General features: G+C 36.7%; 3 protein-coding genes, 1 long non-coding RNA gene and 2 other non-coding genes across 6 annotated transcripts; 5 read left to right on the forward strand and 1 right to left on the reverse strand.

Moving 5' to 3' along the window:
• The first annotated feature begins 1,994 nt into the window (after positions 1 to 1,994).
• LOC141592133 (26S proteasome non-ATPase regulatory subunit 6 homolog) lies at positions 1,995 to 6,677 on the forward strand. The gene is made up of 8 exons (XM_074412714.1): positions 1,995 to 2,296; positions 2,439 to 2,553; positions 4,150 to 4,240; positions 4,350 to 4,495; positions 4,604 to 4,823; positions 4,921 to 5,029; positions 5,860 to 6,028; positions 6,316 to 6,677. The coding sequence occupies exons 1-8, from the start codon at positions 2,161 to 2,163 to the stop codon at positions 6,488 to 6,490; spliced, it is 1,161 nt and encodes a 386-aa protein (XP_074268815.1). The 5' UTR covers positions 1,995 to 2,160; the 3' UTR covers positions 6,491 to 6,677.
• A 13,957-nt stretch (positions 6,678 to 20,634) lies between these two features.
• On the forward strand, positions 20,635 to 23,167 carry LOC141591059 (eukaryotic translation initiation factor 2 subunit beta-like). The gene is made up of 8 exons (XM_074411516.1): positions 20,635 to 20,711; positions 20,879 to 20,946; positions 21,192 to 21,276; positions 21,803 to 21,921; positions 22,051 to 22,178; positions 22,322 to 22,464; positions 22,683 to 22,768; positions 22,893 to 23,167. The coding sequence occupies exons 2-8, from the start codon at positions 20,929 to 20,931 to the stop codon at positions 22,968 to 22,970; spliced, it is 657 nt and encodes a 218-aa protein (XP_074267617.1). The 5' UTR covers positions 20,635 to 20,711; positions 20,879 to 20,928; the 3' UTR covers positions 22,971 to 23,167.
• A 1,748-nt stretch (positions 23,168 to 24,915) lies between these two features.
• LOC141591060 (uncharacterized) lies at positions 24,916 to 51,442 on the reverse strand. The gene is made up of 3 exons (XR_012520620.1): positions 51,180 to 51,442; positions 39,403 to 39,576; positions 24,916 to 25,351 (listed from the first exon to the last, which is right to left on the reverse strand). It is a non-coding gene; the product is annotated as an uncharacterized LOC141591060 (long non-coding RNA).
• A 755-nt stretch (positions 51,443 to 52,197) lies between these two features.
• Positions 52,198 to 54,188, forward strand: LOC141591061 (uncharacterized). The gene is made up of 3 exons (XM_074411517.1): positions 52,198 to 53,184; positions 53,373 to 53,540; positions 53,723 to 54,188. The coding sequence occupies exons 1-3, from the start codon at positions 53,047 to 53,049 to the stop codon at positions 54,041 to 54,043; spliced, it is 627 nt and encodes a 208-aa protein (XP_074267618.1). The 5' UTR covers positions 52,198 to 53,046; the 3' UTR covers positions 54,044 to 54,188.
• A 680-nt stretch (positions 54,189 to 54,868) lies between these two features.
• On the forward strand, positions 54,869 to 54,940 carry TRNAW-CCA (transfer RNA tryptophan (anticodon CCA)). The gene has a single exon. It is a non-coding gene; the product is annotated as a tRNA-Trp (tRNA).
• A 93-nt stretch (positions 54,941 to 55,033) lies between these two features.
• On the forward strand, positions 55,034 to 55,105 carry TRNAD-GUC (transfer RNA aspartic acid (anticodon GUC)). The gene has a single exon. It is a non-coding gene; the product is annotated as a tRNA-Asp (tRNA).
• The last annotated feature ends 6,426 nt before the right edge of the window (positions 55,106 to 61,531 follow it).

Below are 61,531 nucleotides of genomic sequence, written 5' to 3' on the forward strand. Positions count from 1 at the left end.
AAACTGCATCTACCAATATACCCCCACTCTTGTAAATAGGGACCTTCTTAGTAGAGTTTAACGGCAACCTCAAGTGGTCTGATGAAATCCCAAAGAAGCCACAAACATACATAAGGGGATCCGCCAACGTCCCGTCATTACTCTCCACCTTACAACGATTACCATCAACCCGAACACCTAAGATCTGCAAGAACATCGTGAAGGAGTATGGACATCTCCCCAAAAGGCATGTGAAAACTGTTGGTGTCGGGTTGCCATCTCTCAACAAAAGCAGAAATAAGAGGCATGTTATAATTCTCGGCCATGGAATCTAATAAGTGAGAAAGACCCGATCTGAGTCGTAAAATAGTCGAACGGCGGGAGGTAGTTCCCAACAACTCAACAACCTCGTCTTCCCAAACCGGTGGTAACCCGTCAAAACTGGTCGACCGACCTCATTAGGAGTCGGCCACAACGTGTTGGCAATGTGGCCCCCAAAGCTAGGAATCACGTGGGGAAACATCGGACCACCAGGAACACGATGATCGATCAACCAAGAGACATCCTTACCCGACTTCTTCTTCGGAGCCACCACACTACTAGAACTACCATCCGACCTCCGCTGGAAACGCCCCTCCTCATTCCGTCTACGTGGCACCCTACGCACTTGCTCAATACCCGCCTCCTCCTCACCTATCACATCACCAGACCGAACCAGCTCCTCCTCCACCCGCTCATCAGTCCACGAATCGGTACTACCATCTCCAACCTGAGACTCAAACTGGAGCCCCTTTCGAGCTCGAACGTGACGGTCATTTCCTCCACCGGCCATCTATTCAAAAAATAAAACAAAGAATTTATAAATATAAGTTTAAGTAAATTAAAAATTTAAAAAAAAAACAAAAATAACCGGAACGGGTTTATTAATAATAATTAATTAATATTTTACGTAAACAAAACGAGACGCAACAAAAATATATTTACAACAACTTGATTACTTAAATTAATAAAACAAAGAATTTATAAATATAAGTTTATGTAAATTAAAAATTAAATAAAAAAACAAAATATCCCCAAAAGGGGTTTATTAGTAATACAAAAGGGATTTATTAGTAATAATTAATTAATATTTTACGTCGACAAAACGAGACGGAAATAATATATATTTACAACGACTTGACACACGACGAGAATTATTATTAATAATTTATTACTTTATAACGATAACAAAACAAGACGGAAAAAAATTTATTTTCAAAAAAAAAAAAAAGTATCGAGAAATTCTAAAACAAAAAAGAAAAAAAAAACACGTGAAAATGGGCCAGACGAAGGATTTCTTCGTCCAACACCAAGCCCAGACGAAAGAAACCTTCGTCCACAGCCCATATTAGACGAGAGAATCCTTCGTTTGGGCCTGGTCTTGGACGAAGAAGTTCCTCGTCCCGGCCCAGATTTCACGTTTTTCCTTTTTTTTTTTTTTTTTTTTTTATCGATTAATTGATACGATAATTGCGTTTGATTTTCGCTAAACACGACTAAATCCGATTGAAATCATAGCACCTATCCTAATTCCGTCACTAATTTGGCATCTATCCTAATTCCGTCACAAATTTACAACCTTAACAAAATACTACAAAAATTTTTTTAATAGTAATCACATACCTTGTTGAATGTTTGAATTCGTGACGGAAATTATGCGGTCGATACGTTTTTTTGGTTGAAATTTGAGTCGGGTTTTTTTTTTTCAAAATTTCGAATGTGAAAGGTTGTTATTGAATAAAAAGGAAAATATAAGGGGGAGTGTGAGGGAGGGGCAAATTTGGAAGTTCATTAAAATTGTCGACGATATTTAGTAATTTGTCGACGACCTTTAGCAGCCAGACTCCAAATAACTTCAAAACTACCCCCCAAAAATAACCGACCCAAATCATGGAAACTTGAACAACCCAAATTCAAATTGAGTGAACATAAACCCAATCTGATTAACCCATATAGCAGATCTACCCCTCAATAATGAACCAGAAGTCTTTTTATATCGTCTCCTTCAAGCAGATTTGAGCCGAGCTTGACAAGCCTTCAGAGAGAAGAAAATTTTTTATTTTTTACTTTATAATAAAACCATATATACTTGAGAGTTATCGTCTCCTCCAAGCAAACAACACATACTGAAGAAAAGAATCCATGGAAGGTGAACAAGATTCGCAAAATACACACCTCGTACTATCCCACAATCTCTTCCTCCTCACGCATCCCGATGTTCAGGACATCGACAAAGTTCGTCTCACCGACGACGTTATTTCTTCCATTAAATCCGATTGTAAGTTCATTCCTCAAACCCTGATTGCAAACCAAACCCTAATTTTGTTTATTACTTTGTTGTTTTAAGCTTCATTTGTTGAGTAATCCTGATTTTTTTTCCGATTTTGTTCTCGATTTAACAATTGTTGATTTGTTCACAGTTATGGTGACGCTGTATGAATCTCTGGCTGCTAAGGGCGTTATTGAGTTGGATCAATTGGTACTCGATTCGATGCGGCAGAGCATCGATGATGAGCTTAAGAAGCTGGATGAGAAGTAAGTGATTTGTTCTCAAAGGTTGTTGAATTTTGGACTGTTTATTGTGTGAATGTATCGCATTCCTTTATGATTGAGGTTCTTGTAGACGGAATATTTATTGTTCGGCTGCAGTAGAGTTACTACATGAGGAAACCTAGATTATTTAGATAATGTGTATATCAATGATTATTTGTTTTGGATTCAAAGAGTGGAAATCAATGTCGAAATCAGTTCTGGAATGGAATAAATATTTTGGGGATTTATGTGTACAATTTGTTTTCGGGCTTCCTAAGAGCATGTGCGATAGGTGTGTTAGGACTATAGAAACTCTCCGAGGTGCGTTTCAAGCGTTCTTTACAGTTGTCTCCGTTGCCGGAGAACAAATGTTGATGTTATTGAATCTGCGCTTTAGTCTGTAGGGTGAAGAAGAGAAAGAAACTCTTCATCTTTTCTCCCTTGAAAGGCGTAGAGCAAGCTCTCCATTAAACGCGGGTCACAAGTGGAAAAATTGAAAGTGTTTTGTTTTTATGTTTTTTGTCAACTATGAATTACGAAAAGAGGTGCGTCCAAAAATGAGAGTTTTGCTATTGCGTAGAGTAGATGAGTTTTTGCTCTATAGAGAAAGTGAGTGTAAGTGGAACAAAACAAATGTTTTTCATTTATACTATTGTAGATTCTTTGGATTTGCCCAATTTTCAAAATTTGTGAAGCGGTTTTGAACAAATGGGGCAACTCCTAAGAACATGTACAATAAGAAAAAATGAACAGCGCCTATTTTGCTCTCCATTTACATTCTCTCTCTATGGGGAGCAAAAATCAATTCTATCTTCAATAATAGTAAAGTTCCTTTTTTTTTTCACGGAGAACACATGAAAATCACTTGGAGAGCTCCTGTTGTAGGAGAAAAACACAGGTCTTGTGCCGAAGAGCATTTGAAGAGCCCTATTGTACATGCTCTAAGAATCGTAGGAAGTAACTCTGTTGCATTTTGCCTAATTTTTAATTTTGAGAGAGCAAACTGTGCTAGCTATTCTGAGCTCTATATGAGCAATGCCCATCTTTGTTTAGTGGAACTATGCAAGTTTTTTTCGAGCTTGTAGAATCGACAGAGATGTTCATCTAAGCTACTGAATGTGCTTACAATTATGCGTTGGCGCGCTGTTATGTAAATTGTTCTTTTATCTAAGTAAAAACCTGGCAATTTCTCAAATCTAGCAAAATTGTATCATCTCTTTCGGTAGTCATCATACTCGCCAGTGATATCTGTTACATTTATTAGTTGGGAGTATTCTTATGTAAACTTTCACAATCCTTGTAAGTTAAGTAGTTGAAGGCTTCTTAGTAACTTTGCTCTTAGTGAGGAAGAGAGATTTGTGTTTTTTTTTGTGTGATTAAACCATGGCATTAAGACACGGACCCATGGATAAAATTGTCCATTATATGTTATTGTGATTGAATTTCTATTGTCCGTTTTGTTGAAGTGGAAAGGTTTGGTTGGACCAGTACTCCAGTAGCTACAATTTGAGACCTTTTAGATATCTTACTTCATAGTAAGTGTTGGAAGGAGTATCTACTGGTGGTGCTATCTTAATCACTGCTGCTGTGTTTGCTCAGGATTGCTGATGCTGAAGAAAACCTGGGCGAAAGTGAAGTCCGGGAAGCTCATTTAGCTAAATCATTGTTCTACATTAGAATTGGTGATAAAGTGAGAATCCTATCATTGAATCATTCATATGGGACTCCTCCATCTTTTTATGTGTCGCAAACTCGGAATTTAATCGTTAGTAATTCTTTTTCTCCACTTCTGATTGCAGGAAAAGGCATTGGAGCAGCTCAAGCTAACAGAAACCAAAACTGTCGCTGTTGGACAAAAAATGGATTTGGTTTTCTACACACTTCAACTAGGATTGTTTGACATGGACTTTGATCTCATTTCGAAAAGCATCGATAGAGCAAAAGAGTGAGTAATGGCTTGGAAAGATGGCTTAATCAGCATTAATGAATTTTGTGTTAACTCTGGATTAGTGTTTTGCTGACGCTGTTGGTTTTCCTCATTTTTTCTGACCAGCTTGTTTGAGGAAGGTGGTGACTGGGAAAGGAAGAACCGCTTGAAGGTGTATGAAGGCTTGTACTGCATGTCTACCCGAGACTTCAAGAAAGCAGCTAGCTTATTCTTGGACTCAATCTCAACTTTCACAACATACGAGCTCTTTCCTTATGACACCTTTATTTTCTACACAGTTCTTACAAGTATTATATCTCTTGATAGAGTGTCATTGAAACAAAAGGTAATTGGGTACTGGTTTTTGCTGTAGCTTTGTGCTTTCTTAATTGCTTATTTATCAATAGAAACTTAAGGCATTGTTGCTCATAAATATGTGGCAGGTAGTTGATGCTCCTGAAATCTTGACTGTGATTGGAAAAATTCCAAACCTGTCTGAGTTCATGAACTCTCTTTATGATTGTCAGTACAAGTCGTTCTTCTCAGCATTTGGTGAGTTATTCTTCTTAACTTAACTTTTTTTCCTTACCTATGTCATGCGGTATCTGTTTTGCCATATGGGTCCTCAGATCTTGTTAATGACATTATCTCTTTGTGAATCCATTTGTCCATTCGAGACTGTTGTAAAGGTTAATGTTAACCAACCTCAACAGGTTCACCATTTGTGCATCTTTTTAGTAGTGTCCTTCTATCTTCCCGTAGGGCCGTAGTCATCAGTTGACCTGTTTTTGCTTATCTTGTCTTTGTTCCGATTCATCATTATTTCCCCTGGTTTTCAACTAACACGCTCACTGAAATCTAAAGCCGTTTATTTGTTTGTTAGTATCCGGCTTAGAACTCTGTCTTACTGTGTGACTATGCTTGTCTTTCGTGGCATATACTTACTCGCTCACGTCTAGGTTATGCAAATTTTATTAATACCCAATTAACCATTGTTCCGTTAAGCTGATATATGGACATTTATATAATTTTTTTTTTATTGGTGCTTCCAAATGGGAGGAAGAATCGTTCTTGGAATACTCATTAAGTTGTACTTGTACTCCGTACAAATGTGTCACAGTATTGTTGAGATGCATCTCACTGCTGAACTGAGTATATTTTTCTCTGCCTTCAGTGGTCTAGTATTTTCATTTTGCTAAGTTTATAGAAGTGTGTGAGCTTTCTTTGTTTGTGCCTGATAAGGGAACCTGCATAAGTTGTTAGAAAGCTGTGCCTGATAAGGGAACTAGCATCTAACATCTTCATCCTGTGAATTACTTTTGGGTTCATATGCTGCGTGTTAATCTATGACATTGTTTATAATTCTCTTGTACATTTTTCAGCTGGCCTAGCAGAACAGATAAAGTTTGACCGCTATTTACATAGACACTTCCGGTATTACATGAGGGAGGTCAGGACTGTAGTTTATTCTCAATTCCTTGAATCGTACAAGAGTGTCACTGTCGAGGCAATGGCAAAGGCATTTGGTGTTACTGTTGAGTTCATAGACCTGTGAGTACCAACTGTTCTTATACCGAGTCTTTATTTTGAAAGATGAATCCCATATCCCATCTTTAGGCTGCATGTTGTAAACTCGTTAATTTTTGTTCCATTCTTGGAGTTTCCCTCTAGTTTTAATCTCAAAAATGCTCCTAAAAGATTATTACTACCGTTCAATGACTACAAATATTTCAAAAGATTTTGAAAACATATTATTCTTTTCTAGGACCAAGCCTTGTGAAGTGTGATTGATACCTTTCGTTTGATATAAACTAATTTTTTCATCCCGTCTTTGCTAGGGAGTTATCCCGCTTTATTGCAGCCGGGAAGCTGCACTGCAAAATCGACAAGGTTGCCGGGGTTTTGGAAACAAACCGTCCAGATGCGAAGAACGCACTGTACCAAGCTACAATCAAGCAGGGGGACTTCTTACTGAACAGGATTCAGAAGCTGTCCCGTGTAATAGATTTGTAGACTTCTTACTGTTGCTTTGAGTTTTGAGTTAATGGACTTTGGACACAACTTACTTGGTAAATCAGTTCTAAGTTGTACTCTTAAGTCGTATGAAACAAATTTCCATTATGATTATTAGAACTGCACCAAGAAAGATACTGGAAACCGCTTTTCCAGGATTAAGAGAAGCGTCTATTAGCCTTCCAAATAGTCCCTGTTGTGAGCCCAAATCATTTTTTTCTTTTTATCAGCAAGGTTATTTGATTCTAAGTGCATTACTGCATTTTATTGCTTCAAAATTGGGATGTCCTAGCTTCCTCAACCACATCATAAGAATTGTACCGCACTCGGCACTTGTGATGGGATGGTCTATTGATACTAATTGGGATTCTCTCCAGTTACTAGATGTTCGAGTATCCAAAAGACCGGAGAAAAGGGTATATTGATAACTTTAGCACCCATTTGTCCGTCTTTCTCTGTAGTTTTGGGTCTTGGATCCTCTTATTTCTCCAGAAACTCGAGTGGATCCTAGCCTTATTGAAACTAAGCCATTTAACCCAAGAAAAAAAAAAGTAAGGGGCTTATTAAATTTTATTTAGGTTTGACTCGTTAACCTGTCTCACATTTGCGGCTTCTTCATGGCCCACAAATTTTCATGTTTTTTGACCCTATAGCCAATTCACTATTATGAAAAACCACATTACGTAATTTAAAAAGTTATTAAAACACTTATATTGTCAACAACAAATCTATTTTAGCTCAATTAGATTACTTCAATTTTTTTTAATAATATTTGAATTTAATAACCTAGTACGGAGTACTTTATATTGTTAACTTGCATATTTAAATTTCTAGATATTCGTTATAAAGCATCAGGTGAGAATCTATAAAATATTATTAAAAGGCTAGCCTAAAAATGCCACGTAGACAATGCCACATGGGATGAAAAAAAGTCACGTACACAATAACAATTTGACTTGGCAAACTAATATAACATGAATTACTAATTTATTATTATATTGCATTAATTTAATTCACTTATTTCCTTTAAAAATCCATCCATATTCTATTAACTTTAAACTTAATTAACTAAAAAAAACTACAATAAAAAATACGGATTAACTATAAGTTAATAATTTCAAGATATTTCATATGGAGTAACATTATATGTATTCGAAATAAAAAAATTGAATACATAAGAAATTAAGAACGAAGAAGAATAAATGAAGCTAAAAACAAAAAAAAATTGTATTGTCACTAATTCACTACTTTTTTTTAAAGGCACTGAGCTCTTGTTGCTACTATAAAAAAAAATATATTATAACTTTGTTGTATATAGAAGATGTTTTAAAAAAAAAACTAATTAATCGACAAATGAGTATTAAAGATCATATAAAATATTTTCTTAGGAAAATATAAAATATATGGAAAAGAAAATATTTATTTAATTTAAGTATTTACAAACAAATTATGTAAATACTTAAATGAAATTAAAAAAAATAATAGAATTTTAAAAGGGTAGTAATATCATGTATTTAGTTCATGAAATTATTTCACGTAAAGGATAAGTTTTTGTAAAAAAAAATCAAAAAAAATTATTGTTTAGCAATGTATTAAGTAAGTAAAACTAGGTTTGTGACCCGTGAAATTCACGGGTTTATCTGTTTTAATTTTGTTATTTTTATCTTTTTATTTATACTTTTCTGCGCAATTAGTTGATCCATTTAAAAAATAGTCTTGGAATACATAAAAGCTAGTCGGTTAGTATCTTATTTCTTTCACAACTTTGGTTTATTTTCAAAACTATATATTATACTTTAGTTGTTTATTTTGATTAATATACTAATAATATGTGGTTTTAAAAAAAAATTATCTTTAATAAATCCAGTAATTCATGATAAATGCTTAAGATTACCTTTTAATTAGATTGTATAGATTATGTACTAAATTTTTTATGCGAAAGCTTGAATGTCCCTTGGTCATTTAGGCCAATAAAGTTAGTACGTGAAAAGGAAAGAGTAAATTAATCCATAATATTAAATTATTGATCCTTTTTTTCTTCTTTTTTTTGAGAATAATAAATTTCGAAATGTAAGGAGTTAAGAAGCTATAGAATTATAGGACTTTTTATCTTCTCAATCTTTTAATTCTCATAAATCATATTTTCTAATAGTAACATAATTATGAAGTTTAATAAATGATAATCTTAATATATCGTTTATATCAATTTATCAAAAATCGTAAATTTTAAAATTTTGCATAAAAGATAAAATGAGTTAAATGGTAGCCTACTACAAATCTCATTGCAATCTCATTTGTGTTATAAGACATACACACAAGATAATATGACATGTACGCATAAGTATTAGACTATAATTTACATTTAGCTATTATCAATACCAAAAGAGATTTTTTTGTCCAACTTGCTAATAAGATTGAGATCCTTGCAACTCCAATTTCATTCTATGAGAGCTATTTTTCAAAGAAAAAATGATGGATAAAAAAATAACACAAACCCAAATAAAACATATAGTTTGAAGTTTCTGAAATAATAAAAAAAAAATTATGAACCTAAAAACAATTACTCATTCACATTCATGTTGTCAATCTTGTAGTTAGTTTATAACATAGTATTGAGTGTAATGGGGGGAGTATTTGTTTAAGCAATTATAGTATTTCTCTTCTTCATATAGTCTTCTTTCTCCAATTAACTATCCATACAAAAAAAAATCCACTGAGTGATTAATAACAAATAAAATGGTGGAATTTGATTTACGTAATATTAACCTTATCGTTATTAATTTAAGTTTTCTCTTAAATAAGGTAAGAAATAGGCAATGAATTATAAAGATATAAGTATATTTACCTTTGAATAGTTCAACTCCACAAATCTTGATAATCTCTAAATGAAAACAAAATTACATATATATTAGGGTTAAAAATGTGAAGATTATTTCAAATCAATTGAACTTAAAAATAAATAAATAAATTATTAATTTAAAAACCTTAATACACATACCTTGATGTTGATACAATGATAAGAAAGATTATTGACACATACATACAATTTTTTTGGCAATAGGGGTAAAAAGAATTTTGGCTTGAATTTTGGCTCACAAATATTGTCTTCCATAAAACATTTATATAGCCAAATGAGGATGCATTTTATGACTTTTAGACTTTTTTTTATTATTATTATCAAAGTTAATATATGGCTCCGTTTGGCAAGGTATTTCAGGTACCTGATTTGGTCAAAATAGCTTATTTGACCAAAATTTCAGGTACCTTATTTTTTTGTAAGCGTTTGACAAGTAGCTTATTTAACCAAATAAGCTACCTGAAATGAAATGCTACCTAGAGTAGCATTTGAGATTTCAGGTACCTGATTTGGTTTGATTTTCGCTTTTACCCTTTAAATCTATACTATTAAATAATTATCATATCCTTTTACGTCATTTCATCAAAATCAGTTACCTTTTCAGTTAGTTTGCCAAACATTTTTTTATATAATCAGCTACCTTATTAGTTCCTAATTTTCAGCTACCTTAACAGTTACCTTTTCAGATTTCAGTTAGCTTTTGGCTCTGTTTGACACGACACTTCAGGTAGCTTATTTGACCAAAATTTCAGCTACCTGATTTTTTTGCAAGTGTTTGGCGAGTAGCTTATTTGGTGAAATAAGGTACCTGAAATGAAATACTACCTCAGGTAGCATTTGAGAAATCAGGTACCTGAAATAACTTATTTTCCATTTTTTACCCCTTTATTCTATAATATTAAATAATTTTCATATCCTTTTACGTCATTTTACCAAAATCAGCTACCGTTTCAGCTAGTTTGCCAAACACATTTTTATATAATCGTTACCTTATCACTCATAATTTTCGACTACCTTATCGTTACCTTTTTTGGTTTCGATTAGCTTTTTCGATTTTAAATACCTTTTCAGGTTGTTTTGCCAAACAGAGCCTTTCAGTTTTCAGCTACCTTTTCAGTTTTCAGCTACCTTTTCAGTTAGTTTTACCAAACAGAGCCATAGTTATGTAGAAAGGTTTCATGACTTTTGAGTATTCGTTTTCATTATTAGCATATTTATTCTAGACATAAATATAGAGTAAATAGAAAGAAATGTAAAAGGTTTTTTTTTTCTTTTTTTTTTTTTACAAAATTCACATTACATGAGTATTGTTTAGAGAGTTATCTTACGAAATTAAAAGAGGTGGATATTTTGCCTTGCCTTTTATTTATAAATTATATTTATAGATTTCTTTATTTATCAAATTTAACAAAATTGAGCAAGTTTATTTCAATAAGATTTAAGAGGGAGTTGCACATATAAACAATTTAAAATTAGAGTGATGTAAATTTTTTATTTTTTTTTAACCTATTCTAGTTTTAAAAATTAAAATATTAATGTTTAATGTTATGTATGTTATTATTTGCTCTTAATATTTATAAATTATTTATTATTTTATAAATGGTGTATAATTATGTGATATTTATTTGTTGCTTAAAATATTCTAACAATAAACAAAAAAAATTTAAATATAGTATGAATTTATTTTTAATGGCTGTTTAATTTATCTAAAAATTGAAAAAGCCAAAGTTAATGTTTGTTATGCTATTTACATTTAATGGTTGAATTTTTTTCTTTTTAAATAAGAAATAATGAAGTGCCTTTCTATAATTGGTGACGTGGAATTTTTATTATGCAAGGTGACATTGTCTACGTGGCTTTTAAGGTTTACCCTTTTAATAATATTTATAGATAAAGAAAATATAATATTTGACTCTTAGTTATCAGATAATAATTCTCCTGTCCTAGTTGAGGTTATCTTCTTTAATTCTAATAATTCTATTTAGCTTCAATTAGGTTGAGGTTATCTTCTTTAATTCTAATAATTTTATTTAGAATCAATTAGGTAACTCTTGGCATTTTAGAAAAATTGGACTCTCTATAATCGCTCGAAAAAAGCTTCCTTTAATAATATACTAGATTTAATGCCCGGACGATGCCCAGGCCAACTTGTAATATCTTATGTTTATGATGTAATAATACTCTAACGTCCTACTATTATTTTGCACTTGATTTTGTTGAATTGAACATATAGAAACTCAACTAAATTATAGGAGCTTATTAGCTTTTCTGCACTGAACTTATGAACTTATAAGAGTTGAACTAAACTTATAAGAGCTTAACTTGTAGAAAAATGGGTATTAATTTCCAAGGAACTCAGGTTAGCCTCTTCAAGAACTATCTTGTGGAGTGTTTATGGCCCAAGTCTATGTCTTCTAGTCTTCGAGCCCATAATTCTTGGGCATACCTGTATACGTGGTACATTTAAAGCCAATGTAGAACTGAAACAAAGTCGTTAACAATTGTGAGGTCAATCGATCATCGATGCATTTTATTTAAGCAAAAAAGATTATAGTTTATGTGTATTATATTTTTTGTGATAGTTTCAATCTTTTGACGTCAATATTCAAATTAAAGAGCTATATGTACTGCATTATTTTCTCCCTTCTTAGAATTTCATTCAAAAGTATTTAGCTCTCTATAATTCTATTTATGTAGTGATGTACTCCATATCATATTTTTTTTTTGTGCTAAAACTCCATATCATATATTGATATAGAGAGAAATCAACTATTAGTTCACAAACTACAATGAACATTGTAACAAACGTCAAGCACAAGCCTGTAACCAACATGGTTATTCATATAACAAAAATTAGCATTATTATTAACAGTAAGGCGGCCGTCGGACATGCATTAATTGTTGAACTTTTTTTTAAAAGAACAAAACAACAATAGGTGGCCGTCGGACATGCATTAATTGTTGAATTTTTTTTAAAAGAACAAAACAACGATAAACACATGTACTCCCTCTATCCGGGTCATTTTGTTGTCCTATTTCATTTTTAGGTGTCTTAATTAATTGTTATTCTTTTTATTTTAAGAATAAACTTGATGAATAAATAATTGACTGGGACAGAGGGAGTACTCTGTATGTCTGATCTCTATTTAAAAGCCTTATATTTTATAAACCATGATCAAGCTTAGATGATCATAATCATATGATTGATATGATGATTGTGTTGATAACAGATTTACGGAGAGGAAGAGAGAAAGTAAAGAAAGAAGAAAATTAATTCTGTTATTATTAACCAACTTATGATTCTATTACAAAGATGGTGTATTTATATAGGATGTAGAGATAAGGAGTATTGAGTTAGTTATGGTTAGTTTTTAACCACTTTCCTAACTACTTTCCTAACTAACCTTAATACTCTATATCCCCCCCTCAAGATGGACTATCTTGATATAGCTTAAGTCCTAGTTTAGAAACAAAGAAATGATGCTCCTGTCTACCAAGTGCCTTGGTCATTACATCAGCGAGTTGCAATCCAGTCCTGACATGCTGAGTGTATAAAAAACCTTCCAACTGTTTGTCTCGTACAAAATGACAATCAATATTGAGGTGCTTTGTCCTCTCATGGAAGACAGGGTTTTGGGCTATGTGCTGTGCAGCCTTATTATCACAATATAAGGGAATAGGCAGCTTGACTGAAACTCTGAGATCTTGCAGCAAACCAACTAACCAAACAAGTTCACTGGTTGTGTAAGACATGCTGCGGTATTCTGCCTCAGCAGAGCTCTTACTGACTGTGACTTGCTTCTTGGTCTTCCAAGAGATCAGTGAGTTGCCTAAAAATATGCAGTATCCACTCAATGATCTGCTGCTATAAGCACAAGTGCCCCAATCAGAGTCTGTGTATGCTTGTATATTCAAAGAAGAAGTTGCAGAATAAAACAGGCCTGCATTAACAGTCCCTTTTAAGTACTTGATTAGGTGTTGAGCTGCCTGATAATGAGGCTCCCTTGGAGAGCTTAAGAATTGGCTTAAGTGTTGAACACTGTAAGCAATATCAGGCCTGGTCAAGCTAAGATATAGTAGCCTGCCAATGAGCCTGCGATATACTTCAGGTTCAGAAAATAAGTCCCCTTGATCAATAGACAGTTTCAGGCCCTTTTGCATAGGGAAAGAAACAGACTTGCACCCCTAAAAACCAGCATCCTTGATGATGTCAAGGACATACTTCCTTTGATTTAACAGTATGCCAGTTTCATTCCTTGCAATTTCTAAGCCCAAGAAGTACCTCATTTCACCAAGATCTTTGATTGTGAATTTCTGATGTAACTCCATTTTGAGTTGCTCCAGGGCACTCAAATCATCCCCAGTTAATAATATATCATCCAGATAAACCAAAACAATAGCTATTTTATGAGAATTATTGTTTTGTTTTGTGAATAAGGAATAGTCTTGCTTAGACTGTACATAGCCCAGTTTAACCAAAAATTTTGTCAACTCCAAGTTCCATTGCCTGGAAGCTTGTTTCAATCCATACAAAGATCTGACTAGCTTGCAAACCTGATCCTTATGTGCCTTTGTGTAACCCAAAGGTGGCCTCATATACACCTCTTCTTCAATAAACCCATGCAAAAATGCATTATTGACATCAAGTTGAAATAGGGACCACTTCCTTATAGCAGCAACAGCAATTAAAGTCCTCACAGTTGCAAACTTGGCAACAGGAGAAAACGTGTGCTTGTAGTCCTTATCCTTGACTTGGTTAAAACCTTTGGCTACTAGTCTTGCCTTGAATCTCTCTACTGTGCCATCAGACTTATGCTTTATCTTATACACCCACTTGCTGCCAATTGCTTTCTTTCCAGGGGGCAAAGTGGTTAGCTGCCAAGTATTATTTTTCTCCAAGGCTAATAACTCTTGGTCCATAGCTGCAACCCATCTAGGATCTTTACAAGCCTGGGTGTAATAACTTGGCTCTACCTCAGTAATCACTTTGGTTAAAGAGGTTGTATATTGCTGGTCAAAGTCAGTGAGTTGGCTTATCACATCAGAATGAAAAGCTGAAGCTGTGCAGTGGAAATCAGCAAGCCTGACTGACTGCTGTCTAGTCCTTGTGGACCTCCTGAGGTTGGGAGTAACAGTACTTGGTCTAGTAGGTAGTATGTGATTATTATTCATATTTGTAGTAGCATTAGGTAACTGAGAAGGGACACTACTATGATTAATATCTGAAGTAGTAGGGGTAATTATAGGATTTGTACTATCTGAAACATCAAGATCAGTCGGGAAATCTTGGGAAACTACAATAGTACTGTCAGTTTTATAAGGAAAACAATGCTCATAAAAAACAACATCCCTGTTGACAAAAATATCATGTGAATCAAGGTCATAAAGTTTGTAACCCTTCTGAGTAGGAGGGTAACCAATAAAAATGCACCTCCTTGCCTTGGGTAATAATTTATCCCTGACAGTAGGGGGTCTAGTAGCATAACACAGTGTGCCAAAGACTCTCAGATCATCATAACTAGGCAAGACTTTAAATAATAGCTCATGTGGGGTCTTCCAATTGAGAACAGAAGATGGCATTTTATTAATAAGGAAAGTAGCAGTTAGTAAGCAAGCTCCCCAAAACTTTATAGGTAGATGTGCATGAAATCTTAAAGCCCTAGCTGTTTCCAATAGATGCCTATGCTTTCTTTCAACCCTACCATTTTGTTGAGGCCTACCTACTATACTTCTTTGATGTATAATGCCCTTAGAAGCAAATAATTCATTGCATTGTGATTGGAAAAATTCAGTACCATTGTCAGACCTAATAATCTTAATTTTTGCATCAAACTGGGTCTCAACAAGACTGATAAAATTTTTGACCAAATTTGGCACCTGGGTCTTATGTTGAATTAAAAAAGTCCAGGTTGCCCTTGAGTAATCATCAAGAATAGTCAGAAAAGACTGAGCTCCAGTCATATCAGGGTGTTTGTAAGGACCCCATAGATCCATGTGAATAAGATCAAAACATTTAGCAGCATAAGAGAGACTTTTATAGAAAGGCAAAGAATGATGCTTGGCTAGAACACATGTATCACAAAACAATTTATTAACACCCTTAAGTGCAGTTTTATTTACATGCCTTAGTTTGTCAACAAAAGAATGCCCTAGTCTGGCATGTAACAAAGCAACATTTACAGTTTGAACAGCATTAGCAATACTAGGTTTTATTGTATTTCTAACAAAATTAGATGTCCTAAGTTTATACAAATCTCCAATTCTGATTCCTTTAGCAACAACAGCCTTACTTGAATGGTCCTGAAATAAACATGAATCATTTAAGAAGGTAACAATCAACTGTGAACTGGTTATTAATTTAGCAACAGATAAAAGATTTGACTTGAAATCAGAAATGAGCAACACATTTAATAATGTAATATCTTGTGTTAAGGAGACATTTCCAGTGTAATAAACAGTCTTGATAGAACCATCAGGTAAAGAAACAAATAATGGAGAATGTAATTTCTTAATATCATGCAACAAGGAGACATCTGATGTCATGTGATCAGATGCTCCAGTATCAATGACCCAATCCTTACTGGGAATAAAGCCTGTAGTAAATTGAGTAGAAGACTTACCTGCAAAGTGAGTGTAAGACTGAGATCCTGGATCAGCAGATGCAGTAGAAGACCTGTCAGTCAAAGCTTGTAACACCTTATTCATTACAGAATCTACAATGCCTTGTACAAGATCAGGTGATAACGAGAAGTCAGATTCGATTGAGAGCTACGAGAATAGACCGAGTATTTGGAACATATGGGATCGCAGGATCAGAACTGAGACAGGAGCGGCTGGCTGTGTATATCCAAAGGCAGTGGGGTAAAAAGGATTAATATTAGCACAATGAGCAGTTTGTGGTACAGAAGTATATTCAGCATCCTGGTTACCACACAGCTCTGCATTATTCACTGGTTTCTGAGGTGGCCTAGCAGAATCCCCAGTCTTTGTCTTCCCCTTGGCTTGTTTAGCCTTCCATGCTTTGAAACTGTAGCAATTGTCAACAATATGACCCTTGATCTCGCAAAAAAGACAAGTCTGCAGTTGGAAACAATCTTCGACCTTATGATTAGTCTTACCACACTGCTTACAAGGTGGGTAATTGTTTGTGTTTTCTTTGGGACGTTTACCCTTGGGATTAGCATCAGCTGTATGAGGATTGTTATAGCGTTTCTTAGCAGCATAAGCAACAGAATCAAGAACTGCAGTATTTGTACTATCATTTATAGTTTTCTGCCTCTCAATCTTCTGTAGTACTCCTAAAGCTTTGTTAATAGGAGGAAGTGGATCCATTGATAACAATGAAGATTGGACTTGCTCATAACCAGCATGTAAACCCATTAAAAGCTGTATTAGCTTGGCTTGTGTCTCTCTCTCAACAAGACGTTTGAGAAGACTACATGTGCATTTGGACATAACACCACAGGTACAATGAGGAATAGGATCCATGTGATCGATATTCTCCCAAAGACCCTTGATTTTAGTGTAGTAATCTATCAAAGAAGCATTTTCTTGCTTAAGATTAACAAGTTCCTTCTTCAATTCATAAAGCTCTAACACATTCAATTGACCAAAACGTTCTATAATTTCTGACCAAAGATGTTTAGAAGAACTTGCATATTGGAAATGATCACGCAAACCTTGTATCATGGAATTCCTAATCCACCGAGACACAAAAAGATCACAACGAATCCAGGAATTATACCTCTTGTCGTTTTTATCAGGAATTGCACATTCTCCAGAAATAAACCCAATTTTGTTCTTGGAAAGCAAAGTCTGAATCACCTCCCTCTGCCACTGACGAAAGTTGGTGCCATCAATAAGAGTTTCTGTTAACCTCAACCCATGCTGTTCAGTTGTAGACAAGAAAAGAGGATCATCATAAGGAGAAAAAAGTGTTTCTTGATCGCCGGATTCAGGGGTAGCCATGATATGATCAGATGATTTGTGTGATCAAAAAAGAAAGATTGTAATTGGAAGTGATGAATATACTCAAAGAATTAGCAATGAATATATGAATTTGTATGAATGCGGAAGCGAAAAGAGAGTGGATCGTTATACCACTGATACCATATAAACCATGATCAAGCTTAGATGATCATAATCATATGATTGATATGATGATTGTGTTGATAACAGATTTACGGAGAGGAAGAGAGAAAGTAAAGAAAGAAGAAAATTAATTCTGTTATTATTAACCAACTTATGATTCTATTACAAAGATGGTGTATTTATATAGGATGTAGAGATAAGGAGTATTGAGTTAGTTATGGTTAGTTTTTAACCACTTTCCTAACTACTTTCCTAACTAACCTTAATACTCTATATATTTTGATATGAGACATGCATTTGATCTTTCATATAGCTCAATCACATGTAATATTATGGAACTTGTTTATAGTAGTTCTTATAATTTCATAAATATTTTATAGCTTTTGGATTAAAAAATTGTTGGTGACGTTGCGTAGTCAATGTCAGAATTGGTAAACAATTAAATCCAATAATTATTTAGATAAAGGGAGTAGTAAATTTTAATCTCATAAATAGGAACTTCAATTTCTTGTGTTGCCGACTTGCTGCTCATCTTTGTTAAGGTCGAAGATACCTATAAATCTTACAAACATGCCGAAATCTATATTCCTTATATAGAGACATATAGAGATCGAAGGATTATGGGAATTATTTATACTTCTAAAAAACATAGTTCACATTACAACGAGTAGGGGTGTTCACCGGTCCAAAACCGGACCGGACCGGATGAACCCGCAGACCGGATAACCACATATCCCAAGACCGCGGACCGGACCGGTTAGGAGGGGACCCGGACCGGAACCCTTTAGGTCCAGTTTTTTCCGGGTTTGGACCGGACCGGTACTAATTTATAAGGCAAATTTAGTTTTATTTTTTAATGTGGACCGGACCGGAGACCGGTCACCATATTTTTTGGGACCCGGAGACCGGACCGGTATGTATCCGGTCTGGACCGGACCGGTCCGGTCTGAACCGAACCGGTCCGGTTTGCCGGTCCGGGCCACTTTTTGTTCACCCCTGCCAACGAGCCAAGGATGACTTTAGATCTCAATTTGTCATCAATATTTATACAAAATTACCAATCCCACCCTACCAAAAAATCTTGTATAATACCATTTCAATACTCGCATTTATCCCCTTTTTTTTTTTAATTTATGATCGACTAAAGTACTTCGGATAAAACAACCAACATGACGACATCGATAAGTCCATTAAATGATAAGAATATATAGCTGCGCGTAGTAGAAATCAAAATTTCACATTAATCATCACAAAGATTAGGCCTTAAATTATACGGAGTACATTCGTAACATTAAAAGCGAAAAAAGAAAGAAACAAATACTCATTCTTATTCGGAGTAATAAAAAACTATAAACAATTTTACAACATTAGTCTCTTATCTTACCTATCCATCTATGCATATCCGTATATGATCTTCAATATATGTTCCATCTAGCACAATTTGTTATTGACCTGCATCATAAATAAAAAATAACTCATGTCAGGAATCATGTTCATAAATGCTATAAAAACAACAAATCTAATAATTTATAAAGCATACAATAATAATGACAATACATATTGAATTTGGGAAGGGAAAACAATAAAAGAAAGGTTAAAAAAAAGTAAATCTTAAATTTCTTGTAATTTATTGATGTCGCTGTATTTATAGGCTATTAAATATAAATAGTTACTCCGTATAGTATTTCACGTATTCTAGAACTTTTAGTTGTATACTTGTATTGGAATTGGTCTTCTCTTAATATCAATCTTAATCTTTAATACTTACGTAATAATAATGCTCCAAAGTCTTTCATAAATATTGGACTCTCTATAATCGCTCGAAAAAAGCTTCCTTTATTAATATACATAGATAGATAGATAGATATAGATAGATATAGATTTTGATCAATCCCATTCATCTATTCATCTACCTTTCTATTTTCAAATAAATCTACAACCATCCGATTTAGTCCAAATTTAATCCGGACCATTGAGAAGTAATAGACCTCCACATTTTTTTTTTCTTTTTTAGAAATGAAGAGGATCCTCGTTTTTGATGTCGGTGTATCTCAATGCACAGACGTAGTCACTACTCACTAGTCAGCTGCCAACCTACGTTACTAGGTACTGTAGTAGGTACAATTGGGATTCCTTGGAGGACAAGGATATTTTCATATTTGTGTTAATTAATTCAATGACAAACATTCGTTATTTAAGCAATTAAAAAAGGAAATAAATACTTAAAATATTGATTCATGTGTAATTTATTACCTAACTTCTAAATTAATACCAAATTTAAAAGGATATTAAATGTTTAAATACACAGTTCATAGACTATACATCTGAGGTAGTACCTCTTATTGTTTATTTTCTGAGTTTTATTTTAAAATTTTTGAGTTCTGCTTTAGTATAAAGTTTTTGAGCACATTTACTAAAACATTACACTAAAAAAATATAATATTGCTCAAAAAGTATATTTATAAATGGTAATATGCTCAGAAAAAAATGTGTATATGCTCAAAAACTACAAGGTCTGAGGTACTACCTCAGATGCGTAATCCTTTTTCTCTTTAAATACAACCCAATGTGTTATATTTATCATTTCTCTAATAATATATTTACTCCGTCACGGTCAATTGTTGTCTTTTGGTTTTTGCACAACCAAGGAAAGAAGAATACGGCAATTTACTAAATGATAAGTGGAACAAATTGAGTGTGAATGATCAAATTGTTCATCAAGTTCACTCCTAAAATAGAAAGGAGAACAACTGACTGAGACACCCCAATATAAAAAAGGACAACAAATGACTAGTACAGAGGGAGTATATAGATATAGATAGATGGAATGCATATTAATTAATATTCCTACTAGTATAGATTTCGCGCAAATGCGCGATTTTTTAGATAGAAATATTAAAGAAAATACGAGTAACAATTCTACAACTCATATTTAACTCAATTTGAAATTTAATTGTAAAATTTATTATTATTAATGTTTTGTATTAATCGGTGGAAAAGGTTAAGCTAAGTATAATTCAGTTGTAGATATAATATAATGAAAGTCCAATTACAGATATGATATAATAAAAGCTCAATTACATATATGATATAATGAAAGCCCAATTATAGCCAAATTTATTTAGGCGGGAAAATTTGGAAGATCTCTTGTTCTTTCAGTATAAGGGAGATTCTATTTTGGAAATAAAATTATAAGTACCTCAAAACCAAACACTCTCCTGCATCTTAATACAAATTTCCACAAACCCTATTTTTTTCCTCTTTTAAAGAGAGGTCCGTACGTTGCTACTGATTTTTCTTGTTAGCTCTTGTTTGAGTTTCGTCACATCTTTTTAATATCTTGGTGTTTTTTTTTTTACTTGATAAGTTATTTATTATTTATACTACCTAATATTTTTGACTGATTAATCTACATATATACACATACATTCCATGTTCAGATTTTTGTGTTGATATAATTTTTCAAGGATCAACAATCAAGAATCAAGCCATGAGCGAATTCCACGAGGTTTGCTTATTTTCAGTTTCAATCCTACATTATTATCGTCTTCTAATAATATATACTATTGATTGACGCTCCCTCAATAAACCCTAATTTTATGTTTTATGTTTTAGTTGTTAATTTTGTAAAACTGTCCCTAAATAAATCCATGCATATAGATAATTTTTTTGTTGAATAATCTTCATCTAATCTAATACAGACTAGTATATATTAATATATTATCGTCTTATATATAATTTCATATGTTTCAGGTAGCGCCATTTGATCCGACGAAGAAGAAAAAGAAGAAGAAGGTCAATCTGGCAGATGTGGCCGAGAACTCCCACTTATTGGCAGGTACTATATGATTTATTCAAATTCTACATTTTATCGAATTTCTCTTGCGTAGTTGTGCGTGCTACTATTTTACGATCCTACGATTTTACGATCCTACGATCCGATTCCATAATAAAAAAAATTAATATATATTTTTATATAATGACGCTGTAAATCCCAAATTTCGTGTAAGTTGTTCATACAATGATACTAAAATCATTAATCATTAATTACCGATATTTTATGAATAAATATTAATAAATAAGTGTGTTGATTTTCAATTATATGTTTTTACCAAATAAAAAATTACATTTTGTGAGTTTGTAGAATGTTGCGATTCTACGATCCGATTCTACCGATTCGATCCTACCCTCCCCATCGATCCAAAGTAGAATCCCGATCCTGACAACATTGGTTGTGCGTGCTATCGTTTGCTACTAGCTAGGATGTTTAGGCTTCAAACAAGCTTGTAACTTAGTTTTGTCAATATATAGAGTGAGTGATTCATTCATATTAATTAATTCAATTGTGTCATTTGTTTTTGTAGATGAAGGCAGTGAAGTTAAGGAAGGAGGGAGTGACCATGATAATCATCTGACAGAACAACCTCTAAATCCTAGTGAACTAATAAGTATACCAACTGACCAAGATTACCTGTATGGAGAGGTGAATATATATATATATATATATATGATTCAATGCATTTATTTAGTCTGGATGATTGTTGTCTAGCCTCCGTACATACGAAGCCTTACCATATTCGTAATGTCTTTATAACGTCCGTCAAATTTTCAGCTGTTAGAAAGGATTTTCGGTGTCATTAGTATCAAGTCCAAGATGGCTATGAGGCTCCCAGTTCCAGAGGTACTTCGACAGGGAACAAAAAAGACTGTTGTTGTCAACTTTCTCGATTTCTGCAAGACGTGAGTTTGATTCTTATACATTTGATCTTTTAGCTCTGTATTTTTTTTTTTAGGATATAGACTACTTGAGGTGGTGATGTTATTTTTATATCAGTAAAAAGTGAAAGTAATAAAACCTTGCTTATAAAACAACTGTCATCCAGGATGCACCGGAAACCAGAACATCTGCAAGACTATCTGGAGGCGGAATTGGCTTCCAATGCAGCTCTAGACGGAAAGCTTCAGTTGGTGATTAATGGAAGGTTTCAAGTGAAGCACATTGAATCTATTTTGAGAAAATATGCCAGTAAGTTGTGCCTTTTATCTTACGAAACATATATAACAGGGTTTACTTATTAGTATGGTTTTAGGGTGTTATTCATTATTATATATGAACCCAAGTCTGTTCATAGTAATGAATAACACCCACAGGTGATATGCAATGTTGATCAAATGAATATGTGATATGAATCAAACCATACTAATGGAAATGGGGGTTGTCCTGTGCGTGCATTTGTTGATCAGATGAATATGTGATATGCAATGGGTGTAAGAGTCCTGAAACTGTTCTTACTAAGGAAAATCGCCTCATGTTTGTCACATGTGAAAACGTAAGTGCTATACTATCCTGATTAAGTTTCGTTATTTTTTAAACCTTGCTGCTCATCCGTATCAACCCTGGCCTCGATATAACTCTTAAAGCTAAGTTATATATTTTCCTTTGGTGTGTTGCAGTGTGGTTCTACAAGAACGGTTGCGGCAATCTCCCGAGGCTTCCAAGCTCCAATTCGTCGTGCGAGAAACTCTCGATAAATTGGCTCTAGTGTGTTATTACTATTAAATAATGCAAATCATTATTTAAGTATTGGTTAACTTTTTTTACAAACCCTTAGCAACTTGTTATGCTTCTCTATTAAATTATCTATCAATCAGATTTTCAGTTGTGTTGGGTTCCTTTGATTGATGATAACATGCCCATTTAATGTGTGCTATCTTAGTTTATCTTTTCAGGATTTATGGTTAAATCAAGCTTGGATTAAGAAGTGTTGAGTTGTTGATCATCCCATTGTATTGAGTCTTAGGTGTCATCTAATGTACAAGTTAGAAAGTAAAGTATTTTAGAGTAATAGAAATAAATCAAGACGATCACAAAAGTAATGAAAGCAATGGATCTTGTTGCAATTGTAACAACTTGAACTCTTTCTTATCTTTCAAAATGACATTCACGTGTCTTGTATTTGGTAAAATAACTTTCAGATTTTTTCAAGGATTTGGCGTTCAAGAAAAAGTGGTTTGAGTAATTATCATTTTCAAAATGTTTCCTCTTTGTGCTATTTTGACCCTTTGGTCTTTCATAAAGAAAGGTTTGGTTTTTGCCATTTTTGTGCAAGTTTGTCATCATGTGACTTGTTTCACATCCTTTGTTTTCTGAAAACTTATGGTCACTTTTGGATAAATCTCAAACACTCTTTCTTTCTTTTGCCTTTTGAATAAGAACCTTCTTTGGTGCAAGTTTGGGAGGTTGTTGAGACTCATCACATGTGATGGTCTTTGACCCTTCAAAATCCTAACAACTCCTTTGCTCATCCTCTCTATAAAAGGCGTGCCATTTCCTCTAAAAATCCTAAGACTTTTTCTGAGATTTAATTCAAGTTTGCAAATCATTTTTAAAGCTTAAAAACCGAGTGTTTATTTTGCAAAACTTTTAAAAGTCTTCAAGTTGTTACAATCATGGCTACTGTTACTTTAATATACTAAACTCTCTCACTTATGAATTGTTGATCTTGTAAAAGTTGTCCGCCTCAATTCTTTGTTAAGAATAAGATAGTGGAAGCTTGATCCTTATAACATTCTTAGTGTGTGTGTAGAGTTTAGGACGGAGTAGTCTTCAACTCTTTGGCAACCGGAGTAGGTTGCGAGTTGGCTTGTCCTAAGAACGGAGTAGTTCTTGGACTTGTATCACAACCGGAGTAGGTTGTTGTTTTTTATTGTACGGGTCTTTTAGTAGTCGGAGTAGATCACTAAAAAAATCAATAAAAAGTAGATTGGACGTAGGCACTTGAGTTTCTTGCCGAACCAATTCAAAAATCTCGTGTTTAATCTTCTTTATTTTATTCCGCTGTTATTTATCTTGTTTGTTTTGCTTTGCTTAACTTTCAAGTAATTCATCATATCACACATTTGGTCCGATCAGCTCCATAAAATCGAGACAAATAGCTACAGTCAGAACAATTGTTACTTTCATACTTTAGCAAACATTCATTTTAATACTCGCTTAATCTTGCAATATTATTCGAAGTATTCTCTCATCTCTTTTGTTCGTACAACTCACTTTAATTAATAAAGTTGAAGTTAAAATTTTTAAATAGTACCTAATTCACCCCCTCCCCCTCTTAGGTACTTGAATCCATAAACTCAACAAGTTGTTTTGCAAACAAACACTTGTATAGATGTTTGAGCAAAAACGTTGAAACATATATATCATGATCGCCATCGTGCATGACCCTTCCTATTTTCCTTGGACAATTACCCTCGAGAATGATGAAGAGGAAGCAACATAGCTTGAGCTGCCATGCTTTAGTGTTGCAAATTTAATTTATGTCATGCACGATGTTGGAGCGAACATTTCTTTTCTCTTCTTTATGAACTGAGCTTTGGAGGAGTACTTTTATAGCCAGAACTCGTACTCTGGTACACGTTCTTAACTGCACAAGGAGCACCATTTTCTTCATGCTATAGTCAGGCGCCCACCAGACTATTGATATCAACAATTTCTCTATCATTCGATGCTCTTCAGTAGCCTTTTACAATTGTCAACAATTTACGTTGTGTGTACACACTCCAAAATATGGAGGATCAGTACAACAACGACTCTATTAAAAAAATATATACAGAGTAATAATGATAATGCAGTATGCTACTGGTTATAGGATAAATGATTAGCATGTCATTGAAATGTATAAGGTCTTGCTAAGTTTTTATTACAGTCATGTTAAATGATGTTGTGCTCTAATGATGACCGGTTCTTTTAAGCCACAAGAGATCAGCTGTCAGAAACGAGATGAGCAGGAGGAAGTTGGAATGTTGGAATTGCTGGTTCAACCTTCAAAGAAAGCAAGGTAAAACATTCCCCTCTTGTCATAGATAACTTGGCAACTGTTCTTTTTTGCTCGTCAATTTTAGACAGAGTTGAACTGAAATAAGAGAGTCACCAACAAAAAAATCCACTGAGTGATTAATAACAAATAAAATGGTGGAATTTGATTTATGTAATGTTAACCTTATCGTTATTAATTTAAGTTTTCTCTTTGAATAGTTCAACCCCACAAATCTTGATAGTTTCTAAATGAAAACAAAATTACATATATATTAGGGTTAAAAATGTGAAGATTATTTCAAACCAATTGAACTTAAAAATAAATAAATAAATTATTAATTTAAAAACCTTAATATACATAGCTTGATGTTGATACAATGATAAGAAAGATTATTGACACATACATACAATTTTTTTGGCAATAGGGGTAAAAAGAATTTTGGCTCACAAATATTGCCTTCCATAAAACATTTATATAGCCAAATGAGGATGCATTTTATGACTTTTAGACTTTTTTTTATTATTATTATCAAAGTTAATATATACATAATTATGTAGAAAGGTTTCATGACTTTTGAGTATTCGTTTTCATTATTAGCATATTTATTCTAGACATAAATATAGAGTAAATAGAAAGAAATGTAAAAGGTTATTTTTTTTTTTTTTTACAAAATTCACATTACATGAGAATTGTTTAGAGAGTTATCTTACGAAATTAAAAGAGGTGGATATTTTGCCTTGCCTTTTATTTATAAATTATATTTATAGATTTATTTATTTATCAAATTTAACAAAATTGAGCAAGTTTATTTCAATAAGATTTAAGAGGGAGTTGCACATATAAACAATTTAAAATTAGGGTGATGTAAATTTTTAATTTTTTGTTTAACCTAATCTAGTTTTAAAAATTAAAATATTAATGTTTAATGTTAAGTATGTTATTATTTGCTCTTAATATTTACAAATTATTTATTATTTTATAAATGGTGTATAATTATGTGATATTTATTTGTTGCTTAAAATATTCTAACAATAAACAAAAAAATTTTAAATTTAGTATGAATTTATTTTTAATGGTTGTTTAATTTATCTAAAAATTAAAAAAGCCAAAGTTAATGTTTGTTATGCTATTTACATTTAATGGTTGAATTTTTTTTCTTTTTAAATAAGAAATAATGACGTGGCTTTCCATAATTGGTGACGTGGAATTTTGATTATGCAAGGTGGCATTGTCTACGTGGCTTTTAAGGTTTACCCTTTTAATAATATTTATAAACTAAGATAATTATATTTATAATTTTGTGTTCATGGTGAATTTAAATGAGACCTTCTTCATTCCACTTTTATTGTTTAATCTATACAATATTATTAAAAGGCTATTTAAAGCATTTAAGTTTAATCCACGTGTAATTTTTATATAGGTTAGTAATAATTCACTTATATTAATTACTTGATTATCTAACTAGAAATAATCTCTAAACATCATGTGTTACTTATAAATCCTTACACTTTAAAAAGAGTAAACTTGAGGTTACTGTAGCAATGAATAGTACCCTTCCAATCCTAGCCCTTGCTCTCTGCCTCTCAATCCCGACCTTCCGTTTACCCTCTTTTATTCTCTGTCTTTCATTCTACCTTTTCATCTTTCTGGCTGGACCACTCCTTCCCTCCACCCACATACCACTTTCTACTCTCAGCTTATCTCCCTCCTCACATGGTAATTCATTTCTCCATCTTTATTAGTTTCATTTCGCCGTATTAGTTTCGGTTTTTAAGTTTACGATTTCTTTCTTATCCTCTTTATTGTCATATGGAGATCGATTTTCATATCGGGCAAATCATGTATGCGATCGAAATTAGGGTGATCAATTGGTATCCTTGTTTAATCACTTGGTGTCATGGTGATGACGATAAGGTGTTGATGTGATGGCGATGGCGATGACGATGCTGCTTCTGGATGACAACGGCGGGAACAACCATGATTTTAGCTCTGATATCCACTTATCTTAGAACGGGTGAACTCATCTTTCTCATTTTTTGTGTGTTTGTCGTCGATTAGCGTTATTATTATTATTATTATTATTATTATTATTATTATTATTGTTATTATTGATTTGATTATTACTGTTCTCATTTGGTGAAGGCCCTGGGGTGGGATTTATTACTGTTCTCATTCTCGTTCCTGATCTATGTCTTCATTTTTCTCGATTTGTCAAACCATCAAATGATTTGGAGGTTGAGGTGTATTTGTTGTATATATAAGGATTAAATCCACTTGTTTATTAACTTTCAGTTTTAATTATAGGCTTCACTTTGGAGGAAAGTTATGTGAGTATGTGACGTTCTCATTTTTCCGCTCCGCCTGCTATTGGTAACCTCCCTTACTCTTTTAATTCACATTTTAATTTGGTTGCTTTTCTTATGTTGCTTTTAGGTTTTCGAATTTGTGATTGTTGTTTGGTTATTGGATTTGTTGAAGTTCGAGTATGTTCTGGATTTTGGTGGAATGCTAAAACATTTGACACATGTCTATCTCGTGATGCCTTAAAGGTAGTATCCGTGTCGATTGGAAGTCAATTGTTTCCAGATTGTTGCGTTCGATGTTAGTTATACTCTACACCTGATTAAATTTCTTTCCTGGGCCATTTGTAGATTTTTCACTTGGGTTATTTAATTAATTCATAATCACGCTCATTTGCTCATCTTGATCCTTACACGGAGATTACTTTCCCAAACTCAGGTATTTCGGGACTACTATTTCTCCTCAATTTAGGTTTCTCTGTCTTTCATTTTAAGGTTTTTGCTCTATAGTCATTACACTTTAGCCAAATAAACCGTTATACAATTCTCCCTCATATTTCTCGATTCTCATTTTGCTGGTCAAGTTCACAAGCTCTTGACGCGCATCAATCGCAGCTTCATCTTCTTCAATTTCCATCTCCTGTTGTTGTTTATCATCTCTCTCTTTTTCATCTTTTCTTTAGGTATTCTTTCAGTTATGTATTACTCTATTAGTACTAATCTGTTCTATTTATATTTCTCTTTTTCATTTTTATGCTTTGAGCTGCTAGCATTAGATTTTCTTTTCAATTTGTTGTATTTTCCAATATATAACACTCCTTTCATTCTCCTTTTACTGTTTAATTTGATTTATAGTTTTGGGTCGTAATTAATTATTTCATATAATTCCTCAAGAGTGAATGGAGTCATTGCCAGATTGCATTGTTCAGTATATTTTATCTCACCTAAACAATACCAAAGATGTGGTTTGTTGTACTTTTGTTTCCAAACAATGAAAAGAGTCGATGCCATTCGTTAGAAACTTTTACTTCTCTAAAAACGTGTTTGATTCTGCACTTAAAGACCATTTTGTTAACCCAGATCAACCCACGAGCTGAGCTTGAGAAGAGGAAGCACAAGCTCAAGCGCCTTGTTCAATCCCCCAACTCTTTCTTCATGGTCAGTTTTTTTTTCTCTATTTTTTTTCCTCTTTTTGTACATTTGTGAAGTTAAAGTAGTTACGGAGTACATTCGATTTTTATTGTACTCCATTCGATTCATGGCTATTGATTTGCTTTATTTTCTTCTTTCGTTGTTGATTTAGTAGTGTCCCTGGTCTGTTGTTGCAGGTGTTATTATGCTTGCTGTTGGACTATGTTGTTTATTGTGGCTTGATATCGCTTGCTGCCACTTCTGGGATAGAGCCCTGTCAATTTTCAAGTTGTGTCGCCGCATTTTACTACAGGTATTTTATGGTTTGTTCTAGATTTTTTACCCGTTTGTTTAGCTTGTTCGATTGTTCAGTTGAGTATGTATTTCTGTTGCCGTTTACCCTCATTATTGTTTATTATTATGTTATCCTTTACATTTAAGGTTTGTTAGTCCGTCTTATGGATCCGTGGAAATGCTCCCGGTGCTGGAATTGCTTCATTTTCTTCTTTCGTTGTTGATTTAGAAGCCTTCCTGGTCTGTTATTGCAGGTGTTATTACGCTTGTTGTTGGGACTATGTTGTTGATTGTGGCTTGATATCGATTGTTGCCACCTCTGGAATAGAGCCCTGTCAATTAATAATAGAGTCGTGTCGCCGCATTTTACTACATGTATTTTTTGGTTTGTTATGATGGTATTGATCGAGCTAACCAGTATACTGATGGTCCGTTTATCCTAATCATTGTTCGTTTTGTTCTCATTTCAGTGCAGGCCTTGTTAGTTCCGATCCTCAGGATGGAGTCGTGGAAATGCTTCTGGGTCTTGAATTCCTCAAAGTGCTCGTAAAAGGTTAGTGAACTCGCAAGCTGTTGCCAAATTTGTTGGTTTTTTTTTTCCGTTGGTACTGATTTTGAGGTTTTTCCTAACTTCAACTTTCCCCTTTTACTCTGTTAGTTATTACTTTGTACCCTGTTAAATTTCAAGGTTTTTCTAACTTCAACTTTTCCCTTTTACGCTGTTATTTCAAATTTATTTATTTAACTGCCGGCAGGTTTATTTTCCGTATACCCTGTTGAATTTTATGTTTTTGATCCTAACTCCAACTTCCCCTTTTACATAGGTTTATTTTCAGTTTGACGAGGCCATCTTCGAGACTCATATGGCTAATTCTCTTCTACTTTATCCTTCTCTCTCTATTTCCGGATGATTATTCGGGGGTGAGTTTCCCGATTGTTTTTGTACTGTTTATTCAATTCGATTCATATTTAGCACTTTATCCTTATTTTGGATTTTTATATCATGTTTTAATAATTTAATCTATTTACATTGTTGTTTAGTTTTAGGGGAGCTATTCAAATGGGTGGCTATTCGAGACGGCGACAAGGAAAAGGTTGGATTTATCAGGTTAAATAGGTGATTAATAGGTGATTCTCAAAGGGCCAGCCTCACCGAAAGGGACATTAAGGAGGTAATTAAACTGAATTGTGTATCTTTATTGGTTTAGTTCTGATGTCACCGTATAAAATATTAGTACAGACCGTCTTAAGCTTAACAAGGCTTCTTTTTATGTGATGTGGTACATTGAATGCTAGCTGAAATGACTGTATTGTAAGCTTAAGACGGTCTTAAGCAACATTAACCCCTTTTGAATTTATTGTTTTATTATGTTTTGGCATCAAATTGTGGGATGCTACTTGGCAATTTTTGCTAATTATCTGTAAATGCTTCTTACGTTTAGTGGCCGATTGGGAGCTTAGGGGTTGGATGTACGATGTCTTATCCATGTATTGTTTCTTATTGTTGGATGATAGTAAAATGCTATGCCAGAAACAGTAGCAATTAGGATAACAATTTAATGTTGTTTCGTAATATTAAATAGAAAAAGAAATAGGGAACCTTAGACTGCGAACCTGCTTTCATGTTGTTACATGGTAAAAAATATTTCTTCGACCTCTATTATCCCCGACTCCCATGTTTTATTGGTAGTGTAGCAATGTTAGTTTATTGTTTTGGCGAAATTATTTGTTGTACTTTATCAGAATGATTACAGTATGATTACGATGTTACAGTTCTAGAGAGTTATAAAGTAGAGTGTGGAATGTGCAGCACTGGGTTTTTTTTAGCACGATTTTGGTTGTAGGATTTGGGGTCGGGGTGTTTATATGGTGTTATGTTTGAGTATCTGTCAACGGAGTTACGTGATTTGGCATTGTTGCTTTGGGTGGTAGCGATAGGTCATGAATTAGTAATCAGCTAATTAATGTTACCTCCATTGCGACGCCTTGTATGCTTCACCAACATCTCATATATGGGTGTTGATTAAAGTTGTTTTCGTCATTTGAGGAGCCATTGATGTCGCAAACGACTGATATTTTTGAATTGGCTTTCGTCATTGGGTCGCGGAGATAGGCCACTGCTGCAACTTTAAGTACTCATAATTAAGTTGCTGGGTGATGATTATCTTGCGTATTATTGTTTGTACTGTTATGCTGGATGTTGTTAATTTTAATTGGTTTTTTTGGGGTTGTCATTGCTGCAGCTTTAAGTACTCCAAATTATCATTGGTCATTGAACCAGTCTTTTGCAACTTAACATACTGTTAATCTCTTGTGTTATTAAATGATTTGATTTATTAACAACTCTCTTGGATAAGGTTTTATTATAGGATAACGTGATTTGATTTTTGCCGTATCAGAATTAGGCAGTCAAAGTTTTTGGAGCATATGCCTTAGACATTGGACTTTAAACTCCAACTCTCCGAGCAATGTTATAGTTTTTTTAGTTGGCAGGGTTTGTATATAGTTTTGTGCTTCTTTTTTTTTTAGATTCCGTCTCAAATATTTGAGAACTTCCGTTAAAATACGTTTTAGTGAAAAGGCGGGAATATTTGTTGTGGACCTTTTATGGACTAGGGTGTTGTATTGGTTTGATGTTGGCCATTTGATGGTTTGGAAATTAGTTTAGTGTGTGCTTGTATTTAGTTTGCAACTAAAAATATGAGAACTTTAGAGGCTTTTGCTGCGATGAAATTCAGCTGTTATATATAGCGGACAAGTTTTTTTACTTTAGCTATGATTTTATCTCTAGGTGTTGAAATGTGAATATGCTGTCCGCGGTGAGATTGCTACTCAGGCCGAGGTATGACGAATTTGAATCTATTTTTCTTGTGGTTACATTAGAAGATTGAAATCGTCTTTTTGCTAGGAGTTTGATATTAAAATTACTATAGATGAAATAATATATAGGTGATTAAATATGTTGGAAGAAGTTGTAGTGGTAAGAATGACAATTTGACTGAGCTATTTTTGTGTGCCTTACATAGTTACATTAGCTGATTGAAATCGTCTTGTTGCTAGAAGTTTGATGTTAGATTAGTATAGACGAAGTGCTGAGTTTGTTTGCGTCCCTGTCGGAGCTTTCAATTCTAAGCTTGTCAAATAATAAGTTGAAAGGGCCATTTACAGATTCAATTGGCAAAATACACACTCAATACCCTTATACTGTCAAACAACAAGATTTCGGGGTTATTGTCTGCTCTAGGTAGCTTAAGTGCGTTTAAAGTACTGGACTTGAGGAGGAACGAGTGATGCGTATAGCGGAGCGAAAGACTTAATTGTGAATTCAAGTGAGGCGAGAGATCCGAATGCACTAGGTGCAACCCGACCAAATCGTGTCACTTGATGCGTTTTTGCGGAAGCGGAAGACTTTTTGTTAGTTTTTGTGTTTTTCTTTTGTGCAAGAATAAAAGGGATATTTGTTTCGATATCTGATGAAGAGATCGAACCAATGGGATATTTGCTATCGTTAGACCTATAACGATAACAATGGGGGAATTACTCGAAACAAGTCAAGTAATTCAACTCAAACTTCGGAACGCGTCCTTGGTTTAAGGCAAGACTCGAACTCGTCGATCTTAAGAAAAGATTGAAACAACAAGTTTTTCTCTCTAAAAGGTTTTTTTTCTTAAACTTGGATGATTACAAATGAGGGAGGCTTGGTCCTTATATAGGCCAAAATGCCTTGGCCTCTAAGACTACATTTAATGCATTTTTGTGAGTTCTAGGATGATTGAAGCATAGAACTCACAAACTAGACTAATTTTTCAAACCTTATTCAAACTAGTTGAAAATACTAAAAACTAAGTTGAAATTCCTCTTGATATTTGTTGATGCCGCCGACCTCCCCTTGCCCCACACGGTTTCAAGTCTTCCATGGGTCTCGGGTCTTGATTGCACATATTTCCTTTTCCTTAATGGAGCCCATCCATATTTTGTGTGTAAATAATGCATTACTTGGGCTTGGGATCACTTGGTTTTCTAAATTAGGCACGACCTCTTCTATAGGGTCTATTTACGCTTCATTCTCTCCTTCTTCAAAAAGAAACGACCCGATTCTTGGAAATACTTGATGCCACCGGGATCAAAAATAAATCTGGAAGTTAGATTCAACTTGATTAAGAACATGAAGCTATTTGCGCACGCCGTTGATCTCTTCTTCAACTCATCATCTTCAATATAATCTTCATGTTTATCCATCTCCAGTGATTTGAATTTGTAATGAAAAACCATTTTGTGCCATCTGTGCTTGTGCCTTACTTTCTTGTGATTTCCTCCCCACCACCTTCCATGCACAATTCTACCAAAATCCAAATAATAGTTTCTCGAAACAACAAGATCATAATGAGCTTCCAGGAAAATTGACTTCAATAAGAAATTAGAGTTCCCACCATGTAGCTTCTCATCAATGTATTTATCAATTGGTGATTGATACGATTCTTTAACTTGAGAATCAAAATTAATGTGATTGCCCAGAAACTCCTTATCCAAGACTGGCAAAAGATTAAGTTTATCTTGATTTGCATCGTCACCACTTGTATGAACATTTTCTTCCACGTGAGCTTCGTCATAAACTTCTTCAAATTCTTCATAAAAAACAATTGGTAGATTTGGATCAAATAAACAAGTACCTTTTGTATGAGATTCATCTTCAAAAGAAAATATGTCATCTTCAATCACATCTTTAATTTGATCATCATCACTTAATAACTCTATTATGATAATCTCGTCCTCTTCTTTTGGTTCATCATCCTGAAACTGACAGTCGTCTATCTGACACTCTGCTCCACCGTTCGTTTCAACAAGATCAGGCATTTCTACAATCTGACAGTCGTCTGGACTGTTCTGTGGCGTCTCTCCATGCTTTTCTGCTTCTTCTTCGTGAGCATCATAAGATGCAACCTTTTCTTCTTGCAATTTTAGTGTGCTAACAACCTTTGTTCCATCAGTTTACCTTGAACTCGCAATCGTTTCAAGCATCGATATTGTTCAAAGGATATGTATTCCTCATTAGGGCAAGAAATATATGAATGTCCAAACCCATGACACATAGTACAACGTGCCAAATCTTCTCGTCCAATCCTTAGACACTCAATTTCTCGTGACCGTCTCAAGATGAACAAAATTGCATCATCGTAGGGTCCCATCTTTTGTCCCTTTTTTTCAGTTTTGTTATTTTTTTTCGCGGATGAATAGTACCGGCGTGAACAGTGACATTTTTTTTTTTTTTGTCTAGAACACTCTCTAGAGATGAGTGATCAAAACCGATTAACCCTTGAACGACATGTTCAAGTTTAACCTTTGAACTCCAATCGCAATCGGAAATTCAACCTATCAACTTGGTTTTGACACGCCTAGGACCGTCTAGATTTTTTGGGAAATCAAGAGCCGAAGCTTTGATACCACTTGATGCGTATAGCGGAGCGGAAGACTTAATTGTGAATTCAAGTGAGGCGAGAGATCCGAATGCACTAGGTGCAACCCGACCAAATGGTGTCACTTGATGCGTTTTTGCGGAAGCGGAAGACTTTTTGTTTGTTTTTGTGTTTTTCTTTTGTGCAAGAATAAAAAGGATATTTGTTTCGATATCTGAAGAAGAGATTGAACCACCCTCTCTTCAAGAAGAATCGTCTCGGTTCTTGTATCTTCGTTTTTTGCGCCTGGCCATCATCTTCAATCGTTTGGGAGGTCGGGAAGTGGCGGTACTAGCCTCCTCATCGGAATCAATTGGCCCATTACTCCCAATCGACTTATGAATGATAATTCCCGTATTCTGTCGGTTCCATTTCGAATGGGGCGTTAAACCAATCCAATCCTCCGGCCATGAGTCGTTATTTTCCTCGAGTTTGGCTGTTTTATTCGGGTTCGGTTTTGTCTCGTTTGCTGCGGCCCTCAATAGGCTGAGTGGCGATGGCTTAGATGCGGAATCCATTTTTTCAATGTCAACAAATTGGTACTCGGAATTCACTCATTTCCCTTCCCCTGTTTCGGTTTCAAACCCGTCACTAGATTCGGTATTGTCCTCGCTGCTGCCGCCGCTACTGATGTCGCTTTTCTCTCCTTCCTTCTCGAAATCACTCTCCCCGAAATCCTCACAGCTGAAACCATGATTGCTGCCGCCGTTATTCCCGCCGCTGCTGGTGTCATTTCTGCCCAAGGATTCGGTAAAAATCGTTGATTCAGAGGTCGAGTCAAGCAAACCACCGTGACCGTCTGAATTTGGCGACGTAACCCCTGGTGGCGTTGATTTTGCGGGGCCAACCCGTTTACCGGTGGTGCGTCGCTGGACTATGAAGGGTGGAAGTTGGGTGGTTATAGGTGCAAGGTTGAGATTGTTATTTTGTGTGGAAGTTTGAAAGGAGTTAGGGTTTTCTGATGGTATAAATTGAGGAGAATCAATTTCCCCTTGTTCCATGTCAAACCGAGGTGGACTGTCCAAGTCGAGGAACGGATCATTCTCATTGTCCAAACATGAAAATGTCAGCCACTCGAAATTGAAAAATGAGTCCTCTTGGTCGGGATTTGCTTCAATAGGATCGTCACGATTTTGGAACGTGAAGGGCTCGGGTGCGGAAGCGTTTTGGTCGATATTTGGCATTTGATCGTGGTTGATCGACATTATGGATATTTTGAACGGATGAAATATTTTTTTTTTGTGTGAAATTTGGATATTTACCAAGCTAGCTAGACCTATAGCTTGATAATGGACGGAATTCTCGTAACGCGACAAGAAATTCCCCTTAAACTTCGGATCACGTCCTCGGCTTAAGTCAAGACTCGAAACGCATAGACTCTCTTGTTATCTCTACACTCGTGTATTGCCACACAAAATGCTTTGACGGTTTTTGGAGAAAACTTCTCAAAAACAATTTTAATTTCTTTAATCAATGAGTAAAAATGAAATACAACCTAGGCTTATATAGCCTTCTAAACTGACCTAGGAAGACTAGGATTGACCATATTTTGACCCTTATTAAATTTAGTCCTACCTAGTTTCTAACATAATCATCTAATTGAATTTTATGGAAAAGAGAACTTGAAAACATAGATTACAAAGCTTTGACAAGTAATAAATTGACGTCTCGAATTCACGCTTGAAGACTTCACACGGCTGCCCACTCGTGGTTGTTGCTCCGTCCATCCTCGTTTTGCGTACTTGCTTCAACATGTTGATGCGTGGAAAGGGGGGCAAAATTTTTAATAAATCTAACGGGAATCACGGATAAAATTAAATTAAATACTCCCGAAATAAATACGATGATTAAAAATTATGGGTTATGTTGATGCATGGAAAGGGGGGCAAAAAATTTAAGAAAACTAACAGTAATCACGGATAAAATTAAATTCAATAATCTCGAAATAAATACGATGATTAATAAAATTACGGTTTGACAAGTTGAAACAAGTACGCAAAACGAGGATAGACGGAGCAACAGCCATGAGTAGGCAGCCGTGTGAAGTCTTCAAGCGTGAATTCGAGACGTCAGTTTATTACTTGTCAAAACTTTGTAATCTATGTTTTCAAGTTATCTTTTCCATAAAATTGCATTAGATGATTATGTTAGAAACTAGGTAGGACTAAATTTAATAAGGGTCAAAATATGGTCAATCCTAGTCTTCATAGGTCGGTTTAGAAGGCTATATAAGCTTAGGTTGTATTTCATTTTTACTCATTGATTAAAGAAATTAAAATCTTTTTTGAGAAGTTTTCTCCAAAAACCGTCAAAGCATTTTGTACTGGTACTATTATTATTGTGGATTGCTCGATTGGCTGTGGGTTTTACCTCCGGATTTAGAGGGTTTTGCCCTGGGTATTTACCCTATATTTCTGTCTCGTCTTATTGTTGTTTACAGTTATCTACTTTTGGTTTTATATTGTCGATTGTGCTTCCGTTGCGTGTGGGTAATTTGGCATAAATTTCCCAACAAGTGGTATCAGAGCCACTTGGGCTCGGTCCTAGGTGGCGGTTTAACTGACAATGACGTCAAATTTGGGATCTCAGTTTGGTGTACCGAAGTTTGACGGAAAAAGTAGCTTCACCCTCTGGCAAAGGACGATGAAAGACCTCTTGGTTCATCTTGGCTTGGCTAGAGCCTTGAAGGGGGTTAGTGGTAAACCGGAAAAGATGAGTGATGATGACTGGGAAGAGGTGTGTATGAAGTGTCCTAGTACCATCAGGTTGTGTATTTCAGATTCAGTCATTAATTGCGTTCTTGATGAAGACTCTCCATCGGCGATATGGGAAAAATTGGAAAAGCTGTATATGGTTAAAAGCTTAACCAATAAGTTGTTTTTGAAGCGGCGGTTGTATCGGTTGGGGATGGATGAGGATGGAAATCTCATTGGGCATATGAATATGTTTAATGGACTCTTAGATGAGTTGAATAAAATCGAAGTAAAGTTGGAGGAGGAAGACAAAGCATTGTTACTCCTTAACTCTCTCCTGGATACATATGAAAATTATGTGGATACTATCTTGTGCGGGAAGGATACCATTACTATGGATCAAGCGCAAGCAGCTCTATTGTCTTTTGATGCAAGGAAGAAGGACAAGGTCAGGGGTGCACAAAGGCGCGCGAGATACGGTACGCCGTTGCTCATGGTGGGAGAGGTCGATCATTAAACAGGAGTGATGGGTCAAAGCATGGCCGGTCTCAGTCCAGGAATGCTTCTACAAGCAAGGATGTGAAATGTTACAAGTGTGGTGAAGTTGGGCATATTAGGAGGTTTTGTCCTAATAAAAGCGGGAAAGGCAAGAGTGACACCATCGGTGAAGGAAGTGAAGGGAGTAGTAGCTGCTTCTTAACCGATGGTGATGAATTACTTGCGGTCTCAAATGGGCACGATGCTTCTTCTGAGGAGGAATGGATTTTAGATTCGGGTAGTGTCAATCATGTTTGCTTCCGGAAAAAATGTTTTGAAGAGCTCCAATTGGGTGTGACTAAGAAGTTGAGTTTGGCGGATAATTCAACGGTGGATGTCATGGGTATTGGGGTGGTGAAATTCAAGACTTCTAATGGGGTGGTGCACACTTTGGATCGGGTTGCTTATGCTCCAAAGTTGAGACGGAATCTAATTTCACTTAGTCAATTAGACTCTCAAGGTTATGGGTTCAAAGGTCATGGGGGAGTGGTGAAGGTGACTAAGGGTTCAATGGTCCTTATGAAGGGGGAGTTGCATCGTGGGTTATATCGTCTGAAGAGCTCACATGTTGGCTGGAAATGCGAAAGGCGTCGACATGTTAGTTTCCAGGTTGCAGAAGGGGGCAAGGGTGGTAAGAGTGAGGGGGAGAGGCTCCTCTCCAAATTCAAGTGATGCTACTAACTTTGTACGGCTGTACACGGTGCATTGGCCGTGGTTGTGAGTTAGGTAAGATACTAACTCGGGTGTGCAACTGGTAAGTACGGTAGGTCAATGGTTGATTCCTCCGTTCCCCTTGGGCTGGAGGGGGAGATTTGTTGGGTCATGACCCGACAATTGTGTCCAGCCCAAGTAAATGTATTAGTCCAATTTAGGACTTCGTCTTATGAAATAAAACATAAGGTTTGCTTTGCTTGTTTAGTTGGCTTGGTCCCACGTAGTGTAGGTTAGAAGCCAAATCATTTGGCTGGTTGTTGGATATAAAAGGAGTTCCTCCTTTTATCTTGGCAGAAGGTAGACAAGCATAGCACACACAAACACAAAAGGCAAAACTTGCAGGTTTAATTGAGCGTGAGCTCAATTGGTGCCGTATCTTCTAACAAGAAACGGGTCTGTTTTCTTGGGTGTTCTTACACACGGTTTGACACAAGACGGTGCTTGTCTTGGGCTAGTGTGTGGTTGGGTGGCAGGAGCAAGGTGATTTTATGGTCAAGATTCTTATCTCGGGTTCAGTTAATCGAGGTCAGTATAGTTCTTTGTATACGGTCATGTATACGGATTTACACATAATTTAGGTGGTTTAATCTAGACCGTCTTACTAGCCAGTTGGTGGAATTTGTCAATTGTTCTAGGGTTTAGATTGGTATTCCTAAATCATTGTGGGTTCCGAATTGGTGTATTATTCGGGACGGTGGATTGTACTGGTACTATTATTATAGTGAATTGCTCGATTGGCTATGGGTTTTACCTCCGGATTTGGAGGGTTTTGCCCTGGGTATTTACCCTATATTTATATCTCGTCTTATTGTTGTTTACAGTTATCTACTTTTGGTTTTATATTGTCGATTGTGCTTCCGTTGCGTGTGGGTAATTTGGCGTAAATTTCGAATAACCCTATGAATTGCACAACCTTGAGGTGATGCTGCCATGGATTCATGAAAGTCGTCCTTTCCGGTGACTAACGTAAATTGTTCATGGAGCACACAAAGTATAGCAATTCTGTAATACGAGTAATAGATTACCTGATGACAAGCACGATAAGTTTCCGTGTCTATGGTTAATCTCTCTAAGTAGTATGAGCTCCGCAACAATCTGGCAATGCCCTGTATACTTCTTTCATTTAGTGAAACAATTTCCAGTGTCTTGCATTGTAATGGTATTGTAGGCTCGCCTCCCAACTCACACATAGATAGAACCTAGAAACATTATACTTCGTTTCAGTCATTTGTTTATCTTCAATTAAAATACATATGATAAAAAATAAAGAAGAAAACACACAAATAGGATTATACATCTAGCTGTATCATAAGCATTGTATAACCAAGGTATAAGAATCTGAGATTATATTTATTCTTTATTTATGAGCTAATTCAAAGTTCATGTTTTTAATGTGTAAATGGATGAACTCAATACTTTCTAATAAAACTCATATTCTTTACCATAAAGCTCGGATACTTCATCACAAAACTCAGATTCTACACCGTACAACATATACAATTGGTTGTATAGTCCATGAATTGGAAACAAAGGACTGTGATGAGATGAGTATTCATACGAGAGGGTGATGCTTAGACTCGATAATTTATACACTATTTAACTATACGTGAAAAAAAATAAAGAAGGAAACAAATGACTGTGACGAGATGAGTATTCATACAAGAGGGTTAGTACGTGATTGATTAACCAGAGTAAAGAGTAAACAAATGACTGTGACGAGGTGAGTATTCAATGACAAAGGCCTAACACACAAAGAGGGTGATACAGAGACTCGATAATTTATACTCTCGTTAATCAAACACATACTAAGTACTAACATGTGTGCACCAAGTCCCCAATGATAGTTTCTCAACATGGCTAACATCGCGGATAAGCAGATGCTGTATCGTCTTTAAAACACGGCTATCATAGCTATCGAAATCTTCTGACTTCTCCACAGAACCCGAACCAAAGGTACAACCTTATTCCTTAACCTCTTCTCCTGACGTTCCAAAATGCGAATAGGACGTTCCTCATAAGTCAGGTTAGGTTCAACCTCGATAACATCAGCCTGTAGAACATGAGAAGGATCACTGCTATAACGACGCAACTGCGACACATGGAACACATCGTGAACCTTCGACAGATTCGGAGGTAAAGCCAACCTATAGGCTACCTCGCCAACTCTCTCGAGCACTTCGTACGGTCCAATGTACTTAGGACTAAGCTTGCCCTTAAGTCCAAACCTCTTAACACCTTTCATCGGCGAAACCTTAAGAAAAACATTATCGCCAACCTCAAACTCAATCGGCCTACGCCGCAGGTCTGCATACGTCTTCTGTCGATCCTGGGCTGCCTTAAGCTTCTCGCGGATGAACCTCACTTGCTCAATCGATTCTTGAACCAACTCTGGGCCAAGAACGACAGCCTCACTAGAATCGTCCCAACACAAAGGACTACAACACTTCCTTCCATAAAGTGCCTCAAACGGAGCCATCTGAATACTCGCTTGGTAACTGTTGTTGTAGGAGAACTCCACAAGCGGCAGACTCTTTTCCCAACTAACTTGAAACTCCAAAGCACAAGCTCGCAACATATCCTCGAGCGTCTGAATCGTACGCTCAGTCTAACCATCAGTTGCAGCATGAAAAGCCGTACTCATCTTAAGCTCACTACCCAAAGCCAACTGAAGCTTCTTCCAAAACTGAGAACAAAACCTCGGATCACGGTCGGAGATGATATCTTTAGGAACTCCATGAAGACGAATGATCTCACGCTGATACGCATTCGCTAGTTCCTCGAGACTCCAAGTCTCCTTCATCGGAATGAAATGCGCGACCTTAGTCAAACGATCAACCACGACCCAAATCGCATTCATTCCTCTCGGCGACCTCGGCAAACCCATAACGAAGTCCAACGAAATCGAATCCCATTTCCATGTGGGAATCTCCAAGGGTTGCGAGAGACTACCGTGTCTCGATGTTCGAACTTAACCTTCTGACAAACCAAGCAACGGCTCACAAACTCGGCGATCTCTTTCTTCATACCCGGCCACCAAAACTTTAACTTCAGATCCTTGTACATCTTATCACCACCAGGATGAACCGAATAGGGAGTACTATGAGCCTCCTTGAGAATCTTACATTTTAAGACCTCACAGCTAGGCACACACCAACGACCTTGGAATCGTAGACCATCATCAGGTCCAACGTCGAAGTCTTTGGCACGTCCTTCGCTTATGGCGACTCGAACTCCTTCTAAGTATTCATCCTCTCTATGCTTAACTCGGATCTCATGAAGGATCTCGGGTTCAGCAACCATCGCACTCAAATCTAAAGTACCAGGAAGAACTACCTCAAGGCTCATCTTCTGGAACTCTCGACTTAAGTCATCGGGTAACACCAACACAGATCTCAAGGCATGACACACCTTGGGACTCAAAGCATCGGCAACCACGTTTGCCTTACCCTCATGATACTGCAGCTCAATCTTGTAGTCGTTGAGCAACTCCAACCAGCGTCTCTGCCTCATGTTAAGATCTTTCTGAGTGAAGATATACTTCAAGCTCTTATGATCCGTATAAAAGTTGCAAGAGACTCCATACAAGTAGTGTCGCCACAGCTTAAGTGCAAACACCACTGTTGCTAACTCAAGATCGTGAGTCGGATAGTTCATTTCGTGAACTTTCAACTGTCGGGAAGCATAAGCCACAACTTTACCCTTCTGCATCAAGACACAACCCAACCCAAACTTAGACGCATCGCAGAAAACATCGAACTCAACGCCCTCTTCTGGTAGAGTCAACACAGGAGCGGTAGTCAGCCTTCTCTTCAACTCCTGAAAGGCAGCTTCACAAGCCTCAGTCCAAAAGAACTTGGATTCCTTCTTCATTAACTGAGTCATCGGTCTCGTAATCTTAGAGAAATCATGAACAAACCGACGATAATACCCAGCTAGACCAAGGAAACTCCGAACCTCATTCACATTCTTTGGACTTTCCCAATTGACCACGGCTCGAATCTTCGACGGATCAACCATAACTCCATCGCCAGATATCACATGACCCAAGAAGGTAACTTCCTTTAACCAAAACTCGCACTTTGAGAACTTAGCATACCACTTCTGCTTACGCAGAGTCTCCAAGATAACACGAAGGTAACGCTCGTGTTCAGCCTCATCTCTCGAGTAAATCAGTATGTCGTCTATGAACACCACGACACACTTATCCAAGTAATCGCTGAAAGTGCGGTTCATCTGATCCATGAAAACGGCAGGTGCATTCGTCAAACCAAACGGCATCACCACGAACTCAGAGTGGCCATACCTCGAACGAAAAGCGCCTTAGGAATATCCTCATTCCTAACGAATCGATGGTAACCGGACCTCGGATCGATCTTCGAGAACACACTTGCACCACGGAGCTGATCAAACAAATCCTCAATCCTCGGCAAAGGATACTTATTCTTGATAGTAACCTTGTTCAGCTCACGGTAGTCAATGCACAACCGCATACTACCATCCTTCTTCTTGACGAACAAAACAGGAGCACCCTACGATGAAGCACTCGGTCGGATAAAACCCTTATCGATCATCTCCTCAAGTTGCTTCTTAAGTTCCCCAGTAATCACTCACCGGTGCCATACGATAAGGAGCTTTCGAAATGGGACCAGTTCCAGGTAGCAACTCAATCGAGAATTCTACATCTCGCTCAGGAGGAATACCAGGTAGATCCTCAGGAAAGACATCGGGAAACTCCCTAACCACAGGGATATCCTCAAGCTTAGGTTCAACTGAAACACCATGGACACTGCACAGATAGATCTGATGACCCTTTCTACCCATGTTAACCATCTTCATAGCAGAAACCCACTTGACCGTAGGTGTAACCCTAACACCCTGATAAGAAACTCTCGAACCTGAAGGACTCTTAAGCACGATCTTTTGATCACGACATAGGAACCTAGCGTCATAGTGAGATAACCAATCCATACCCAAAATCACATCAAACTCTCCGAGTTTGAATTGGACGAGATCGGCAGGAAGGATCGCCCCTGCGATCTTGCGACAGTACGTCCCTTGAAAAGAACGGAGCAAGAAACAATCTCACCCGTAGGAAGGGATATAGAGGTATGAACTGATGAAGAAGAAGAGAGTCCAGCACGGACGGAAAAGGATTCGGATACGAAAGACATCGATGCACCCGTATAAAAAAGAACAAAAGCAGATAAAGAGTGAACGAGAAAGGTACCCGTAACCACATCTGGATTAGCATCTGCCTCGGCACGACTCATGACAAACACACGTCCGGTCTTCGGAGCATCAACCTTCGGCGCTTCCGTCTTTGGTTTCTGAGGACAATCGATCGACTTGTGTCCCGGAGCCTTGCAGGTATAACATGTGAGCGGAGTACCAGATAAGCAGTTCGTACCCGGATGGTACGCCTTTCCACACTTGAAGCAAGTCCAATCCTTCTTATTAGTCTGACCTTGATCTCGCGGAGCATACGAATGAGCCTCATACTTATGTTTCTTCTGGGAAGAACTGGGAGCAACATAAGGCCTCTTCATGAACTTATTCTTCGCACTCTCCTCGGCCTCGGTAGCAAGGACAGAATCATAGATGCTAAGAGCACGATCATAAGCCTGTTGGAAAGAAGTTGAAGGAATGCCAGACATAGCAGTCCGGACCTTAGGAGCTAGATTCTTCTCATAGCGACGAGTCCTCGAAACCTCGTCCATAGCTACAGAAGTAACGAAACGTGATGACTTCACGAACTTGTTCTTTGTACTCCTCAACGGTCATGGAACCTGCAGTGACGAAGGAACTCCTGTTCCTTCGCCAACGCATCTCCTCGGGATAAAACCTTTTCTTCGCCGGGCTTAGAAAAACAGCCCAACCATATCCTGGTTGAACTTCCGGACCACTCTAGCAAGAGCCCACCATTGTCGGCCTCGTCCTTCGGATAATAGGTGGCGATATCCACCTTCTGATCCTCAGGACATCCAGTAGCAAGGAACAGCTTCTCGATCTCTCGAATCCAAGCCTCCAAAGCAGTGGGATCATTCGCACCATCATACGTCGGAGGACGGTGACGAGCAAAACGATCAAACACAGTCGGTTGCGGATGGTTGTTGTTGTTGTTGTTGTTGTTGAGGTGGTTGGTGAAACCTTCGGCCATAGATGCCAAAGCGGCCTCTAGTCTCCTGATGCGGTCAGCATCGGTCTCACCATTAGCGTTACGCACCATCTGCAAGAACGAAGTCTCGTTATAAGTGGTAGAACCTAAGTACCACTTCAAACAACTACTCATACACTTTACAAACATAAGAAAACCAACCAATCCTATTGGTTTCTACCCCATTTACTCTCACTCATTAACTAGGTCATTTATTTTAGTCATCAACTAAGCGAGAGTTGGGAGCGTGTTCGCTCTAATACCAACTGTAACAACCCGGATTATAAAACAAAGGAAAAGCATAATATAAAGTAAATATCAGAGTACGATACTGATAAAAGAGTCAAGGTGGCGGAAACATCTGACCAATCCGGTTCGCTACTAAATCCAAAACGACTAATACATTATTCAAAAGGTTCTTAAAACTTAAAAGCAAACTTCTAATTTATTATTAAGCTCGCTTCGCACATTCCCCAAGCAAGCATCAACCAAACAGCAACATCTGATCAACCTGAGAAGGGGGTCGACAATCAGTCGGGAGTAACTAGATGCTCTCCCAGTCATGTTTACAACAATTGAATATAATCAACAATCATTAACCAATGAAATGTAAAACCAGTAAACATGCGAGATCATCTATTCTCATGAAAAACCCAACAAAGCTTACCATGACTTATCAACCTTAAACGTATGCAATCATGCAAACCTAGACCATATGCAACCACTAGACCATGAACACTTACAAGACTAGTAGCAACAAACGACTACATCAATGAAAGGCACAAAGCTAGCATTAAAGCATAGCAAACATGGCGACACACAATCCACAGCAACAGAAGGCACAAAGCTATCATCAAAGCATAGTCGAATAGAGCGAACGCCGTTAGAGCGTATAACGACCGCTTAATCTAGATGGAGCGTATAACGCCCGCCTCCATCGGTGTGGAGCGTATAACGACCGCCTCCAAGGTACTATGTATAGCGTATAACCACCGCCTATATGTCTAAGACTGGCGGACTCTCGGTGTAAACCGAACGACACTCGGGGAACAGAGCGTATAACACACCGCCTCGCTACCCCCCCCATGACCATACACCAATCCCCGAAGGGTAGCGTTTGTTCATTCCGATAGTATACAACCGATACTACCGTCATCTATTCAAACCAACCAACAAACAAATGCACAGTATAACTGACTGTACTAACATGCGTGAACAACATCACGACTCAACTCATATGATAGTATAACTGACCATCCTACTTATCATAAGAACAAGAGTAACCAAAGATATATGCAAATACAATGTCATAACAAGTTGAATACATTACAACATATGAAACAAGTATAAGCAACCAATGTTATAGTAACTTCAGCTATAACTTTAACTTTAACTATTCAATGTTATAGTAACTCTAACCATAACATAAACTCTGGATGCGAGGTTATAGTAACCTCGACTATAACTTCAACATATATAACTTGAAGTTATACTTACCTCAACTATAACCTTGACACGAAACTCAAAGTTATACTAGTTCCAACCATAACCTCGAGCCATAAATCTCAGGGTACGTTAGTTCCAGCTATAACCTTATCTCGTACTTCAATGTTATAGTAGCTTCAACCATAACTAGAGTAACTACCCAAAGTTGTACTAACTTCAGCTATAACACTTGAATCATCATCAAGGTTATACTAGCCTTAGCTATAACTTTGAAAAGCACCCTTGGCCGCTTATCATGCAGCCTCTAGGGTTTATTCGTAAACCCTAATTGCGCTCATGACACCCATAATAAACATATAAGCAACATACGACATATAATTAATGCATTGAAACATATACAAACATGAGAAAACATAATTAACATGATAATAAACAATCAAACATGTACTAATCATGCAAAACATTCATTAAATCATATTAATTACATCAATTGGCATAAACACAATTAAAAGAAAACACCTAGTTACCTTATTAAGCAAATAAATTCTAGAGATCGTCTTCAACGATATAAACGTCTTCTCCTGGAGCAACTTCCACGCCTTTATAGAATCATCCACGTGCCAAAGATAACTAACTATATATATATAAACTATAAAAACTATAAAACTATGCGAAAACATAAAAACTTACGAAGAAGATAGATAAATCCAAGAAGTAGGATCGATCTAAGCACGAAGAACGATGAAGAACGAAGAAGAAAAGAGGATGGCACGAAACCCTAGGCGGGGGTGGCGCGGCACGAGGAGGAAGAAGAGGAGGAGAGAATTAGGTTTAGGGTTTTGTGAGATTATGAGAAAAGAAGAGCAAGGGTTTAGTTTCTCTTCATATTTATAGAGAAGCTCATGGGTTTATTCTAGGTTTAGGCCCAAAACTCACCCATCAACACTAAGAATCACGTGAGACCCAAGGAGGAAACGGATCTTCACCGTTTTTCGAGCCCAACGAGCCCAAAAGACGACAAACGGATATTTTTTCGAAAATAAAAATATAAAATATGGGAAAAAAAATTATAGAATTATATTACGGAAATTAGGGGTGTTACAGGAACTCTTGAGCCGGTGATAGTCGTTATGCCCGAAGAGTCTAAGCTCATCATATCGCCAACTTCTTGCATTCAAAATCTAGAGGACGGTGACGAAGGGTGGACCCTTGTGACTAGGCATCGACAAAAGAAGCGAAATGGTCAGGCATCGGTACCTCAAAATCGAAGATCAACTCGTGAGAAAGTATGGAGATCTTCACACAAGAGAGATGTAGGAATCGCCATGGATTCTTCGTCAGATGTCGTATCGTCCAAGGCAGCCAAGACAAAGTCACGTCGAGTCGTGACGTTACAAGACTACTTTCCCAGGCGTTACCTTGAACAAGTTTCGGTGAACACCGTGTCTTCTGCCGTTATTGAGGAAAATCGCAGTGAAGATGATCTGACTAAAGAATCCTCGTCAAATTCGCCCAAGGGGGCAAAGGTTGATGCAATCCTAGGCGCATTGCCTGCACGTATGGAGTGGCAACAAATGTTTCACTTGCCCGAAGAGATGCGTCAATAGTTGTCATTGGCGATTCTTCAACCAGAAGCGTATGCCGATAAACTTAAAGCCGCAGGAGAGCCTGCAGATCAATCAACAAAATGTGTTGCTTGCAATGTCGCGCTCGCTTTTACTGATGAAGATTTGTTACTAGGATCAAAGCTACACAATCGCCCTTTGTTTGTATCTGCATACGTTAGGGAAAGGAAGGTGGGTCGGATCTTGGTGGACGGAGGTTCAGCCGTCAACATAATGCCGAAAGTCACTATGGAAGAGCTTGGGATTTCTGTAAGCGAGCTCGCCAAAAGTCGTTTGATGATCCAAGGCTTCAATCTCGGTGGACAAAAAGCAATTGGCATGATCAGTGTTGAAATCTCAATGGGAGATATGTTATCCACCACGCTTTTTCAAGTAATCGATGCCAAAACGTCATACAAGTTGTTGCTTGGTCGACCTTGGCTTCATGAAAATGGTGTTGTAGCGTCAACCCTACATCAATGCCTGAAATACTACAGAGACGGCGAGAAAAAAATAAATGGCGATGTGAAGCCCTTTTCTACGGTGGAGTCCTACTTTGCTGATGCTCGATTCTACGAAGAGAATGACACACCAACTGAGATGCTACCATCAAAGATCTTTTCGACTGGGACCAAAGTTCCGAAAAAGACGGATGACGCTAAAATTCCAACCGAAAAGGATTCGACAACAGTCAAACATCATGAAAGCGTCTTCATAAAGGCGAGTCAAACAAATGTGAACTCTGCCGAAAAGAAAGTTGCTCCGATCACGCAAAAAGCGACACCAATCCTTAAGTACGTGCCAAAATCAAAGCGTAAAAATGGAGAGACACCTTTCGCAGAGTGTGCACCTCGAAATGAAGAATCCGCATCAACTAGAACAATTGATGATGACGATCTGCAAACTTTGAAAGACAATGTCATCGTTCCAGTTGCAAGAACAAATCGCTTTACGACGAGTAAACAACCTTTGCCCGGTTTTACGACGGCGTCGATGAAAGAGGACCAAACATGTGGCGAAGAGTCGACAAAGGGAAGATTCGATCCAAATGCTTACAAGCTCATGTCGAAGTCCGGGCACGATTTTAAAAATCCAACTCCATTAGGCCAAGTGATTGAAGTCACCCCGTATGGTTTAAACCAAACGCAAAAGAAATTTTATCAACAAGGGAACAAGCTCGAAATCGGAAAGGTTGGTATTGGTTTTTCGCCTTCTGAGCCCGTTAAAATTTCTGCACGACGTAAGGCAAATCAAGCGTCATCACAATATATTGTGGCGAGATCCGCGGAAAAGTGAAGGCGAGAACAGAAAATGTTGCCACAAAGGTCTTTGGCAGTGTGGGTCAACCAACTTCTACTCCTCGCTCTTCCGTGTTCGACTGGCTCGGAGAAAGGGAAGAGACCGTCCGGGTGCAATTAACATCATGTTCTCAACAACAAAGGTCAAATACGTCAGTATTCACTCGCATTGGAGGGAGTGAGGTAAAGAAACCAGTCTTCAGTCGCCTTGGCAGCTTAAAGGTGCAAAAGAGGTGTCGACAAAAGCAGAAGAAGTCCTCGAAGACAAAAGTTGCAGTCGACCTCAGCAAAGATACTCATAGTGTAATTCCCTCTCGAATGAAACGTCATCTTGAAGTGGAAATAACCACGGGTAGGTCACTGAAAATAAAAGGACGTACCGTCATTTTCACGAATCCGCAAGAGGAGTCGAGTCGAAGAAAAAATCACTCGGAATTTTGTCTCGTCTAACCATTTGACGGCACAAAAGTGTCAAGATTCGTATGATGAGATGGAAGTTGGTGAAACCCCTAAAACTCTCGAAGATGGTGTCCAAGCAACGTTGATGACTGAAAGAAATAAACCTAGGCACAAGTTGAGGTGCCATCGACTTCCAAGTCAAGAAAAAATTCAAGAAGATATCTCACGACAGATCATCCGCCAAGTCATATAATGACAGGGTGACTTTTTTTTAAAAAAAAAAAAATCATTCCATTACGACAAGTTTTGGTACGCCTCGACTTCGTGGTCAAACACAAATTCGCCCGCAAAGTCAGATAATGACAGGGTGATATTACAAGAAAGATGGATCATCTTTACGACAAGTTAGAGTGCTCTTCATCGACTTCCAAGTCAAAGCAAAATGGATCGGGACCCCGTCACGTTAAGGCGGCAAAAAAAAAAAAGTGCACATGGCAAGGTCCCGAGGGGGCAGTAGTCCGGAAATCCATCATCATGCCAGCTCCTGAGCACGAGCCTAAACTGCGAAAAAAAAAAATCCAAACACAAATTTCCCTTTGATGAACTATGTTGGCTTGATCCTGCGAAGTATTATTACTTTGTAGGTACGTAGGCAGTTTAAGTAAAACTCCTTTGCTTAGGTGCGGCAAACCCCCAAACAAAATCGACTTTGTTTTGCAGAAACTACGTTGACTTGATCTCGTGAGATAATTTCTTATTTTTACGAGTACGTAGACAACTTGAGTCTTGCTCAAGTCCAGCCACACTTCAAAAAAAACTCAAAGTTCATATCTTGAGGACATCGTTCAAACGTCAATTACCAAAATTGTCACTTGATCCCGTCTTGATTTGCAATTTTGAAAAAAAAAAAAATACAAAAGGCTTGGAGAAAGCTTCAGGCACCAAGAGTCTTGTAAGAGTGAATACGACGAAGATTTGGACAAAGCTCACAAATACAACTTCTTCGTCAAAACTATGAAAGATAGGCCAAGTCTCCAAGAAAGCTTCTAAGCACCGAGACACTATCATGAAGTCAAATGACGAAGATTGGAGAAAGCTCGCGAGCACCAAGGCATCGTCAAATGATTAGACACAGATTCGGAGAAAACTTCTAAGTACCGAGATTTGTCATAAAACCGGACGACGAACAATTGGAGAAAGCTCACAAGCACCAAGACTTCATCAAAACTTAACGGTGAAATTTGATCGGTCTCCGAAGAAAGCTCTCAAAACACCGGGACCTTGTTATACAATTTGCCGATGAATTGGACATAGCTCACAAGCATTCATTCTTCATCGTAATACTTTAGATTTAGATCTCGAGAAAGCTCTTAAGCACGAGATCTTCATCGTAGAATTGAGTAATGAACATTGACGATTGATATGTGATCGTCAAGCAGATCAAAAACTAGTGGGACTCGGAGAAAATTTCGGAGCATCCTCTCTAATTTTCAAAAAGTGGGTTCTCAATTTAAAAACTCAATGAAGAAAAGCATACAAACATCGAGTCTTCGTCAAAATGATCAGACGATTTCTTTGAGAAAGCTTTTAGCACAAAAAAATTCGTCAAACACAAAAGAATATTAAAAAAGAAAATCAGTAATATCTTTTCTTCTCTAAATTCGTGTTTTCTTCTATTCAATAAATTAAAAAGGGGAAGAAATCAAATTTGGATGAAATAAATCCACAAGTTGGGTTTGTCGTACTCGACAATGTTAGCCACAAAACAAAACAGATCTTCTCGCTAACAACGATTTCTTTTTCAAAAAAAAAAAAAAAAAAAAAAAAAAATACAAAAGCAGTCAGTTGAAAAGGTTCAGTCGAGGACCATCATGAGATGAGGAGTAAACAATTCTGCTCACCTACAAACCTGAAGCTTTGGCTCGGTGCCGCATGAGAAAGACTTCTCTGACTCGTCTTGAAACTCGGTTACGGCATCGACTGAAGAGGGCTTCGCAGGAAGAGTCACGGTGGATCTAGATTCTGCGCCGGGAGTCGAGATGAGCTTGGGATCTTGGGTGAAGAAGTGCTGATAGAATGAGAAAATTGTGAAACCTACCTTTTCTTTTATAGTAATTGGTGGTTTAACAACTTAAGATTTCAGTAGGATTGAAAGACTAACAAACTCTATCTTGAAAAATATTCCCGAGGCATCAACTTATCCAATGAAGACAAATTCAGAAGTTGTATACCCGCAAAAAACAAAGGCTCTGTTAAAGTGGATCTGCGGCGCGGTAAAATAAAGCTATCGGGACCGACTCACGCTTAAACACTCAAATTCGTGTACGTGACTCAATTCCGAGGGGGCAAATTTGTAGACATAAAAATGTGTCTTACATTTTTAAAATGGGGTCAAGGTCAAATATTGACGTATGTGAAATTTTATCGTCTGAGAAATGGGTCGGAGGATTTTAGCCCGAACAAATATACGGTATTTAGTACATTTTGCCAAGAAATAAAGGCGGTCCACTTGAAAATGAGTTGTGCTATATTTTCAATATGAAAAGTGTGGTATAAATTACACGTCCAAAAATGATCGTGCTAAGTTTAAATCGGACCTGTATTTTAGCAGCCCACGAAATGAAAGACGACGAGCCCACGAAACTCTCTTAGGAAAGCAAGGCATGCGTTTACAAATTGACGCTGACGTAGATAATTATCCATGTGCATAGATAATTATGGGATAATGATTGCCTTTTAAGAAAGATTTGGTCATTAGTCAATAACTCACAAAAATTTGTTCCATAAAATGTGGAGTGCGTGCATGTGACTAGGGGGCTAGTCAACCGAAAAGAGAAAAAGATGGCATCATTTGCATGTTAACCGTAAACAAAAAAGGAACAAAGTCTTATAAATATAGTGGTTTTTACTCTTATTTTGGGGACTAATCTCCATAATAAAAAAAAAATCACATTCTCACACAAAACCAAAACCTCTCTAAAAACAAAAAGTCTCTTATAAGAGAAAGTAAGGGAAAAAAAAATACATTCAACTCTCTATAAAAATCTCTCCCAAGAGAAAAACAAGAGAGAAGAAAACATTCATTTCTAGCCATCTAGATTTGGATACTAAATTGCTCTTTGATACGACATCAAGCATCCGTCGCCGTCAATTCAAATTCGTCAAAGGAGAATCAAGTCTTCAAATCAAGACCCTCCTATTCATTCAGTGCGGAAATCGAATCAGTAGAATAACTAGTAGATTGTACCTCAAATCATTTGAATTAATAAAATCATTACTTTGTTGCATTGTTTGTGTTTTTCTCTATATATTTCCAAATAAACGCAAATTTGTTGTTACAGTCGCTTTGGAGATGTAAGGTATACATTGCCAGAAATTCTGCATACAAATGCGAGTTTAGAGGAATTGGTTATCTGTCGTTGTGATTTTTCTAAGAAGTTGGACATTAGCTGTAGTAGACTGAGAATGTTGAGTATAACCCAAACAAGGATGAATGACGAATTAATTTCGAGGATTTTAGGCGGGTGTAATGTGTTAGAGACATTGGAATTGATAGATTGCACGGGATTCGATAAGTTGAAGATTGATTCGACTAGTTTAAGGGTGCTGCGCATTGTTGGGGAGCAACCTCCCAACTTCTGGCTTCTTGAGTAAGCAGATTGTGTGCTAGAGATTTCAGGGCCGTATCTTGTGTGCTTGGAAGTGTCGGGTCCATTATACAAGACAAAACTTCGGCTGTTTGATGTAGGGCGTTTAGTGAAGGCGGTGATGACTTTTACTATTATGCCTCAGAAGAGTGATGATACGGATTTGCAGCTAGCTACAAGATTAAATTATGTTGCCACAGAAGTTCTTGAGAGCCTTTTTCGTGTCAAGCAGCTAACGGTTGGTGGATCGATTATTAAGGTAATCACTGTTTCCCTTGTTCCCATTAGCTGCTGAAAATCGCAAACATTTGTTAACTGTACCCCATGTCCTCTCTACTTACACATTCAGAAACCCCCAAAACCGTGTAGGCTATGTTATTTAGTTGTTGGTGTTTGTATCTTTGTGATTTGAAGTTAGCATATTAACTAGATCCTAAACTTGTGCAGGGTTTATCAAGTGCAACATACATCCTATCATTTCGTTTCTCTGAACGAAGAAGTCTAACTCTATGCATACCTGTAATTGAATGGAGTCATCGTGGAATAGCAAGTCTGTTAAACAGCTCGCCTAAATTAGAATCATTAGTAATCAAACCCTCGTATTGTTCTGACATGGTATTCTTCGTATAACTTGGTGTGTTTTTGTTGTTTCTTTTATACTTTCTCATGGCTCATTGTTAGCTCCCTTCAGATTATGTTCTGTTTTTACTCTGCATTCATTTTGATTCGCAAGATAATTTGTTTTTACTCTGCATTCGTTTTGATTCGCAAGATAACTGACAAATTTATGATCATAGTGGGTTGTAGAGCATGCCGATGTCCCTCCTGAAAACTATTGGAAGTCAAGCCGTACAATTTCGAGGTGTCCTCTCCTGCATCTCAAGATTGTTAAGGTAGTCGGATTCCAAGTATCTTGCCAATCAATGAAGCCCTTGTTTGAATTTCTCGAGTTTTTGCTCACCAACTCAAAGGCGCTTGAAAAGATTGTGATTCATGCATCGCGATATGTGACTCGAGCATCAGTAGATGACGCTTTGAAGTCGCTTGTCATCCTCACACCATCTCGGGATGCTATCGTTCACTTTGAACCCCCTCATCTTTGGGTAGACGCCCTTTGAGTTTACCAAGAAATTGCTCTGCTCTTTTTAGGTCAATAGACGATGTTAGTAAAGGTGAAGTGTCCTTGACCTCTTTTGGACTCTGGTTTGGATGTTGGATAACTTTATCTAAATTTCAATTTTATACATTTGATTAAAGTTCTCACATATATTAAATAAACGTATGAAATTGAAATGAACGGAGTTCGCTATTGTTCCACTTTTGTAATTATTATGAACTGTATTTTTTCCTCGAGTTCTGGTGATGTTATCTTGTACCTTTAGGCAAGTTTTGCTTTGTAATATTGTTTAGGCAAGTCGTAACCTAGCTTGTACTAGTATATATACATACATACTTGTATCATTCATTCAATGAAAATCAGGTTTCACCAATTCTTTACATGGTATCAAGCCATATCGATCTTCTCAAAAAAATTCAGAAATCCGGCCAATTTTTTTTGAAATATCCGATGGCATCCCACGTCAATTTGCAACTTCCCTACTCCGATGAACCCAACAAACTGATTTCCGTCATCACGTTTCACAATTATATCCAACTTACCGACACTCTTACCTACAAGCAATGGAGTTTTCAAACCAGCTCCACCATGAACGACCATTGCTTGTTCCCCTATCTCGATGGAACCTTGACCACCCCACCACAAACGATCACCAAGGAACCAACCCCACCGGTCACTTGTGTATCCAACCGGCTCCACTATGAACGGCCATTGCTCTGTTGGTTGTTGATAAATGCAACGGTTTTCTCCAAAAATAAAAAATAAAAATAAATGCAACGCTGGAGTGAAAGACATGATTAACTAACAGCGTAAATGCACAACAAGAGGATCCGTGGCGCAATGGTAGCGCGTCTGACTCCAGATCAGAAGGTTGTGTGTTCGATTCACGTCGGGTTCAATCTCCCGATCCTCATCACGGTCTTTTTATTTTCTGCTTTTTAACGTATAAAGATATATAAAATGGTTTACAAGATGACATACATCAACCAAGGTCGTTGTAGTATAGTGGTAAGTATTCCCGCCTGTCACGCGGGTGACCCGGGTTCGATCCCCGGCAACGGCGTTTTTTAGTTTTTTTGGTTTAGCTGATGCAGTTTTATGCTTCCTTTGCCTCGAGCACGTTTCATGTCAAGGTTCTCTTTCAAGTTTTTTTTTTTTTTTTTTTTGTTTTACACATCCTCACGTATAACATTATATACTGTAATCCCGTATCCATTTAAAATTAAACGCATCGCTTTATTTCCGGCCTATAGCTTGCCGTGACTTAAGAATGCAATGGTAATGTAAACTAATGGCCTAGTAGGCTAGTAGGATATCAATAATGAGTTTGAATATGAGTTTTTGATTAATGGATCATACAAAATTTTCCAAACTTGGTTAAACACTGACTTTTTAATTCGGTAGGTTTGGTCTCAGCCTCAATTATCGTCTCTACTTCTTCTAATAAAGAGAAACGATTACAAATATAATTATAAATTTGAATCATTTAAATCATCAACTTCTATGTAACTACTATAGTAATGATGAAACGATACCGATTTACTCCATCCTCTCCAACAAGCCTTGAGATACTCGTATAAAGAAACACTCGAGTTAGACGAGAAATATTAATTCTGTAAGAAAATGTACAATTATATGTTCACCATCACTAATTCACTACTCCCGCATCAGATGAGCTGGATAACAGTAGGATATATGCGTTATTCATTGTAATTATGTAAATAATTATTTTCTTCTGTTGTTATATTCCCTTTAATTAGCATACTATGCGTACATACACATGTAGGCATGTTGCACATCTTCTATCCTTAATAAGTCAACTATTGCATTTGGCAGGTAATAAATTATCGCCCACTCGTAATTTATTTAACTTTTATATATTCATTTCGAGTGGTATATATTTTAATTAAAAGTAAATAAATGATAAAGATGGAGGAAATACATTTGATATGAATATGAACTTCTGTATATATATATATGTTACAAAGTACGGAGTAATGAGAATTATTGAGAAATACCATGGCAGTCAATTCTCTTTAAGTTAAGAATATGTAAAATCGAAAATAAATCACTTATAGAACAATCGCATTCGGTCATTGTAGAGTACAGTTAAGATCTCAGACAATGATTTGACAATTACGCATATTGTTAAAACTTAATACCGTTTATGGGTCTGGGTCAAGCCAATACAAAAACGAGTTGGTCTTAAGCTCACATGCGATATTTATCATGGATTGAACTATTCTTTAATTTATGTTATCTCTACTCCGTAAATGTAGCATGTAGGAACTAGGAAGGTGACAGGCAGTTCACGTTTACAGCACATCTCTATTACTCCTCTATAGCATGAATAAAGTAGAAAGTCGTCTTGACTCTAAATATAAATAATCTCATTTCATATATACAATAATGCAAATTCACATCTATGGCACATCGATCTCAATTACTCCGCTCCACATTGCGGCCGAGGCCGTCGTCCACCGACTATACGAGTTTACCGACACAATGTGGGAGCAACATGATGTTTCCCAAGTGGAGGGTGATGAACAACGCCGGAAACACGCCGGTTCACGTTGTGCTTCTGTACGGTAACGTGTTCACAGCCGTGAACTTGGTTACCGTACAAAAGCGCAACGTGAGCCGCCGTGTTTAATTTGGTTGAGGCGGATGGTTATTTTGCTCGCATAGTTAATCATTCTAAGAAGACTTTAATTTGCTACATCTGGCTATCCAATACCCCATATTTTTGGTAATTTAATTTCTTCCTTTAATTACCTTTCATTACCTTGTTCCATTTGATTTGGATCTCATACTCATCAATATTTTCATATGACTAATACAAGAGGGTGGTATCGAGACCTGACAGGCTGACACCACCTAGTGGTGCCATTTCTCCGATCCAGATCAAAGGTAACATTCACTTCTTGGTGGCCAAGTTTCAAAAATTTTGACCAAAAATATCGTTAAGATTATGAAAATTTGAAAGACGAAACTTATATAAAGATTTATTGTGAAAAAGTCTTTCATAAAATTTTAGTTTTTCTAAAAAAAGTTGCAAAATATACATGTAGAGAAATACGGTCAGAGTACCGCCTTGAAGACCACCCAAAAGCAAGTGTTACCTTTATTTATATTCCGAGTATACTTCGGTGATATGGTGAACGTGATTATAACTTAACTCTTATCGGGTTTTCAAACATGTGCCCTTAGAGCACAGGATAATAATCTAATTAGGGAAATATTGTCGAGAATATATCATAATAAATTAGAGTTGAAACTCATATTTACCATAATTAGTGATATAATCTTGAAAATCTTTCCCTACTTAACTTATTAAGGGCACATGTTAAAAAAACTCAACTTTTATTTATATTGGTTTTCTAGTATATTTCGAATATAAACAACTTCATTTTTGGGCAAAGATGATCTTAATGAAAAAAATGGATATTGGTAAAAGATGGATGATAGAAGACTAATAAGAAAAACAAGGAAACTTGGCCTAAAAAGTTATTACCTCCGTCCCAGTTGATAGTTATTTAAAAAAAAAAAAACATACGGAGTAATAGATAAATTACGAGAGTAGAACTCTGGCATGACGCGAACATCTTGGATAACTTAACAATCTCTGCATTACTCGAAACAATCTTGAGTGTCGTAAATCCGAGGATCGACATTGTACGTAAGCATCTTCTCCTGGCTTTAATACCAATTTCTCCAACACCTTAGCATGGTCGAGCACATACTCCGCTAGTTCCACCATGTACTTCCTATCTATTTTTTCGAATAACCCTATGAAATGTACAACCTTGAGATGCTGCCATGGATTATTGAAAGCCGCCGTTTCCGGTGACTTCCAATAGTATTTACCATCAAAGTGTAAAAGCGCGTCTGAATACTGGATCTGATAAAAAAAACATAATGATCGGTCATTTACTAATTTCGTAAATTTGAGGCCGACTAATGTAAATTGCCCGCAAGGGTGGAGTCTAGTGGTTAAAACTTGGGTGAAATTCCCAGGAGACCCAGCCGCCCTCAGGTTCAAGCCTCCCCAAGAGCAAAATCTTGTGGAGTATTCTTGGGCTGAGTCCATGCCTAATAGACTTCGAGTCTGTCACCCTCAGTTGGTTTACCTGGTATATGTGGTTTGCAGGTTATCATGTGTACCCGAGAGTTTACCCAGTACGCACCGAAGATAGCGCCTGCGAGTTTATTTGTCACAAAAAAGAAAATGTAGATTGCTCATGAAGCACATCAATTCATATTGAGATTAAGCATCAATCACTAAGAAAACTAAAGTATAACAATTATGTAATACGACTATCCGAGTAATAGATTACCTCATGATCATTGGGGTTATATTGGTAACATAATTCCGTATCTATGGTTAATCTCTCTAAGTAGCGTGAGCTCCGCAACAATCTGGCAATGCCTGGTATACTTTGTTCATGTAATGTAAAAAATTTCCAAAGTCTTGCATTGTAATGGTATTGTAGGCTCACCTCCCAACTCACACATAGACAAAACCTGGTAACAAAGGTAAACGAATGATTTAAACGGGATGAGTATATAATGACAAAGGCATAACACACAAAGAGAAACATATTACTACAACTTAAATTTCATAAGTAAACCACAACATCAGAGGCTCCAGTCATAGCAGAGGTCAACTAGCTTAATTGGTGAAATCATGAGCGGGGGTCCTCATGACCTGTGCAAACCGTCAGCATCAAAAAAAAGTTTACATATACATTGGCTCTTAGCTAGTTCATAAATCATTTATATGTACGGAGTATTAACTTCCCCTAAATTGCATGGGTATAATGTTCATACGAGAGGGTGATGCTGAGACTCGATAATTTATACCCTCGTGAATCAAACACATACTAAGTAGTAAGTACTAACCTGTGTGCACCAAGTCCCCAATGATAGTTTCTCAACATGACTAATTTTCCGAACAAGCTCATGAATCAACTCTTTTGCACGGCTAACGTTGGTTGATCTTTGATTGTAATCCTCCATGGAAGGAATATAAAATCGGAAATTCACTTGTACCAACGATGATACGTCTTTTAACCGGAAATCCTGCCATCCAATATAACCCAAAATCTCTAAGTTTCTAAGACCCGAAATATCTAACAAATCATCTCGATTCTCATGTTCATCATGGTCTTGGTTTTGTTTGTGACCATTTTTTATCACAAGATTTCTTAAATTACTACTAGAAGAAACGATAATCCGACTAAATCCCGCACAATGCGACAAATACAACGACTCCAACTCCGGACTACCCTCAATAATCTTATGAATCTTATCATTATATAAGTTTGTGACATTTGATAAACTTAATTTCTTCAACGATTTCCAAAAAACAGAAGAACCCAAATCAAATTTCGAAGCATTAAGGCTAAATTCCTTCAAACTATCACACAAGAAAAAACTACGAGGCAAAGAATACGATTTTTTTTCATGTCGACATAATTCGAGCACAAGCACTTGAATCTGCTTATTAACTGCACATTGTAACCACAAATTAATTGGCGGTTCAACCCCGGTTCTCCAACCCTAGAGTCCGAGCAATGAAAGAGTTTTCAGTTGCCCTTTATGTAGCATTAGAGCATTACTAATGAATTCATTAGTATTTGTATAATTATTACGAGGAAACCGAGTTTGAGAAAATGCATGTTAGTGTCGGGCTTGAGGCCCAAGCGTAACGGCATCGCTTCGACAATAGTTGGGCTCCAACCGCCACGTCAACAGGCATTAGAGATACTGTGTGTGATCAATCCATCAGGTAAGTTGGTTATGCGGTCGACGTTACTGCGTTTCATCCGTTTTCGTGGTGGTTCTTGTTCATCCCTTGGAAAACGACGATCGTATACTGGCGATTCGAGCTCGTCTTCTTGTTCATCGCTTGAATTAACGTAATTGGAATGTTCTTCGGAGATATATTCATGATTTGGGGAAGAACTACGAGAATCATTGGAACTGGAGTCCATGATTGAAGCGAATTAAGAGCAATAGCAATAGTAGAACTTTATATAAAGTTTTTCATATGCAATTTTTAAGAACTTTTGTTCACAATAGAATAACTTTATATGAAGTTCTTAGATAGAAAAAAACCATAAAATAAATAATGTAAAATGGTTTCTCACATTTTACAAAGTTATATTTATTGGTTGTACATTTTCCAATATTTTAGAACTTGGTTCTTATTTTAGAACTTGGTTCTTAAAAATAAGAATAACTTTTAAATGCAATAGAAGAACTTTTAAAATAAAGTTCTTGGTGACAACCCCAATGCTAAGAACTACTATTGCTATTGCTCTAAGAAGAAAATTGTTTCGGAACTCTCTTGGGTAGATCGTCGGGTTACTATTGCCCTAATATACCAGTAGTCTAGGCAATTGGTTAAACCCTAATTTGAGTTCAGATCACCTGTCGCATAATTGTGTCTCATCTTCTGTCCCATTGCTTTTATCTTGCGACACATCATCATTTACATAATAAAAAAAATGACAATTTCTCTTAAGTTAATGACATGTCACAAAAAGAGCATAATGGGACACGAGATGAGACACAAAATGGGACAGAAAATCCGCTCCCCCCTAATTCACCATGATGTAGAATTGAGTATCGATTATTAAAGTTTTTGAATTTTGTTTTAAAAAATCTGAATCTGAACTCAAAACCCTAATTCACCCTTTAAGGGGGTGTTTATTTCGCGCGTGGTATGTATTTGAGATCAGGAATTATACCTGAGTGGTATGGGGTTGAAACTTCATTCCTCATTCCATTACAGGTGTTTGTTTCAATTCGTGGCGGTATGAGTTTGAAACTCAATTAAAGGAATGTTTTTCCAAAATGGGGCGTAAACACAAACAAATTAACGAAATAGGTTGAGTTTCAAAGTATTTACCCAAAATGGGTCCACGTCATCATCGAAGCTAGGCTCGGATTCAAGTCGCTCTCCCGCTCAACGACCTTACCCAAAGTGTCACTTAATGTCCACCCAAACCTCAGTATGCTACTTAAACGGCAAGTCGCTCCGGGAGTGAGCGATTTTAGCTCAAATCGCCTACCCCCACAGCGACTTAGGTGTTCGCAAAAAAAAAAAAAAAAAAAAAAAAAAGGTCATTGAGAGTCGAACACAGGACCTTCCACAAAACTAACACTTATTCAATATTACCTAACCATCAGTGCAAGAAAGTTTATATGTTAAAGGGAAGTGATTAAAGATAATATTGAGTAATCGTTATTCAAGTCCCAAAACACATTTATTGCTGTTAGCATTAAATATGGAAATTTAATCCCCTTAATAAGACATCACTTTACACTTGGTGTTATGGTAAGGGGTGTGAAAGAAATGCTAGTAGATTCCGTGTTCCATTCCCATCAGCTACAATTCACTTCTCTTTTTTGTTTTTCTTCTTTTTTTTTTTTTTTTTTTTGGCTAAGTCGCCCACCCCGAGCGTTTTTTCCTTCAAGTCGC

This window comes from Silene latifolia, chromosome 7 (assembly GCF_048544455.1).
Source record: "Silene latifolia isolate original U9 population chromosome 7, ASM4854445v1, whole genome shotgun sequence".
Lineage (NCBI taxonomy): Eukaryota > Viridiplantae > Streptophyta > Magnoliopsida > Caryophyllales > Caryophyllaceae > Silene > Silene latifolia.

What these genes read in the sequence shown, in the direction of transcription:
- LOC141592133 (XM_074412714.1), top strand. Translation starts at nt 2,161, where the DNA reads ATGGAAGGTGAACAAGATTCGCAAAATACACACCTCGTACTATCCCAC. An exon ending in TTCTTCCATTAAATCCGATT is followed by an intron (nt 2,297 to 2,438) that starts GTAAGTTCATTC and finishes ATTTGTTCACAG; the next exon opens with TTATGGTGACGCTGTATGAA. An exon ending in ACATTAGAATTGGTGATAAA is followed by an intron (nt 4,241 to 4,349) that starts GTGAGAATCCTA and finishes TTCTGATTGCAG; the next exon opens with GAAAAGGCATTGGAGCAGCT.
- LOC141591061 (XM_074411517.1), top strand. Translation starts at nt 53,047, where the DNA reads ATGACTTTTACTATTATGCCTCAGAAGAGTGATGATACGGATTTGCAG. An exon ending in TTGGTGGATCGATTATTAAG is followed by an intron (nt 53,185 to 53,372) that starts GTAATCACTGTT and finishes AAACTTGTGCAG; the next exon opens with GGTTTATCAAGTGCAACATA. An exon ending in CCTCGTATTGTTCTGACATG is followed by an intron (nt 53,541 to 53,722) that starts GTATTCTTCGTA and finishes TTATGATCATAG; the next exon opens with TGGGTTGTAGAGCATGCCGA.
- LOC141591059 (XM_074411516.1), top strand. An exon ending in TTTCTCGATTTCTGCAAGAC is followed by an intron (nt 22,179 to 22,321) that starts GTGAGTTTGATT and finishes ACTGTCATCCAG; the next exon opens with GATGCACCGGAAACCAGAAC. An exon ending in TGTTTGTCACATGTGAAAAC is followed by an intron (nt 22,769 to 22,892) that starts GTAAGTGCTATA and finishes GGTGTGTTGCAG; the next exon opens with TGTGGTTCTACAAGAACGGT.